Genomic DNA, 72,089 nt, shown 5'->3' on the forward strand with positions numbered 1-72,089 from the left:
ATCATTCCCTTGGTCGATCTCCAACAATAAAGAACAAATTTCTGAATCGACCACCTTCCCATTTTCTTCAAATTTTATTTCCAAATTCATAGATGCATTATTAATTTTGACCACTTCCCGGCTACAATCAATAATAAATTTTTCTTTATCTAACCAATCTATACCCAGAATCATTTCAGTACTCAAGTCTGGCACAACTAAAAAATCGTGCTCAAACTTTTGTCCTTTTATACTAAATTCAACCAATATCTGGTTCTTTACTGGCTTGCTAGTCTTGCCAGTAGCACCAACAATTTTTACACCAGTCACTGACATAATTACTAGTCCAGGCTTATCACAGATGTGTTCGAAGAACGATTGGGAGATCGCACTTATCTGAGATTCTGTATCAAGAAGTACTTGCAATTTCACATTATAAATTTCAACTGGTATTACAGTTTGTTTAACCGTGAAATGCCTTTCATTGTTGTGTTCTTCCCTAAGAAAATCCGGGTCGACGTTAACATCGTCCCAAGATATGCTTTTGACCTGCACATCACCTATATCTGGCAGTTTCTTTGGTTCCCGGAGCTCAAAGTCATCAAATACTTGAACTCTTTGTAACATTGACACTGAGTTGTCTGGTGGCTCCTTTTTTCTGTGTTCAGTCTCAGCATCTGGATTTTGTTTTGAAACTTTGTCATCAGTATGTACAATATCGCAATTAGCTCTATTCCCATTATTTTCACTAGTACCGAAATACTCGTCATCTGAACTATCATCACAATCCGACCATTCTAGATCAATTTCAGGTTCTAACATAAAAGCTTTTCTGAGACAGGCACTAAGTTCCTCCTCTGCATTTTTGTCAGGCTTTGATTTTAACTCAATATCCTCTTTTGGCAAAACGACCTCATTATCAGCTTTACTCACATCCACTGTTATTTCATAATTAGTGTAATCCTTGTGGACTTCAATTACTCTTAGGTAATTACCTCCCCCTTCCCCATGGTGCCTTTCGGTAACAGCTTGTACTGTTGGCGGATCGTTAACAGAAGTTACTTCCTCGTCAGTGCTTAGGATTTCATCCTCCAATTCCTCCCTATCTTTAACCATTATCCTATCGGCAGCACGCGTACTTTGCGCGGTGCAATTTACTCTCTCCTCTTCAAATTCGGGCCACGTCACCTTATCGACGTTCCTACTATTTCCTTTTTCACTAATTAACCTCCTTGCCTCATATTCCTTCCTAAAATCCTCCCACTCACATTGCTCAGACCAATGCCAAACTCCAACTACTAGTGCTGATCCCGTTGTGCCGTGCAGTGCCTGTGCGCATTTTCCCATGCTCGCCTGCCATCCACCTTTTACCGCTCCCTGACATGCCGGGTATTCACCCAAGGTTTTGCTTTCTACATATCCTAACACATTGCCTACGTATGGACCAGACGCACAATTACAGTTTTAAACATCTTACAACAGTTTCAACATTTGTTACATTTCAATTCTATTACAATATTGCTTGACATTTGACATAAACATTAATATTCACATTGAAACTTGTTTACAGTTTTCTTAACAGAATGGCACGAAACAAAAAAGAAATGAAAGCAGAACATTAATTACACAAGTCTATCGAAAAATCAGAAGAAAAAAATATTATATGTACAATATGACAGAGTCGTTGTTGTTAGAAATATACCTTTAACCTCAGGAGGACAATCAACAGATATAAGGTGTAAAGTATGCTCATTATGTAGAATTCAGTGTACAAGAAATAACAAAAAAAAAAAAAATTAAAAATGGCTCTGAGCACTATGGGACTTAACTTCTAAGGTCATCAGTCCCCTAGAACTTAGAACTACTTAAACCTAACCAACCTAAGGACATCACACACGTCCATGCCTGAGACAGGATTCGAACCTACGACCATAGCGGTTGTGCGGTTCCAGACTGTAGCACCTAGAACCGCTCGGCCAATTCGGCCGGAAAAAAATGAAAAAATTTATCACTACACTCATTTAACAGGAAAATATGTATCCATTATGTAAAAGATGTAATTTCCAGTTGAAGTCCTAATTTTGCACCATTTTATTTTCATACTTTCTCAGGACAAGATTGTCATTTGTTCGTGATAGAACTCAGTCATGATAAGAACGCGATGTATTTGATACTCAGCAATGAAGGCCTGTACATTAGTTTTGCTAAGACGACAGAAAATTTAAAGACGAAATTTAGTGAAACATTTAGATTTAGGGCTTCAAGTCTTGAAAATACTTCCTTCAGATACGAGAAAGAAGCAGATGAGAAATGTTGGGAAATTTTTCCCAGGAGCTTTATTCAACCTAGTGATCATAAATGGTCTGTCCATATGATTACATGGATTTTTGGAAGAAATTTGAAGAGAAGCAGCTTCCAGCAAACATGAGTTTTATGGTGCACTGAATGACTGTGAAATAAGTGATGAAGATTATAAACATGCAAATTAATTTAGGACAAATTTAATATATAAAGCTTTCATGAACATCATGATTATTATCTTAAAACTGATATTATGTTATTGTCTGATGTGTGTGAAAATTATGGACAAACATGTATGAAAGGATACGAATTGGATCCATGTTTGTATTTTTCTATTCTTGGTTTATCTTGGGATGCAATAATAAAACTGACTGGACAACCACTAGAATTATTTCATGATCACTCTATGATTCAAACTGCAGAAAAAGTAATAAGAGGTGGCTTATCACAATGTTGTAAAAGATCTGTGAAGCTGAATAATGAATGTAAGTATGATATGAAAACATATCAAATGGTTTAGCATATTTAGATGAAAGCAATCAGTATGGTTATGAAATGAGTCAGTATTTCATAAGCTGGATTTGAATGGTATGAAAGCAGGCTGTTTTGATTCTAAAGAAATAAGTGAGATGTTAGATACTTCTAAAACTGGATATATTTTTGAAGTAGAACAAGAATATCTAGAGACCTACAGGATTTCCAAAATAGAACTGTTCCTGGAGCTAACGAAAATAAGCTGTTAACTACTCTGGATGATAAAAATAATAATGTAGTTCACTATAGATATCTTACATGGTATCTGTCTCTAGGAATGAAGATAACAAAAATATACAGCATTTTAAATTTTGAACAGTGTGACTTGTTGAAGAAATATACAGGTTTGATTGCAGAAATGAGGATGAACACAAAGAAAGATTTTGAAAGGTTTCTACAAATTCATAAATAATTCAGTAGTTGAAAAAAACAATGGAAAACATTTGAAACAGAGTGGATATAAAGTTACTTTCATATGGCGGTGAATGTGAGACAATTGTGGGAAAGCAAAAGTTCAAAGGAAGAACAATATTTAATGAAAATCTTACTCTGATTCATATCAACAAAATTAAAATTATATTTAAACAAATTTTGTGTTTGCCGCGTATCATCATTTACTTCACTGCACAATATCTCGACTGTATCATCTTACTGTGGATAATGCTCACTGTGGAGGTATTAGGAGTATTGGTAGACTTCAGAGTTTTAATAACCATGACGTCATTCCCTACTTACTTTCAGGGTAGGTAAAGTTTTTAGTAAGGACATTGTTACACCATGTTTTTATTTTATGATGCCTTCCACACTGAGGACTCACGAGTGACACATGGTGGATCAAGGTGTAGCTATTTGTGTTTGATGTAAAGTAGCTGTTGAATGTGAAAATGTAAAAATTATTGGTGATTTGATTGCATAACATCATAAATAAAGAATCTCAATTCCAAATAAAGAAAAAATACATATTGATCTTGCCAAACGATGAGGAGTGATTCTTGGTGTTGTAGTTCTCTGCGGTACTCTATATGTTCTCTCTGTGAGGCACCGCTGACGATCTCAGTGAGTTACAGCTCAATTGCGTAGCAACTCAGGGCTGTATGTGTCTTCTGGTGTATGATTTAGGCTGCTCACAAGAAAATGATTGGCAAGTGCTCAGTCAAAAGATCGTGTAATGAAATAAATAACGACTGGCTGGAAGCCTGAAACGTGTTTGAGAATTCAGTTACCAGGGAAAATTTTAAAATTCAGAACTAAAATTACATTTAATAAACAAATTTACATTGGTATGAGTATACCTGATTTATCTAACGATCTGATGTGTGTATTTTACTATACAGTTGTGAAACCAAAATACAGTAAACATTTTGAGCTTTCCTTTGGATATACGGAAAGTTATATCTACAACACATGGACTGAGTATTTCTATGACAACATGAATTCATTGACAGATAATTTTGATAGTAGTGACGATCCAACAGATAACATGTACACTATTCCACAAGTAAAAAGAAAGTTTTAGGAAAAATGAAAGAAGAATTTAACACAAAAATAATGTTTTCAACAATACAGAACCTTGAATTTAATACAAACAACTAAACATGTAATTTATTCATATTTTGTAAATAAAAATGCATTGAGCCATCATGATGGTAAAAGATACGTCTTGGAAAGCGAAATAGATACAGTGCCATTATCGTCTTCTTCATCATAATTGGCCGGCCTTAGTGGCCCATCAGTTCTAGGTGCTACAGTCTGGAACCGCGCGACCACTACGGTCACAGGTTCGAATCCTGCCTCGGGCATGGATGTGTGTGATGCCCTAGGTTAGTTAGGTTTAAGTAGTTCTAAGTTCTAGGGGACTGATGACCTCAGAAGTTAAGTCCCAAGTGCTCAGAGTCATTTGAACCATTTCATCATAATTGAAATCACAATATGGCATTTCTTCTTGGTCTTCATCTTTAAATAGCAAATGATATAATTTATTACATATTACTTCTGCTGTATCTTCAACAGTATAAACCCTTACAAGGTTTCCATTGTTGTTTCCTGATTTGTCCATTTACAAAATTTAAATTTGATTAATAAAAATTTTCTATATGTATGGATCCCCTACAATTATACAAGCAATCGTAATATGTTTCAGAAAATCATTGAGCTAGAAGTAAATATTATGTATAATATTACTATCTGTTAAAATTTGAATAATAGGTAGGGAGAAAAAAATTTGTATCTAGCATAATTAAGAGTTTATTTTCCCAGATAGATACTTAAAATTATCATCTAAATGGGATTTTTAATTTTTTGGAAGAGTTCAAATTAAATTGAGATATAATGGATTAAAGAAAATGAAAAATAATAATAATGGATTTCTTGATTATGATTTTTCACTTTAACTGGATTTTTTAATGTTACTACTCTTACTTGTCGATGCACTGGTGCCGAAGGGTGCTCAATTACTCCATACAGATATTTTTTCTCAAAGGAGTTTCTTACAAAGTCTTTAATTATGTCCAAATTATTTTTAAAAAATAAAAATATGACGAATTTATATGAAAACAATGTTTTCATAATAAAAGAAACTGTTTCCATTTTTTTCTTAAACTGATTCTCTTAGGGAAGAGCAATGTAAGGAGAACAGTAATTTAAAAACTTTTCAAATTTATTCTATTGTTACACATAATTTTCATTAGATGAGCTATAAATAGAACTAGTATAGAGATATAATTTGTAGGTTGTGAGTGTGAATGTTATTTCTACCCTTAAAAATTAAAATTTAGCTATTATTGTAAATAATTTATATATACTTTTGAGTAGGGTACTCAGTACCTGTACATTATATCTACTCAGAATGATATAATGCTTTATGCATTGAATGAACATTGCAGAAGAATGGTGTGTCGAGACCATTACACAGTGCAACTACTCTTGATGGAGGTGCAATTTTTTTAATGACTGTTCATCCACAGACACTAAAGAGAGGCTGATTTTGCCCATCTGACACGACGCATACGTGGAAAAACATCATTCAAACGTCATTCACTATTGGTAATTTGTTCCAGTCTCTCCCAATCCCTTTCGTTTTTTCTCCCTACAGCTGCCTCTAGCACAATGGATGTTATTTCCTGATATCTTAACTCATGTCCCATCACCATTTCTCCTTTCATGGTTGGTCCTTATGGCACATTTCTTTTCTGCCCAACTCCACTGAAAATTTAGTAATTTGTTAGTTTATCAGATCAATGAATTTTCAGAATCCTTTTGAAACACCACATCTCAAACGCTTCGATTTTCTCTTTTTCCGTTTTCCCACAGTCAATAATTCTCTTTCATGCACTATCTGATCAAAAATATATGCACACTCCTATGTAATGCGGAACTGTCACGCGAGGAGGACCTGTCAGTACAAAAGAAGGTAGGGAGTGTTGTCAGTAGGGAAGCAGTACTAGCAGTACTGGACAGTCAAGGGATCTCAGTGACTTTGAATGTGAACCTGTCGTTAGATCTTACATGAGTTGCAAATCCATCAGGGATATTTCATCCCTTATACAGCTGTCCAAATGTGATGTGATTGTGTAGTGCAAACGCATAGGAATGGCTACAGCTATACCAAGACCAAACCATGAACTGGCGGAAACGGACCGTCGACTGTTGTGGAGGGTGGCTGTAAACAGCGCCAGGAAATTAGCGGGAGGAGTCACTGTTGATTTCAGCTAGCACAATGACTGTGTAAGAAGAACAGGGTACAGCGATCCAGCAGCTCTTCGTGACGGAGGTGTAAAGGGCTACAATACTAGACAGTTATTGACTGGAAACGAGTTTTTTGAAGTTGTACATCATACTATACCCTACGGTAATCCGATGAAGTGATTCGGCTTTATGGAATGACTGAAGAACCTTAGCTGCCACTATTTGTTGTGCCAACCGTGACGTATGGAAGAGGTGCTATGTTGGTATGTTTTATTTTACGTGGTTATGGTGTGGTTTCGTGATTACCCGCTTTAGAAAATGCTAAATATAGAAGGGTATGAACACTGTATACTGTGTATAGTAGAGGGACAATTCGGAGATGATGATCGTTTATATCAACATGACAATGTAGGCTCACATAAATTAGCATCTACGAAGCAATGATTTGTGTACAACATAATTCCTGAAATGGTATGGCCTTCCTAGAGTCTGGATATGAATGTAATGGAACACCTTTGAGATGAATTAGAACTTCGACTGCGCTCCAGATCCCAGTGTCCAGCATCAGTTCTTCTCTGGTTTCTGCTGTTGAGAACGAATGGGCTGTCATTCGCCCCATAGACGTTCAGGCACCTCACTGAAACCGTTCAAACCGCTACAACTGTGGTTTGACAACCCCTTTACTCACATCCACTAATATGTATGGTTGTTTCTGATCAAATTGTGTACATTGTTGTGCTCCAAAAATGCCTTCTCAGATTTTTTTATCAGATTGACTCTTCTGATCCAAACTAATTAGTGAAATTAACAAGGACTGCCTTTTTTTTCCTTTTGTAGTCTGCTTCTTACATGGTCCTTCTTTCGTCAGTAAAGGGACAGTCTGCTTCCGAGGTAGCAGATCTCCTTCAGTTCTTCCACGTGGTCCACAATATTCATGTTAAGGTTGTCGCCACTTTACAAACCACGTAGCGGGGTGTGGGGGAGACTACTTCTGGTACGAATATGTTTCCAGTTCCATTCACGAGTTGTGCCTGGGATGAATCTAATACTGCTCGTTTCTTCCTCATCATTTTTCCAGCAGACAAATGTTGGTCGACTCTATTTGGAACTTAGCTCTCTCAAAATTCAATAGTAAACCTCTCTGTGAAGTACAACCCCTGTGTTGTGGCATTGGTCAATGGAGTTTGTTCATCTCCGTTACCTTCTCGCACCATGTAAAGGATCATGTGACACAACACGCCGCTTTTCATTGGATCTTCTCTGCCTCTTCTACTAACAATGCTTGGTAATGGGCCCAGACTTATGAGCAGTATTCAACCATCGGTCTAATGAGTGTCTTGTAAGCCACTTCTTTAGTGGATGAATTATATTTCCTTAGAATATTCCCTTTAAAGCTCAGTCTGGTATCTGCTTTTTCCACTATTTGTATTATGTGTTAACTACACTTTAGGTCACTGGCGATGGTTACTTCTGGGTATTTTACGGAGCAATCGAATGGAAGTGGATCGCTTCGCATGTTTATGCGTAATGCGTTACATATACAGTGACGAGCCAAAACATTATGACCACCAGCTTAATAGCTTGTTGGTCCGTACTCGGCAAGAAATACCTCACTGGGTCTGCCTATCAGGAATCCGACAGTTTCTTGGTAATTGTGTGGAGGTGTCGGGCATTAGATGTCTACGCACACATCATGCATTTTGTGTGAATAACGGCTGGTGGTAAGCGTACGCAATGATGGTGCGCGATAGCGATACCGATGGATTTCATAAGATTTACATCAGGAGAATTTGGTCGCTGAGATATCAACGTGAGTTCACTATAGCCCCCTCAAACCCCTGTATCACCGTTCTGGCTCCGAGGCACTGACTGTTATACTGCTGAAAGATGACGTCGTCGTCAGGGAAGACACCAAGCATAAATGGATAGACGTGGTTCGCAGCTGTCAGCGTGTCTTCTACTATTACAAGTTCTATTAAGCGTAGGAGAAAGTTTCGTATAGCATAATAATACTCCCACCAGCCTGTGTCCGTGGCGCTCTACACGTTTCTAGCCTCCGTTCACCACAATGAAGGCGTTTGTGGAGCCGACCATTGACCCATTGTAGCAAAAGTGTTATTCATCTCAAAAGCCGACACGTTTCCACTCATGGACGATTGAATCCCAATGGTTCCGAGCCCACTGGAGACGTAATTGACGATGTTGTTGGGTTAACGTGTGAACATGTAGGGGTGGTCTGCCGCAGAGCTCCATGTTCAACAATGTACGATGAATGCTCTGAATCCCTTCTGTTTGAACCAGCGTTGTCCTCTTTCGGCAGAGATGCCACAGATCATCATATTTTATACTTTACAGAGCAGATAAGCCTCCGACCTCCACGTTTCTGAATAGTCGTGGATGTCCATTTAGCGCCCAGCTGTCCTTCTCCTGCCGTTGATGCCCACAACAGTAGCACGTGAACATTCGACCAGCCTCACCGTTTTCGAGATACTCGTTCATGAGCTCTGCGCAATAATAAACTCTCCTCTGTCAAAGTCGCTTATCTCAACTGATTTCCCCATTTGCAGCCCGTGTCTTATCTAGGGTGATGTCCCGTCTGTGTCTGCTTCACTTACAAGCTTCTTTCGCCACGTCACTTTCCGGCCGTTGTGGTCGAGCGGTTCTAGGCGCTTCAGTCTGGAACCGCGCGACCGCTACGGTCGCAGGTTTGAATCCTGCCTCAGGCAAGGATGTCTGTGATGTCCTTAGGTTAGGTTTAAGTAGTTCTAAGTTCTAGGGGACTGATAACCTCAGATGTTAAGTCCCATAGTGCTGAGAGCCATTTGAACCATTTGAACCACGTCACGTGCCCGCAACTCCACCAAACGGCATCCAACGTCGCACTCGCCAATGATCATAAGGTTTTAGCTTATCAGAGTATTTACGTTCAGAGTTAACTGCTAGACTCTTAACCTACCGTCTATCCTCAGCAAGTCCTCCTGTAAATCGCAACATTCTGTCGTTGGATCCTAACTGTAAACAGCATCGTCCTCGAATAGCTCCACGGAGTCTTCAGCGTTAATCCATTAGATATTATCATCAGCTGTAAATAGTAGCGCCCGTGAAACACTCCTTGAGGTACTCCCGAAATAGCATTTAAGTTTGTCGAGTATGTTTCGTTAAGAACCAGGTGCTCAGTTGTAACTGCAAAGAAGTACTGTATACAGTCAGAAATCTGATCCGATACGCGATAAGCTAGTATTCTGTACACTAAACGACCGTGAGGAACTGGATCGATTCCTTCCTCAAAAGAAGCAACACTGAGTCAAACAGCACATTCTGCAGCAGCGATATATAACTTCGGGTACCCGTACCCTTTGGGGATTCTCGAAGACTTATTACGGGGTATGCAAGATCGTACGCATACATTTAGGATAATATGTTTCTTGAATGATGGCAAATAACAAAAACTAAAGAAATTTAAAATATGTATAATGTCAGTGTAATATGTTTCCTGAATGATGAAAAATATTTTAGCGAGATACATTTGGATTACTATCTATACAAGAAACTACTTTTATTACTCTACCGGTCTTTTATTTGGCTCCGGTCCGCCACAATTTCATCTCCTGGGCCAACCTTTAGTCTGAGAGTAGCAATTGCTCGATTGTTTCCTGGATGTATTCCAGTCTCCGTCTTCCTCTACAGTTTTTACCCTCTACAGCTCCATATGGTGCCATGGCAGTCATTACCGATGTCTCAACAGATGTCCGATAATCATATCCCATCTTCTCGTTAGTTTTTTCCGTATGTTCCGTTCCTCGCTGATTCTGCAGAGAACCTTCCGTAATTCTTTTTCACTTTCGCCGAGGACAGCAACGTCATCCGTGAATCTTATCACTGAAACCTTTCACTCCGAATTTTACTCCCGCTCGTGAACCATTCGTTTATTTCCCTAGTTGCTTCTTCGACGCATAGGTCGAAAAGTACCGGCAAATGGCTACATCTCTGCATTACCCCCATTTTAATCCCAGCACTTCGTTCCTTGTGTTCTAGTCTTACTGTAACCTTTAGATTATGGTACGTATTATATATTATCCGTCTTTCCCTATAGTTTACTCCTATTTTTCTCAGAATTTCCATCATCCTGCACATTTTACGTTGTCGAAGGCCTTTCTTCACGTCAAGAAATCTGATGAATGTGACTCGATTATCCTTTAGTCTTGCTTCCATTGTGAACCGCAACATCAGAACTGCTTCTCTGGTACTGCTTCCCTGGTACTGATCATCATCTAACACATTATCAATTTCGTCTCCACTCTTCTGTGTGTTATTCTTGTCAGCAACTTCGATGCTTGATCTGTGAAACTCATTGTGCTATAATTCTCGTACTTGGCTGGCTCTTGCTGTCTTAGAAATTTTGTGGATGATGTTCTTCCGAAACATATGGTGCATCGATAATGTCATATATTGTACATACCAATGTGAATTGTCTTTTTTTGCCACTTCTCCCCTCCAATGATTTTAAAAATTCCGAAGGAATGTTATCTATTCTTTCTGACTTGTTTTATGTTAAGTCTTCCAAAGCTCTTTCAAATTTTGATTATAATTCCATGATGCCTTGTCTCTTCCCTGTCAACTTCTTTTTAATCTTCTACCACGTCATCAGAAAAGTCTCTCCCTCATAGAGACCTTCAGTATACCCTTTCCATCCGTCCGCTATCTCTTTTGCATTTGACAGTGAAATTCCCACTGCTCTCTTCATGTTACGGCCCTGGATTTTAATTTCCAGTCTACCCTAGAATATCTCACCTTGCACTCACTAATCATTTTTGTAGTTTGTTTCAAACGACGGCAACAATAACGATGCCAGCGAATATACGTTACCGACTGATTTATAATCTTTCAGTACTCAGTATATTTTTGTGATTGTTATGTGCAGACTCGTTTTCTTCACCCAGTCTCGCATCTCAGATTTTATATCTGTAAAAAGATTTCCATATTATCACTGTTAAATTTCTTTCTATTGTTGTGATATTGTACTACATATTTTAACTCTTGTTGTAAGATGGATAAATTCTTTAAAGGACGAAAACTTAAAATCAATGAAACAAGTGATATTTGCGATATTGTTAGACCACCGGCAGCGGAATTCCGGTAATTCGTCTTACAGCACGGGACACTGGTGAAAATATTGTTGAATTTGAACCATCTACGAGCAAGTCCAAAAACCAAGAAATGTGAAATACAGATATTAAAGTGGATTGTACTATGCGTTATCCGTCACTATCCTTCTGCATTACGTGCAGCCAAACTACATGGAATAATTCTACGAAATCACCTCTACTTCACAAACAACTGACAACCAACGATAGCGATTAGATAGATAAGTCAGTCGATTTTTTTAAGACGTAAAGCCGAAAATTTAGATACAAGTTCAAATGTAATACACATCCCTCATAGTCCAGCAGATTTATACGTGGAAGTCACATTAGACAAGTTTCTTTTCTTCCACAAACGTTTAGAAGAACTACGCACTAAAACAGCATCAGTGAGAAAAAGAATTGTGACCTAAAAACGCCCACCCAACTTCGTGTGAATAAAAGCATGGATTTATTAAAATTCCCTTACGGAAGCTACATATTGTGTCTAACTAGAAAGATCATTCAGAACGTGCAGATGCCTTAGGTGGGTACTGCTGAGAAACTGTTGTTCCCGAATAGCTGAACTCCGCAATGAATCCCGCATGTACGTTTAAGGTGGAGGTCCTGACACAAACAACTAAACTCCACAGCAAGGTTGACAAGGTGCGTGGGATTTTTCGACATTTTCAGTGCATTAGTATAACAGAGCCTCGATCTTGATATAGATCTGAAGATCGAAAGACGCCGTTTACACGGAATAATCATTCCCTGTAGAACCACAAGATGATGGGAGGTTTACCGACCCTTTTGATGTACTGGAACATTTTTCACACTTAACAGTACTATGAGACGTTAGTTAATTGAATTATAGAACTCGAAGTCGTAATAATAAATGTTCGATGGTTTTTAATGTCTTTTCCCTCGATTTGCATATTGGTCGTTTAAATTTTTGGATAGTTGCTTTGGACATGTGTAATAGAGTCATGTTTTCAAAGAATCTGTAAAACTTGTTCTTTGCGGAATCCTGCTCCTCGCTACAGACTCGTGTGGTCAGCTGTCCTCAGCCTTAAGTTTTCTTGTCCTCTCATAAAATCATAGCTCAAGCCTTTACCACATTCTGTTTGGTATTACTAAATAGATACTTTCTTTTTCAGCTGCTCTGCATATTTGTGAACTAGATTTAATAAGTCACCTTTACTCAAAGGCGTAACCTGACTATCCATATTTTTATCATGAGCGTACAATGCTGTCTTCTGTTCTACAATGAATGTTCTCCGGAAAAAAATACTTGCTAAATCAGGTACCATGGTCGTCTCCTTGTTTTTTTTTTTTTTCATAAAGCTTTGTCTATCACCTAAGTTACTTCTAAGCACTGTATACGTAATACGTTTGGCAGCTTTACTTTCATTCCTATGTATTGTTTTAACCTAATGTTTGACCGCCCATTTATCTAATACATGTTTACTGTACTGTGTAAATTAAAATAGTGTGTAAGTACAGCAGTTTACCACACAGTTGTCCATACTTAGACTAACATTTTTCACGTTCGGATTAACTGAACGTTCGGATTACCGGGGTTCGGATTAGAGGGACTCTGCTGTATTTCTCACTCACTTTCCCGGTCATCGTTTCAAGGAGTATGTTCGACTTTTCCATCTTTGCTTATCAAAGAAAAATAGTATAAAAAATTACGATTTCATGCAGTCTGTTTTGTTCCGACAACCCGAAATTTCTTTGTACTTTGCAACCTAAAAGTACTGCTGTATTAATGTAACGTATCCGTTGCTATTATCTGGGCAAGATATTGCGACAACGTGCAGTGTAGATACGGGGGGCATTCAGTAAGTAATGCAACACATTTAGGTGAAAAAAAATGGAATTTGTTGTAGGAAATCGTGGAGTATTCCTGCGTCAACCCCTAAAATTTCATGGACTTATAGGTGGCGGCGCTATCACAGGTGTGTTCCAACGAGAGAGCTATCATTTTCGTTTGATGAAACAGCAGAGCATCGTCGATATTCATAGGAGCTTGCAGAATGTCTACGGAGACATGGCAAAGACAAAAGTGTGGTATGTCGTTTGGCGAGGCGTCTATCATCTTCACAACAAGGTCACGCAAACCTGTTCGATGTCCCACGTGGCGGCAGGTCGCGCACAGCTGAGACTTCTGCAAAGTTGGAACGTGTGGACACTCTCACTCGACCTGATCGACGGATCATAATCGAACATCCCGCTGCTGCACAACTGGTCGAGGTTACGCACTCGTCCGCCAGATCGGATACTCAGAGGAGTGTGCCCATGGGTACCTCGCTGCCTAACAGAAGACCATAAGAAATCAACGGAGGGATATCTGTGCCGAATTGCTTGCGCATTACGAGGATGATTTTGACAATTTTTAGTCGGACATTATTACAGGCGAGGAAACATGAGTTCATCACTTCGAACCGGAAATAATCCATGGAGAGGGGCCACTTCACGTCTCCTCCGAAGAAAATATTCAAAGCCAGTAAAGTCATGGCGATGCAAGAGTAAGCTTTCACGGCCGTTGTCATTGTCAACAAAATTCTTCTGGGCTGTTGACCGCTCTGTCAACGTATAAAACTGTCCGATGTTTCGGCCACTGTTGCAAGTGACCTTCTCAGGGCTTGTGTTGAGTGACGGTCTTGTTCTCTGTCAATTCCTCCATCGTGGTACAACGATCAACTCTGATGTGTATTGTGCTATCCGCAGGAAACTGAAGAAACGACTTCAACGTGCTCGTCGCCACAGAAATGTAAACCAACTTCACCTGGTCCACGACAACGCAATGACTCACTCAAGCCTTCATCCTCACCTCCCAGTGAGGTTGCGTGAGACTATCCTGAAAAATAGAATTTTGGAGCCAAAAGTGCTGGCAATAATATGTTGTATTTGAATCCTGAATAAAACCACCTACTTTCAGAAAAAAAATGTGTTGCATTTCTTAATAAACAGCCGTCGTAATAATGCCCGTTGTAGTTAAAGATACAATAAAAATGTAATATTACCTGCTATCAAATAAAACACGTCACTCCAAAAGTAAGTTCGTGCACCGACTAGGAGCAGACAACTTGTTACTGCTCAGAAATACTGCTCGTTTTGATTCGAAATCATGTGAGAGGCCTTTTCCCTTCATACTTCACTGCAGTGGCGCAATAGTGTTGGCACTAGAGTTTAGAAACAGCTCTTGTTCGATACAATTCGCTGTCCGATACGACGACGGCGAGTGGATTGGTCATCGAAATATCGCACATAAAAATGGCATCGACAAGTCGGCTGTACATCCTAGTCCACACCATTAGCAATCACGCCAATAAAACCTAAGAGATCACAAGAAAAGAAGATGGTCGCCAACTTTCTTTAGAAATCAGAGTGTGTCCCGTCATTCCGTTTGAATGTCCTTCCCCCTTTCTCGCGCCCCATCAGCGGGTGCATCACTCCGGCAGAGACCCGTAACGCGTCCTGCCACCGCCGGATAAGCAGATAGCCCGGGCCAGCAGACAGGTCCTGGGACGAAATTAATTTGGCTGCCTGCGCGGCAGGGCAGGGCTAAGCGTCAGCACGCCGGACAGATAGCCAGTAACGAGGGGACACCCACCCCTATCCTTCCCCATTGTGGGGGGACCGGCGGGCATTACCATACAACGGAGGTGCCGACACTAATACCCCGCCTTCGAGGGCTTTTAACCAACTTCAGAAACATTTTAATTACGCCGTCTGCCCTCGCTCGGGCAGCGGGATAACCATTGTCTGCCGCCGGACGACGAGAGAACAATCGCGCACTGCATACCCGTCCGGTCGCAGTCGGAGGGCCCTATCTCCAGAGAAGAATGTGGGCGTGTTTGATAGGGCTGTTTATGCAGCCGCAGCTCCAGACAGGAGACGAGTAAGGCAATATATCAGCTAAGGGTGAAAAAAATTAGGCACCTTCCAAGGATGTCTGTCTGTGCTGTCACTAATCGGAAAACATTGGTGCGCGGATAAGATAGGCAGACTTTGGATATTGCAGGAAAAAATAAGGACAGATGTTTTACAGCAGAGATGTGCAATAAGACGGCGGATGCGTGACACCATTTGCGAAGAAAGGATTGGTGCGTTTTATGTAGCGCGGCCAGTGTCTTCCCTGTCTTTGATCAGCAGCACATTCTCCAACTGTTATCTGCGAGGTCAACTGGTAACAGACAGATAAGCGCCATATTGGGCCATTATATTTGCATCTGATTGTCCCTAGACAAATTTACATGCTCGGAAATCTATCGCGTCGCTTCTGAATGTAATACTGGGTGATCAAAAAGTCAGTATAAATTTGAAAACTGAATAAATCACGGAATAATGTGGATAGAGAGGTACAAATTGATACACATGCTTGGAATGACATGGGGTTTTATTAGAACATAAAAAATACAAAAGTTCAAAAAATGTCCGACAGACATCAGAATAGCAATAGTTAGCAAAACAAAGTAAGACAAAGCAAAGATGATGTTCTTTACAGGAAATGTGTAATATGTCCACCATCATTCCTCAACAATAGCTGTAGTCGAGGAATAATGTTGTGAACAGCACTGTGAAGCATGTCCGGAGTTATGGTGAGGCATTGGCGTCGGATGTTGTCTTTCAGCACCACTAGAGATGTCAGTGGATCACGATACACTTGCGACTTCAGGTAACCACAAAGCCAATAATCGCACAGACTGAGGTCTGGGGACCTGGGAGGCCAAGCATGACGAATGTGGCGGCTGAGCACACGATCATCACCAATCTTTCACGCGTCTAGCTATATGGGGTGGAGCGCCATCCTGCATAAACATCGTAGGTTCCAGCAGGTGTTCATCAGCCAGGCTGGGGATGATGCGATTCTGTACCATATCGGCGTACCTCTCACCCGTCACGGTAGCAGTTCTGTTGTCCAGCGCCATCCGTCGGATATTTTGTGAACTTTGTTTTTTTTTTTTTTTTTTTGTTCTAGTAAAACCCCATGTCATTCCAAGCATGTGTGTCAATTTTTACCTCTCTATCTACATTATTCCGTGGTTTATTAAGTTTTGAAATTTAAACTGACTTTTTGATCACCTGGTATTTATCACGTTTGGTTTATTCAAACCATAATAACCAATACATGGGCTAAGTACGTTCACTATTCGTTAGCTGACACGAAATTGAACGCTAAATATTCTTCACGCATCCCGAACCGCACCCTACTGTCAGACTCGACAGAATGGCGCTACTGACTGAAGTGGATATAATGCAGTATCCCAGGCCAGTTTGCATAGCCCTTATATCCTCTTTGTTAGGCGCACACCTCTATAAAAAACTCTAAAACATGTCGATGATGACATCTTTGCATCAATACGAAACTGGTAAATTAAATATCAATTTACTCTGAGGTGACAAAAGTCATGGAACAGGGATATGTACATATACAGAAGGTTGACGTATCGCGTATAAATCGTATGAAAGGACAGTGCATTAGGGAAACTGTCATTTATACTCAGGTGAGTCATATAAAAAGGTCTCCGGCATGATTATGGCCGCACGAAGGAATTTAACAGACGAAATGCAGAACGGTAGTTGGAGATAGACTCATTTAGAAATAGTTACGAATTCAATATTCGGAGAACACGAAATTTCAGGCATTACCTCTGAAAACGAACAACGCAGTGGCCGATGGTCTTCACTTAACGACCGAGAGCAGCGGCGTTTACGTAGAGTTGTGAGTGCTAATAGACAAGCAACCCTCCTCGAAATAACTACTGAGAACAATGTGGGATGTACGGCGAACATTTCCGTTAGGACACCGAGGCTAAATGTGGCATCAGTGGGCTATGGCAACAGACGACCGCAGCGAGTGCCTTTGCTAACAGCACGACATCGCCTGCAGCACCTCTTCTGGGCTCGTGACAATGTCAGTTGGACGCTAGATGACTGGAAAACAGTGGCCTGGTCAGGTGAGTCTTGATTTCAGTTGCAAAGAGCTGATGGTAGATACGAGTGTTGCGGAGACCTCACGAAGCCGTGGACCCATGTTGTAAACAAGACACTGTACAAGCAGATGGTGGCTGCATAATGGTGTGGGCTGTGCTTACGTGGAATCAGCTGGGTCCTCTGGTCCACATCAACCTGTCATTGACTGGAAATGGTTATGTTCGGATAACCGGAGACCATCTGCAGCCATTCCCGGATTTCATGTTCCCAAACAATGATGGAATTTTTATAGGTGGCAATGCGCCACGTCACCGGGTCACAGTTGTTCGCGATGGTTTTAAAGAACATTTCGAACAATTCGAGCGAATTAATTGGTCACCCAGAACGCCCCACATGAATCCTATAAAACCTAAATGTGTTATAATTGAGAGGTGACGTTGCGAACAAAATCCTACACCCACAACACCTTCGCAGTTACGGACAACTGTAGAAACAGTCCTGCTGTGTATTTCTGCAAGAAACTTCCAACGACTTGTTGAGCCCTTGTCACGTCAAGCTGCTGCACTACGCCAGGCAAAAGAACGTGCGACACGTTATTAGGCGCTATTCTAAGACTTTTTAATGTCACTTCAGTGTATTTGAATGAAAAACAACGGCGCAGGTTTTCATCTTCGTTTTTATGATTATGTTTCGCGTTTTCGCCCATCTTTTGTCAGCTCCACTTTGAACGCTGCAGCTGTCCCGTGGAATACGCTACTGGCCATTAAAATTGCTACACCAAGAAAAAACAGGTATTCATTGGACAAATATATTATACTAGAACTGACATGTGATTACATTTTCACGCAATTTGGGTGCATAGATCCTGAGAAATCAGTACCCAGAACAACCACCTCTGGCCGTAATAACGGCCTTGATACGCCAGGGCATTGAGTCAAACAGAGTTTGGATGGCGTGTACAGGTACAGCTGCCCATGCAGCTTCAACACGATACCATAGTTCATTAAGGCTAGTGACTGGCGTATTGTGACGAGCCAGTTGCTTGGCCACCATTGACCAGACGTTTTCAATTCGTGAGAGATCTGGAGAATGTGCTGACCAGGGCAGCAGTCGAACATTTGCTGTATGCAGAAAGGCCCGTACAGGACCTGCAACATGCGGTCGTGCATTATCCTGCTGAAATGTAGGGTTTCGTAGGGATCGAATGAAGGGTAGAGCCACTGGTCGTAACACATCTGAAATGTAACGCCCACTGTTCAAAGTGCCGTCAATGCGAACAAGAGGTGACCGAGACGTGTAATCAATGGCACCCCATACCATCACGCCGGGTGATTCGCCAGTATGGCGATGACGAATACACGCTTCCAATGTACGTTCACCGCGATGTCGCCAAACACGGATGCGACCATCATGATGCTGTAAACAGAACCTGGATTCATCCGAAAAAATGACGTTTCGCCATTCTTGCACCCAAGTTCGTCGTTGAGTACACCATCGCAGGCGCTCCTGTCTGTGATGCAGCGTCAAGGGTAACCGAGCTGATAGTCCATGCTGCTGCAAACGTCGTCGAACTGTTCGTGCAGATGGTTGTTGTCTTGCAAACGTCCCTATGTGTTGAATCAGGGGTCGAGACGTCGCTGCACGATCGGTTACAGCCACGCGGATAAGATGCCTATCATCTCGACTGCTAGTGATACGAGGCCGTTGGGATCCAGCACGGCGTTTCGTATTACCCTCCTGAACCCACCGATTGCATATTCTGCTAACAGCCATTGGATCTCGACCAACGCGAGCAGCAATGTCGCTATACGATAAACCTCAAATGCGATAGGCTACAATCCGACCTTTATCAAAGTCGGAAACGCGATGATACGTATTTCTCTTCCTTACACGAGGCATCACAACAACGTTTCACCAGACGACGCCGGTCAACTGTTGTTTGTGTATGATAAATCGCTTGAAAACTTTCCTCATGTCAGCACGTTGTGAGTGTCGCCACCGGATCAATCATGTGTGAATGCTCTGAAGAGCTAATCATTTGCATATCACAGCATCTTCTTCCTGTCGGTTAAATTTCGCGTCTGTAGCACGTCATCTTCGTGGTGTAGCAATTTTAATGGCCAGTAGTGTACATTATTTTAATTTAATTATTTCGTACATACTAGCTGCAGCGTTAAAGCACTGGTCCAACTCGTAGAGCTATACCGTTGCGAAACTAAGACTGTATGTAAAAGAACTTAAATTATCTTCTCGTTTCCGATCGGGAAGACTGGCGGGAAGATGTGTGATCTGGTACAAGATGAGATCACTGGGGAATGGAGGATGTGGCGGAATTTTTAACTGGGAGATATCTACAGCAAACAAATATTGTAGGGATGATGAGGGCCAAATAACTTGTACAGGCACAGCATGCCGCTCGGATGGGTAAACACTAATGGTGTTTGAAATCTGTAAATCTTACTCCCTGGTGGAGATGACCCCTAGGAAGACTAAAGAAGAAGTGGAGAGATGGAATCACTGAAGACTTTCTGCAGTTATGCCTAGATGAGGACAGAAAACAGGAAACAGAATCCATTGGAAGAGGAGCCTTGTACGAGGATGGTTTGAAAAGTTCTCGGAAAGGAATAAAAAAAAAGTACTTACATCACTGAAAATTTTTTTATATTTTAATGCAATCTCCTTTTGGATTAATGCACTTGGTCCAACGATGTTCCAGTGCCTTGATTCCATCTCAGAAATGAGTTTTCTTCAGGCCTGCAAAATAATTGCCAACTCCAGCTATCAATTCTTGGCTTGAAGTGAATCTTCGTCCACCAAGAAAAATTTTCGGTTTTGGGAAGAATGGAAGTCTGACGGAGCCATACCAGGTGAATAAGGCGGGTGTGGCAACAATTCATACCTTAGTTCGTATAATTTTGTCATGGCGACGGCACATGTGTGAGGGCGAACATTGTCTCGTCGCGGCACCCATCTTGCAGATAATTTTTTCATTTTTAATTCTTCAGTTAAAATGTGATACACCCCTTCGTATGACATCTGGCAAGCGTGAGCAATTTCATACACTTTCAATCGGCGATCCTCCATGACCATTTTATGCACTTTTGCAATGATTTCTGGAGTAGTGACACATCTTGGCCTATCACTGAGCGATCTAAGCTCTGCCGACCAAATTTAAATTCAGTTGTCCACTTGGGAACAGTTGAATATGAAAGAGCAGATACCTCTAGTGTATTCTGGAAATCAGCATGAATGTCCTTTGCTTTCATACCCTTCTTTACGAAGTACTTAATCACTGCTCGAATCTCCATTTTTTTTCCATCTTCGCTATTCTCTGCTCGGGACAACAACAAAGCCACGTCGCCGCCACAGCTCTCTTCCAAGAGCACTGACGTGGCGTACGTTTACAGGCAGCAGTCCAATGAGTATCACGTGAACAACTCGTAGCGCTAGCGCTGACCTCTCGTGATGATTCCGAGAACTTTTCAAACCACCCTCGTAGTTGCGGGCGATTTCCTGGGCCTGATCGCGTAAAGCAGAGGAAAGAAAGTAAGCAGCAGTGCTCAAAATGAAGTGGAAAATGACGTAGTACTGAAACATGTTACGCGAAATCAACGTGGGCTCTACCCTAAAAGCGTTTTGACGTAAATTGTGCCGCATAAAAAGCGATTAGTTGCTGTGTTTCTTCAGTTAACTTAATACACGGCCACGAAGGTCAAGCACCATTGTTAGAAACACATTAATATCTCAATGCTTTACAGTTGGTCTAAGAATTCGTGGGGACTCTAAGATTAACCTGGGGATGGCAAGAACATTCATTTATTTAAGCGTGCATCTCTTTAAGATAAAGAGACGGCTCTGGACATATCGAATGTTTGCTGGAGGACACTTAGAGTACTACATGTGCTGGTCGGTAATAGGCAGGAATGCCAAAACTAACGTGGTAGAAGTCTGCTGGACTTGGCATATGAAATATACTCTAAAACAGGGACAAGAAGTTTAAATCTATTTACATCCACATGAATACTTTGCAATTCATACTTAAATGCCTGGCACATAGTTCATCTAACCATTTTCACGCGGTGTCTCTAACGTTCCACTCTCTAACAACATACAGGAAAAACGAACACTTATATCTGTCTTTTTTTGAGTGTTCTGATTTCTCGTATTCTGTCACAACGATCACTTCTCCTTCTGTAGGTGGGTGTCAACAAAGTGTTTTCACATTTGGAGAAGAACGTTAGAGATAGAAATTTCTTGAAATGATCTGGCCAACGAAAATCGCCTTTCCTTTTGTGATGGCCACGTCAACTCCTTATCATATCTGTTACACTATCTCCCCTATTTCGCGACAGTACAAAACGGGCTACCCTTCTTTGAACACTTTCGACGTCCTCCGTCCATCCATCTGTTAAGGATGCCATACTGCACAGCAGCACTCTAGCAGAGGACGGACAAGTGTAGTGTAGGCAGTCTCTTTTGTAGATCTGTGGCATCTTCTAAGTGTTCTACCTATAAAACATAATCTATTGTTCGCCTTCACAGAACATTAAATATGTGATAGTTAAGTTGTTCTTAATTGTAATTCCCAGGAATTTAGTCGAATAATGTTGCCCAAATTTAACGGATTACTTTTGGTACTCGCTTGGAAATCCTCTCACTTTTCATTATTTAGGATCTATTGTCATTTTTCGGGGCATGTAGATATCTTGACTAAACCATTTTGCCATTATTTCTGATCATCTGACGGCTTAACAAGACGGTAAATGACAGTATCATATGCCAGCAGTCTAAGATGGCAGCTTAGATTTTCTCCTAAATCTTTTGTATGGATTAGAAACAGCAGAGGGCATATTACACTGCCGTGGGGAGCGCCAGATGTCACTTCTGTTTTACTCGATGACGCTCTGTCAATTACTACGAACTGTGATCTTTCCGGCAGGAAATCGCGAATCCAGTCGCAGAACTGACACGATACTCCACAGGCGCGTAATTTGATCATAATCCGATAGTGTGGAACAGTATTGAATGAAAACCTGACAAAGAATGTAATTTAGAAGAGGCCATTCCTCCTCAAATTAAATATTTCATTTATACAAAGCAACAGGTTAGAAAAAAATCAAGGTAATACACTTTGCCAACATTCCTCTTTCTTATAGGCTGCGAAAAGCCTTCGACTGTGTGACCAAGTGTAATCCATGGGACGGAGTTGTCTATGCCTCGTCAAGTATATATTTAACGATGTTGATAACAAACGGAACGAAACGTTAAGGCAGAGAGTGGCAAATATGTGTTCTGATGAATAACGGACTGTAGGATACCGGCGCATGAACTCAAAACTACGTGTTACATGCTGGTTTTCCTTGACGACGTAAATTATTACGTTTCTTGAAGCAGCCGCTCATATTAAGTTTAGTAAGCAGGTATTATGTTTTGTGGGTTTGTAAAGTATATAAAAAGTTTTATAATTTCATGGGTTAGTAACGTGTGATCAGTTTTTATTAAACTAATTTTCGCTGTTATTACAATGCTGGAAGGTGCAGGCATGAGTTTTTGTTACGTAATATCCCCACCTACTTTAGTTCATTTACGGCCATAAGCCACATCCAGTCACGTTTAATAACTTTTAATATCGTATAACAGGACAACTTTGTTACATTTTCAGCTTTTCTTGTAACATAGCCGTACACAAGTATTAGGCTAGAGGGTAAGGTTAGGAATTCAGGTAATGGCCACGAGTGTGATTTCGCGAAACGCTATAGAAGCTCCCAGGTACGGACGGAAGGAACTCCTCTCCGTATTTATGCGACGTGTTCCGTCGTTGATTCCGCTGTTATTGCAGACCTGTTTAAATGTTCCCTTTTTTTTAAATTTGAGTCATCAGTATTCTGATTGGTTTGATGCGGCCCGCCACAAATTCCTCTCCTGTGCCAACCTTTTACATTCAGGGTAGCAATTGCAACGTACGTCCTCCATTACTTCCTGGATGAACGCTATTCCAATCTTTGTCTTCGTCTACTGTTTATACTCTACAGTCCCTTCTCCTTGTCAGTGACTCCCACATATTCCTTGGTCTTTGATTCTGCGTAGAGCTTTCTCATTCCTTACCTTACAGTCCATCCAATTTTCAACATTCGTCTGTAGCACCACATGTCAAGTGCTTTGATTCTTTCTGTGTCGATTTTCCCACAGTCCACGTTTTACAACCATACAATTCTGAGCTACAAATTACATTCTCAGAAATTTCTTCGCTAAATTAAGACCTACGTTTGATGCTAATAGATATCTCTTGGCCAGGAATGCCCTTTCGGCTATTGCTAGACTGCTTTTGATATCCTCCTTGCTCCATCCGTCATTGGTAATTTTGCTGCGTATATAGTAGAGTTCCTTAAATTCTTCTATTTTGTGACCATCCATCCTGATGTAAAGGTTTTCGCTGTTCTCATTTCTGCTACTTCTTATTGCTTTCATCTTCCTTCGATTTACTCTGAATCCATATTCTGTACTCATTAAACTGTGCATTCCATGTAGCAAATCATGTAATTCTTCTTCACTTTCATTGAATGCAGCAATCTCATCAGCCAATCGTATCATTGATATCCTTTCACCTTGAATGTTAATTCCGCTCCTGAACCCTTCTTATATTTCCATCACTGTTTCTTCGATGCATAGATTGAACAGTAGCGGTGAAAGACTACATCCCGTCTTACACCCTTTTTAATTCGAGTAATTCGTTCTTGGTCTTTCACTCTTACAGTTCCCTCTTGGCTCTTGCAAATGTTGTGTATTACCCGTGTTTCCCTGTAGCTTACCCCTATTTTCCTCAGAATGTCGAACATCTTGCAAACATCTTCCAGAGATTTTACTTTCTTCCGCCACGGTACAGAACGAATATCACAGTTTGCGCAGTTTTCAACGCAACATACATTTTTAACGGATACTGTAAGCGAAAGAGAAGGAACGTGGTTTGGTCCTCCTAGCAGCTTGAAGCACACTGACCCACTGAATTAGGTAGTATGGTGACCTGTCCGTTCCTTCCGCGAGTTCATCTACATCTACATCTACATCTACATCCATACTCCGCAAGCCACATGACGGTGTGTTGCGGAGGGTACCTTGAGTACCTCTATCGGTTCTGCCTTCTATTCCAGTCTCGTATTTAAGAGGATTGTCGGTATGCCTCTGTGTGGGCTCTAATCTCTCTGAGTTTATCCTCATGGTCTCTTCGCGAGATGTACTTAGGAGGGAGCAATATACTGCTTGACTCCTCGGTGAAGGTATGTTCTCGAAACTTCAACAAAAGCCCGTACCGAGCTACTGAGCTCCTTTCCTGCAGAGTCTTCCACTGGAGTTTATCTATCATCTCCGTAAAGCTTTTGCGATTACTAAATGATCCTGTAACGAAGCGCGCTGCTCTCTGTTGGATCTTCTCTATCTCTTCTATCAACCCTGTCTGGTACGGATCCCACACTGCTGAGCAGAACTCAAGCAGTGGGCGAACAAGCGTACTGTAACCTACTTCCTTTGTTTTCGGATTGCATTTCCTTAGGATTCTTCCAATGAATCTCAGTCTGGCATCTGCTTTACCGACGATCAGCTTTATATGATCATTCCATTTCAAATCACTCCTAACGCCTACTCCCAGATAATTTATGGAATTAACTGCTTCCAGTTTCTGACCTGCTATATTGTAGCTAAATGATATAGGATCTTTCTTACTATGTATTCGCAGCACATTACACTTGTCTACATTGAGATTCAACTGCCATTCCCTGCACCATGCGTCAATTCGTTGCAGATCCTCCTGCATTTCAGTACAATTTTCCGTCGTTAAAACCTCTCGATATACTACAGCATCATACGCAATAAGCTTCAGTGAACTTCCGATGTTATCCACAAGGCCATTTATGTATATTGTGAATTGCAACGGTCCTACGACACTCCCCTGAGGCACATGTGGAATCACTCTTACTTCGGAAGACTTCTCTCCATTGAGAATGACATGCTGCGCTCTGTTATCTAGGAACCCTTCAACCAATCACAAACTTGGTCTGATAGTCCATATACTCTTACTTCGTTCATTAAACGACTGTGAGGGATTGTATCGAACGCCTTGCGGAAGTCAAGAAACACGGTATCTACCTAGGAACCCGTGTCTATGGCCCTCTGAGTCTCGTGGACGAATAACGCGAGCTGGGTATCACACGATCGTCTTTTTTGAAATCCATGCTGATTCCTAGATTGGTGGATGCTTTGGTTGCTTGGCGGGATGTAAATGGGATTAACAGTCTCACGTACTAATCTTACGAGTCAGTGCGGTATCGTACCTACTGTACGGTGAAATGGCCCCCGCCGATGGCCAGGCCGCGGCGCGGTGTCTCGGAGGACGCTACCACTGTTGCGAGAACCTGCGACGGGCGCTTCGCCCACGGAGGGGCCGCGACCTTGCCGGGACAATCGCCGCGCCGCCACGCCCGGGGCTCGCCCCGGCCCGCTCGCTTTCTTTCTGCCCGTTGAGCAACTGATGATGCGAGCGCGCGGCAGCGGCAGCACCGAGGCGTGGCGTCTGCCCCGGTTGCTCTCCGTGCTAAGTATATAAGGCCCCGGCGGGCTGCCGGTGACACTGCAGTTCGTCACACCTCGGTGATCACCTCCACATCCACACTCGCCATGATGCTCCTCAAGGTGAGTCCGGCGCCGTGAAACATCAGATCTACAATCGGCCTCTCACACTAACACCATTGGGACATCCGTATGTACATCTACACTGCTGACCGGTATTAACACACCACCAGAAAGGATAGAAAATGGTGTGTGCTGTACTTCAGTTGGAAGAGTACATGATTAAATCTGTAGATCTGATGTAATTGTATGTTCCTGGAGATATACTGAGTCTCAACTTTATCTTCGAAAAGGATAAAAGCCGAAGTAATGAGTTATAATATGTGCCAAGACCAGGACTCGAAAAGCAGTGGGGTTGGGTTGTGCAGGGGGAAGAGACCAAACAGCGAGGGCATCAGTCTCATCGGATTAGGGAAGGACGGGGAAGGAAATCGGCCGTGCCCTTTCAAAGGAATCATCCCGGCATTTGCCTGGAGCGGTTTAGGGAAATCACGGAAAACCTAAATCAGGATGGCCGGAAGTGGGACTGAACCGTCGCCCTCCCGAATGCGAGTCCAGTGTGCTAACCACTGCGCCACCTCGCTCGGTTCGAACAGCAGTCTCAGGCTTATTAACCAAATGCGTTATCCACTACACCACCTAGGCATTGTAGCTCGTGCAGATGCACTGATTGCCCCAGTCCAGGGCGCTTTACGTGATTTGATAGCGAACTGGGTGAGAAATTCGCTTTGAAGAGCTGACACCTCTTGTACTTACACTGGTTCTATCCCAGATGGGCATCGAGAAGTTCTAGGGGACTGATGACCTCAGAAATTAAGTCCCATAGTGCTCAGAGCCATTTGAACCATTTGGTAATGTGCTGGTCAGGGAAACAATTGAAAAGCCTCTGTTTCGAGATATGCCACAGCATGGGCAACATCTGGTCTTGCATTATCTTTTTGAAATATTACATCACGGAAATCTTGAAGACAGGGCGCATTACATAAGTAACAGTTAATGCAGAATTTATTGGCTATGCGAACCAGAGGTGATCGTGTTCTGTACACAGTGACAAACCACAGCATCAGTCTGCTGCTGAGCTCATGTGGTGAACAATATGCCATTGACGGCTCTACTCGAAGCATCCGCATTCTGATACAGTGAGGTGATAAAAAGCATGGGATACCTCCCCGTACCGAGTTGGGCCTTTTGCCTGGCGTAGTGCAGCAACTCGAAGTGGCATCGACTCAATAAGTCGTTGGAAGTCCCCCTGCCTCTATAGCCGTCCATGCGTGCCAAAGTGGTGCCGGCGTAGGATTTTGTGCACGAACTGACCTGCCGATTATGTCGCATAAATGTTCGATTGGATTCATTTCGGGCGAACTGCGTGGCAACATCATACGCTACAGTTGTCCAGAATGTTCTCAAACCAATTGCGAGCAGCTGTCTTCCATAAAAATTCCAACGTCGTTTGGGAACATGAAGTGCATGAATCGCTGCAAATGGTTTATACACTACTGGCCATTAAAATTCCTACACCAAGAAGAAATGCAGATGATAAACGGGTATTCATTGGACAAATATATTATACTAGAACTGACATGTGATTACATTTTCACGCAATTTTGGTGCATAGGTCCTGAGAAATCAGTACCCAGAACAACCATCTCTGGCCGTAATAACGGCCGTCATACGCCTGGGCGTAGAGTCAAACAGAACTTGGATGGCGTGTACGGGTACAGCTGCCCATGCAGCTTCAACACGATACCACAGTTCATCAAGAGTAGTGACTGGCGTATTGTGACGAGCCAGTTGCTCGGCCACCATTGACCAGACGTTTTCAATTGGTGAGAGATCTGGAGAATGTGCTGGCCAGGGCAGCAGTCGAACATTTTCTGTATGCAGAAAGGCCCGTACAGGACCTGCAACATGCGGTCGTGCATTATCCTGCTGAAATGTAGGGTTTCGTAGGGATCGAATGAAGGGTGGAGCCACTGGTCGTAACACATCTGAAATGTAACGTCCACTGTTCAAAGTGCCGTCAATGCGAACAAGAGGTGACCGAGACGTGTAACCAGTGGCACCCCATACCATCACGCCGGGTGATTCGCCAGTATGGCGATGACGAATACACGCTTCCAATGTACGTTCACCGCGATGTCGCCAAACACGGATGCGACCATCATGATGCTGTAAACAGAACCTGGATTCATCCGAAAAAATTACGTTTCGCCATTCGTGCACCCATGTTCGTCGTTGAGTACCCCATCGCAGGCGCTCCTGTCTGTGATACAGCGTCAAGGGTAACCGCAGCCATGGTCTCCGAGCTGATAGTCCATGCTGCTGCAAACGCTGTCGAACTGTTCGTGCAGATGGTTGTTGTCTTGCAAACGTCCCTATGTGTTGAATCAGGGGTCGAGACGTCGCTGCACGATCGGTTACAGGCACGCGTATAAGATGCATGTCATCTCGACTGCTAGTGATACGAGGCCGTTGGGATCGAGCACGGCGTTTCGTATTACCCTCCTGAACCCACCGATTGCATATTCTGCTAACAGTCATTGGATCTCGACCAACGTGAGCAGCAATGTCGCTATACGATAAACCTCAAACGCGATAGGCTACAATCCAACCTTTTTTTCAAAGTTGGAAACGCGATGGTACGGATTTCTCCTCCTTACGCGAGGCATCACAACAACGTTTCACCAGGCAACTCCGGTCAACTGCTGTTTGTGTATGAGAAGTCAGTTGGAAACTTTCCTCATGTCGGCACATTGTAGGTGTCGCCACCGGCGCCAACCTTGTGTGAATGCTCTGGAAAGCTAATCATTTGCATATCACAGCATCTTCTTCCTGTCGTTTAAATTTCGCGTCTGTAGCACATCATATTCTTGGTCGAGAAATTTTAAAGGCCGGTAGTGTAAGAAGCCGAACATAACCATTTCTAGTCAACGATCAGTTCAGTTTGAACAGAGGACCCAGTCAATTCCATGTAAACACAGGTCACACCATTATGGGGCCACCACCAGCTTGCACAGTGCCTTGTTGACAAGTTCGATCCATGGCTTCGTGGCATCTGCACCACACTAGGACCCTACCATCAGCTGTTAACAACTGAAATCGGCACCCATATGACTAGATTACTTATGGAGCAACAGTCGCGATCCAAAATGTCATTTAATTGAAATGACCGGTTTGAACACATACAGCAGGCGATCTTCAAATAGATTGCAACATTTTCCGGATAGTGACTGTTCCTTCATCACTCTTTGCTTTGAACAGTGCACAATTTCGTTAAATTTTTCTTTAACTCTTTTGTCAGCTTGTTATGAGAATGGGACCTGTGACGTCATGTGTGTTAATAAAAGCATTGTCTAAAGAGTTCCGTAGTTAGAAACAATTCCTTACATGATAAGTCAAGAAAACTTGCTAATGGCAATGTTCTATAACCACAAATATTAAGAGTGAGATTAGTTTGTCATTTCAAATCGTGGGAAAGCTCAATTTCTAAAACCCTGTGCAGTCCTTTTAGTTGTTCTCTGAACCACAGGTAGAACCAATAACAATGATTTCTGTACACATATACCCACTCTAGAACAATGAATATGAATTTCCTGGACTTGGTAATCAAACCAAGTGAAGTCGCTCCGAGTTTGATAAATACTACCTTATAACTTGTTGCATGGTAACGTTGAGACTAGATGAATACACATCTAGAAGTGAAACTTCCTGGCAGATTAAACCTGCGTGTCGAACTGAGACTCGAACTCGGGGCCTTCCCCTTTCGCGGACCTGGATGCATCCCCCAGGCTGTGGCTTAGTCAAGACTCCGCAGTATCCTTTCATTCATAGTGCGTCCTGAAAGTTTCGGAGGAGAGCCTCTGTGATGTTTGGAAGTCAGGAGACAAAGTTCTGATGGAATTACAGTTGAAAGGGTCCTGAGCCCTGCTTGGGGAGCTCAGTCGCTAGAGCAGTGCCCACGAAAGGCAAAAGTTCTGAGTTCGAGTCTCTACCCGACACACAGTTTTAATTTGCGAGTAATTTTCATATCTGCGCACACTCCGCTGCAGTGTGAAAAATTCAACCTTGAAACATCCCCCAGGCTTTGGCTAAGCCACGTCTGTGTAATATCTATTGTTGCGAGAGTACTAGTGCTGCAAGTACGTTGGGAAAGCTTCTGTGTAAGGTTTGGAAAGTAGTCACGGGCGGGGGGGCTCGTTACCTCAGTCGATACCAGCACGGTAGCTCAGAGTGTTCTCCTAAGGGGCTTGCTCCCTCTGTACTTAAGAAAAAGCAGAGGAGTATTCACCAATGAACTTAGTCATAAAAATTTCATCCAGACCAGATAACAGTGACGGATAAAATGAAAAAGGAAAGGTAGGTAGAGCACTTACCCAGAAAGGCAAAGATCCCTAGTTCGAGTGTTGGTGCGGCAAACAGTTTTAATCAGGCAGGAAGTTTAGTGTCAGCGCACAATCCGCTGAAGATTCCAAATTTCTGCCAAATCTAGAAACTTTCGTCAATAATGTATTTGTTTTGTCAGATGATATTACGACAGCTGAGGAACTAAAACTGTGGTTAACAGTTTTATTATCTTCGTTCATGTTGGAGGAAAACCATACTTCCAGTCCAGAAGTTGCTTAGAAAATCGCCTCGGTGGATGCTATTTCTTAGCTGTTATGTTCAGCCTTCCAGGAGCAAGAACCTTTGGAAGGACAATGTAGACTTGATGACGCGACCTTGAGTGATTTTTGGCCGTGATGTTTTTACAGCACATCAGAATTCCTGGTGGACATGCACGAGTTATGCGCCATATGCGTCCGCCCCACCGCCCGAGGAACACAGGTTTCGATTATATGCTAATCCGCCATTCTTCAGGGCAAGTACATTAATGTCCGCTGTATGATTCCATCTAAATCTGGCTTGTACCATTCTTTGCCCTGGCTTTGACTGTGTTACTCGAACGTATTTGGTCCGACCCAATACGTTCACTGCCTACTAATGAGTGCACTTTGTTGCTATGACAGAACTTGTACGGCAGTGTTACACAGCAAAATGAAGTGGAACATCTAAGACAGCCGACAGATAAAATTAACTACAGATGTACTTTTGTCTTAACTTCCAGAAATTCAGCGAGGACAATTGGTGCTTACTCGTTACCTCTGTTAGAGCCATATTAAAGTCGGGTTGCACACGCCCAAGAGAAGTCTGTCTCACGTATCTTCACATAGTATAAAGGACTACTCTCGTTTGGCGTTTTTATTTTAGTGTTTAAACGCGCATTGTTCTACATGAGATGTTCCTCCATAGATAGAATCAACTTATGAGCTATGTTGGCTACTCCAAGTATTTTTATTGGATTGATTATGTGGTCACTAAATAGTCACAGATTGTAAAAAGTTGGCATTTACGTAGTGACTTCGCTGAAGTCATTGTCTTCTTCAAACAGAAAATAAGATTTTGAGCTGTATTGTTAGTGATTACACGAAACAATACGGGTCTCTAAACCCAGAATGTTACTTTCATCTACCATGAAGTGTATTCGAGTGACTTTGAACATCGAGTCAGAAGGGTTGCGACGAACGTGGGCGGCTACATTTCCCAAAGAAAAGCATTGGGTATTTTGTCAATATTGTGTTAAGCAACAGAAATATGTATTGCATATTAAGAACTAATGTATCTCAACATCGTCAATATATCATGCGTCAGTAGGTTGCTGTGGGATGCTGAATTCGCACATGGTATAAGTAGAGTTAAATTCTGTGGCTTGAAGAATGCCAATGTTTCAAGCTACTTTCATTGCAAAGTAGAATGAAGACTCTTGGAACAGCATCTTATTCGATGTAAACTGGGCAGTCTTCGAAAGGATAGTTCCACTGAAGGTGTGGTTTGTATTCCACCTGAATGAAGTAGTTGGTGCGCTGCTAGTTTAGACACTATATTTGAGAGGTCAGTTACAGACATACGTGTGGTGAACACGGCGAGACGTCATAAGTCAACTTTCCCTAGGTTGGATCTCGTTTCCACACACATAAACCACCTCAGAGAAGGGCCACAAGCGTTCGATCAAAGGACGGTCCGTCGCCTCTGCAGAACCGACGGAACGATTGGCAGACTACTGCTAATCATTTTGAATGTGGGAAGTAACAACCCATTTCTAGCAGGACCTAAGGAATCCATCTGCACCAGGACTGCGCTGAGAGAAGTCAACCACATACGCTTCAGCAGCTGACAAATGACTATGTACCATAACCTTCAAACGAATTGGGTGTGAGATCTTCGATATCAATAATAAAACTTAGTATTTTATCCATCCTCACAACTGGAGTTATGTATAATGAAGTAATAAGCAACTGATTGCATAAAAGAAATTTTATTTCTTTACCGGTTTCGAGCCCGTCTTCAGAGGACATTAAAGTGATAGTTATAACCAAAAAAATGTTCAAATGTGTGTGAAATCTTATGGGACTTAACTGCTAAGGCCATCAGTCCCTAAGCTTGCACACTACTTAACCTAAATTATCCTAAGGACAAACACACACACCCATGCCCGAGGGAGGACTCCAACCTCCGCCGGGACCAGCCGCACATTGCATCACTGTAGTGCTTAAGACCGCTCGGCTAATCCCGCGCGGCGATAGTTATAACATTCTCAAAAAGGGCACTAAGGTCCCAAAACAAGTTACGAAATTAAATTTCTTTTATGCATGTGGTTCTTGTTATTTCATGATAAGTAATAAAACTGTAAAACAGTATCTATCTGTTTGTTTGAACACTTTTCTCTCCAAAACTGCCAAACAAATTTTTGTGAGGTCTCAGGTCTCCACAGGTAACTTGAGCGTAGCTTCGTATAACACGTAGGCTGTATTTCACCAAAACCGCATCACGGAAAAAATTTATCGTAATTTAAAATTTTATTTAAATCCGTCTGCTCAGCTTAGTAGTTCGTATATAGAAACCGAACTGTGGTAACGTTGGACTCATGAATCTTTAAGTTGTGCATTCCTTTCTATATTTGTAGGTTTGTATCATTTGGCGGTTGCAAGTAGTTTCCATAAATTTCTTCTGGCTTGTATGCCGCACCAGAGTATAAAATTACCAACCAACGTTTCGATCAGTATTGCAAGTGGGCTCTGATTGCAAAGCAGAATAATTTAGTGGGACACTTCCTACACAGAGTATTATCGTACAATATACTTAAGCTGAAAAACAAGGTTGGAAATCAACGGAATATAAGCAAAAACATTCGAGTTGATCGCAAACTTTACGTTTTAAATATATTTACACTAAGTAGGAGAATATTTTTATACTGAAGTCAATCAAATTTTCGTAGTTCATTGCAGATGGATTGTTTACGAATTCTCGATTGCTGGAAAGGTAGTTTGTGGGCCCCAAGATACTTTCCAAGGCCTGCTTTCAGTCTTAGCTGGACCGAGAGACTCAGTTTCTTTGGCCCGCTTCGAGAGTCACTGTTTCCTATGGACTGAGGACGATGTACTGAACTAAATTAAATCAGTATTTGGGTAATTTGCATACTAATAATAAAACGAGGAGCGTTTGAAAAGTCCGTGCAAAGTCCGAGACATGGCACCGCCGGTTCATACCGAGGTCATGTTTAGTTAGCAGCTTCTTTGGAAACAACGCACGCTAAGTTTAAGGCATTTTGGTCTATTTCTTTGTGTTTGGCATTCGTGTGAGTCAAGGAAGTCGAGTGATGGTCAAAAAATGGACGAAAAAGAATTTCGTGTTGTGATTAAACATTACTTTATGAAAGGCAAAACGCCTCAGGAGACTAAAGTGAAGCTTGATAAACATTACGGTGACTACACCTTCGATTAGAACAGTTCATAAGTGGTTTAAAAATTTTCGGAGTGGCCATATGGGCACAAGTGATGCTGAACTTTCTGGACGCCCTGTGGAGGTTACGACTCCAGAAATCGTTGATAAAAACCGTGATATGGTGGTCGATGACAGAAGAGTTAAGGTGCGTGAGATTGCTAGAGCTGTGGGCATCTCGAGTGAACGGGTACATAATATTTTGCATAAATATTTCAACAGGAGAAAGCTGTCCGCCAGATGGGTTCCACGATTGTTCACGCTTGATCAAAACCGGAATCGTATGAAGTGTTGCAAGGATAGTTTGCAGCTGTTCAGGAAGCATCTGCAGGACTTTAAGTGCCGTTTCGTCACTGTGGATGAAACATGGATACATTACAATACTCCTGAGACCAAACAACAATCTAAACAATGGGTTACCAAGGGAGAATCTGGACCAAAATGGCGAGGACCATTCCTTCGGCCGGAAAGGGTATGGCGACTGTCTTTTGGGATTCGCAAGGGATAATCCTCATCGAATATCTGGAAAAGGGTAAAACTATTGCAGGTGCATATTATTAATCGTTATTGGACTGTTTTAAAACCGAGCTGCAAGAAAAACGCCGTCGATTAGATCGCAAAAATGTCCTTCTCCATCACGACAATGCAACAGCACACACCTCAGTAGTTGTGGTCGCAAAGTTAATGAATATAGGATTCCAACTCATTTCACATCCCTGCTATTCTCCAGACTTGGCTCCCTCGGACTACTGTTTACTCTCCAATGGCTGGCGGGACAAAGATTTTATTCAAACGAAAGGTGATTGCAACAACTAATAGCTGTTTTGCAGACTTGGACAATTCCTATTATTCGGAAGGGATCAACAAAGTAGAACAGCGTTGGACGAAGCGTATAAGTGTAAAAGGAGACTATGTCGGAAACTAAAAAAGGTTTACCCCAAACATGTAAGTACTGGGTGATAAAAAAGTCAGTATTAATTTGAAAACTTAATAAACCACGGAATAATGTAGATAGAGAGGTACAAATTGAGACACATGCTTGGAATGACATGGGGTTTCATTAGAAGCAAAAAAAAAAAATAGTATTGCTAGACGTGTGAAAGATCTCTTGCGCGCGTCGTTTGGTGATGACTGTGCGCTCAGCCGCCAGTTTCGTCATGCTTGGCCTCCCAGGTCCCCAGACCTCAGTCCGTGCGATTATTGGCTTTGGGGTTACCTGAAGTCGCAAGCGTATCGTGATCGACCGACATCTCTAGGGATGCTGAAAGACAACATCCGACGCCAATGCCTCACTATAACTCCGGACATGCTTTACAGTACTGTTCACAACATTATTCCACGACAACAGCTATTGTTGAGGAATGATGGTGGACATATTGAGCATTCCCTGTAAAGAACATTATCTTTGCTTTGTCTTACTTTGTTATGCTAATTATTTCTATTCTGATCAGATGAAGCACCATCTGGCGCACAATTTTTGATTTTTTTTTTTTTTTTGCTCTAATAAAACCCCATGTCATTCCAAGCATGTGAGTCAATTTGTACCTCTGTATCTACATTATTCCGTGATTTATTCAGTTTTCAAATTTATACTGACTTTTTGATCACCCACTATATTATATTTATGCACGGAATTTTCGAAACGCCCCTCGTAGCTATTATAAGTCGTTCCTCCAAGTATACGTGGCAAGAGTAAGCCCTTAATGCTTATTTTTCCTTGAGCAGCAGGCCAGATGATGGAGTTTGGACGCATGTAAGCATAACGATTAATCTTTGCTGATAAGCACAGTCAACTTAGAGGCGCAGCTACGGCTGTGCAAAAAACATCAGGTCGTACAGTTTGTGACGTGTTTGTGAGAAGATTCTTCCAGGCAGGAAGAAAATGCAAAATAAAAGAATAAATCAAAAAATCAAAAAACTCAACACACTGATGCCCGTACATTTTAAGGTATCACGCAGAAAAATACCTGCACTATATTTATATTGTTGTGTTGTCTGAAGAGCCAACACCGTGCTACTAGTGGAGGCCGAAATGCACCCGTTTTAGCTCACGCAGGCTGGCGTGAAGAGGAAACGACTATACTGACGTGAGGTCTGGAACATGACAAGGAATAAGGTTTCAAAAAGCGGACGTAATTAGTTTGATACTTAAACTGAATCCATTAATGATGAACGTCGCTCTTGACGGTACATGATTCACAATCTTATATGCTCAGAACACATTCTTGAAATATTACTTCTAGTAACTGAATATGGCGCCTTGCTAGGTCGTAGCAAATGACGTAGCTGAAGGCTATGCTTAAGTGTCGTCTCTGCAAATGAGAGCGTATGTATACAGTGAACCATCGCTAGCAAAGTCGTCTGTACAACTGGGGCGAGTCCTAGGGAGTCTCTCTAGACCTGACGTGTGGCGGCGCTCGGTCTGCAATCACTGATAGTGGGGACACGCGGGTCCGACGTATACCAACGGACCGCGGCCGATTTAAAGGCTACCACCTAGCAAGTGTGGTGTCTGGCGGTGACACCACATATATCAAACATAAACGCCAGGAGAATTCCGTCACAGGACGTAGACCAAGCTTAATTCTAATTGAACAAAATCATAAAATAGTTTAAGAAACAATTCGAGGTAACTAGTCGCTCTAGTTGCTGGAGTAGCGCCGTGCCTGGTGGTAACTCTAGTTCTGCTCTGTTCCAGTTGGCGGCGCTGCTGGCGGCGCTGGTCTGCGCGGCGCGCGCTGGCGTGGTGGCGCCGGCGGTGACGTACCACGCGGCGGCGCCCGTCGCGCTGGCGGCGCACCCCGGCCCCATCGCCTACGCCGCCCACCCGGGCCCCATAGCCTACCACGGCGCCGCCCCCATCACGTACACCACGCACGCGGGGGCGCCCCTGGCCTACACGACGCACGCCGGCGCGCCGCTCGCCTACGCCACACACGTCGCGGCGCCCATAGCCTACGCCACGCACGCAGCCCCGGCACCCGTCGCCTATGCCGCCAAGGCCCCTGTCGTTGCCGCCGGAAAGGTACAACACTTATCCTCCCGCTCTACTGTGTACCACACACATACCTACCACAGCAAGGAATACGTAGTAAGAAGTGCCCATCGCGCACTGAGTGCGTTGATCAGATAAGCCAGTAACTGTGTACTCTACACGAGCAGCAGTCGTAAATTTTTAATTATAACCTCGAAAAAATGAATTTATGCAATTATTATTTTTTTACAATGAAATAAATACCCTTAGCAGCTTACAGGCGGCCCCGACCGGGACTCGAACCCGGGATCTCCTGCTTACACGGCAGACGCTCTATCCATCTGAGCCACCGAGGACACAGAGGATAGCTCGACTGCAGGGATTTATCTTTGGCACGCCTCCTTCGAAACCCACATTCTCAACATATTGTAACAGGTTTATAAGCGTCTGCCATCTAAGCAGGAGATCCCGGGTTCGAGTCCCGGTCGGGGCACACATTTTCACCTGCCCCCGTTGATGTATGTCAACGCCTGTAAGCAGCTAACGGTGTTCATTTCATTGCAGTTTCATTCTAACGAGCTGCATGGTCACCGATGGTATGGACATGTCCGAAAAAACAGATACCATCTTAGTATATATTATTTTTTTATTTTGCATGTACAAGTCTACAGTCTGGGTAAACACTGAGATTCCGGTGTCACAGTAATGCCACTCGCCGGTATTGGAGCAAAAACAAAATAATATAGCGAATCATTTGACAGTGTTGACTGGAATACTCTCTTTGAAATTCTGAATGTAGCGAGGGTAAAATACAGGGAGCGAAAGACTATTTACAATCTGTACATATACCAGAGGGCAGTTCTAAAAGTCGAGGCACATGAAAGCGAAGCAGTGGTTCAGGAGGGAGTGAGACAGGATTATATTCTATCCTCGTGTGTTATTCAATTGAGCAAGCAGTAAAGAAAACAAAAGAAAAATGTGGAGTAAGACTTAAAGCTCGGGGAGAAAAAAATAAAAACTTCGAAGTTTTCCGATGAGATTGTAATCCTGTCAGAGACAGCAAAGGTCTTGGAAGAGCAGTTGAACGGGAAAGACAGTGTCCTGAAAGGACATCAACAAAAACGAAAACGACGATAATGGAATGTTGTCGAATTAAATCGTATGGTGCTGGGGAAATTGGATTAGGAAATGAAGCACTTGAAAATGTCGTCGAGTTTCGCTATTTGAGCAGCAAAATTACTAATGATGGCCGAAGTAGAGAGGATATAAAATGTAAACTGGGAATGGCAAGACAAGCTTTTCTGAAGACGAGGAATTTGTTACTATCGGATATACATTTAAGTGTCACGAAGTTTTTTGTGAAAGTATTTGTATGGGACGTAGCCTTGTCTCGAAGTGAAACATGGATGATAAACAATACAGACTGGAAGATTGAAATACGGTGTTACAGAAAAATGCTCAACATTAGATGTGTATATCGCATAACTAATGAGGAGGTACTGAATAGAACTGTGGAGAAGGGTTCGGTAAATAGGACACATTCCTAGATACCAAGGGTTCACCAAATATATGGTACTAATTGTGAACGCAAGTGTGTGTGGGAGAGTGGAGGTAAAAGTCGTCGATGAAGAAGAGATGAAGACAGTAATGAGATTCAGAACGTTGTAGGTTGCAGTGGTTATTCAGAAATGAAGAAGCTTGCACAGGATAGAGTAACATGGAGAGCTCCATTAAACCGGTCCTCGGACTGAAGACCACAGAAACAACATCTGCACTTACCAGTGGACTGCACCAATTTGTTTCGAAACGTCCTGGCAGATTAAAACTGTGTGCCGGACTGAGATTCGAACTCGAGACCTTTGCCTTTCGCGGGGAAGCGCCCTAGCAGAATTGAAGCTGTGAGGGCGTGTCGTCGGTCGTGCTTGGGTAACTCAGATGGTAGAGCACTTTCCAGCAAAAGGCAAAGGTGCCGAGTTCGAATCTCCGTCTGCCACAGAGTTTTAATCTGACAGGACGTGTCATATCGGCGCACACTCAGCTGCAGAGCGAAAATCTCATAACAGTTTGTTTTTTTGCCTCTAGCGGCGTGCTACGGTACTGTACCGCGGGGATTTCAACGTGTACCAGGGCTGCAGACATATCCTGCAAACCAACAAAAAATAATTAAGTATATTTATTTTTCCGATGAGTGATTTAACAATTTACGACCATATCTCACAAATGTGCTGACTAAAAAACAATTTCTTCGACAAATTCTATTGTTAAATTTTGAGAGTAGATATTTCAGTTCAACTGAGAACAGATTGTATTGCTCTCGTCGTGTGTTTCGGAAAGGAGCACTTGAAAACACCTTCCCCAAATCTATGAATACCAAGTGCGCAACTGACACATGTGTAGGTAAAGCTTGAAAATATGGGTTTTGCGGATTCTTAATAAATACTATAACTGAGTTAAATAAATACTTTCGAAATAGCATAAATCTGTTGGCTAGCATCTGAAAGTGGACTGAGAAAGAAATCTTACCGTCCCTTCGTTAATAAGAGTACGAAATCAGTTAGCATGGACAGACCAGATAATTGATTGAATTCTTGGTTGAAAACAGTTCCAACACTCGTCTGAAATGTTTCAGGGGAACTGTGAACAGTCTGTAACAGAATGACGTACAGGTTTAGGACTGTACTGTGTTTCCCTTTCTGCACATACACTCCTGGAAATTGAAATAAGAACACCGTGAATTCATTGTCCCAGGAAGGGGAAACTTTATTGACACATTCCTGGGGTCAGATACATCACATGATCACACTGACAGAACCACAGGCACATAGACACAGGCAACAGAGCATGCACAATGTCGGCACTAGTACAGTGTATATCCACCATTCGCAGCAATGCAGGCTGCTATTCTCCCATGGAGATGATCGTAGAGATGCTGGATGTAGTCCTGTGGAACGGCTTGCCATGCCATTTCCACCTGGCGCCTCAGTTGGACCAGCGTTCGTGCTGGACGTGCAGCCCGCGTGAGACGACGCTTCATCCAGTCCCAAACATGCTCAATGGGGGACAGATCCGGAGATCTTGTTGGCCAGGGTAGTTGACTTACACCTTCTAGAGCACGTTGGGTGGCACGGGATACATGCGGACGTGCATTGTCCTGTTGGAACAGCAAGTTCCCTTGCCGGTCTAGGAATGGTAGAACGATGGGTTCGATGACGGTTTGGATGTACCGTGCACTATTCAGTGTCCCCTCGACGATCACCAGTGGTGTACGGCCAGTGTAGGAGATCGCTCCCCACACCATGATGCCGGGTGTTGGCCCTGTGTGCCTCGGTCGTACGCAGTCCTGATTGTGGCGCTCACCTGCACGGCGCCAAACACGCATACGACCATCATTGGCACCAAGGCAGAAGCGACTCTCATCGCTGAAGACGACACGTCTCCATTCGTCCCTCCATTCACGCCTGTCGCGACACCACTGGAGGCGGGCTGCACGATGTTGGGGCGTGAGCGGAAGACGGCCTAACGGTGTGCGGGACCGTAGCCCAGCTTCATGGAGACGGTTGCGAATGGTCCTCGCCGATACCCCAGGAGCAACAGTGTCCCTAATTTGCTGGGAAGTGGCGGTGCGGTCCCCTACGGCACTGCGTAGGATCCTACGGTCTTGGCGTGCATCCGTGCGCCGCTGCGGTCCGGTCCCAGGTCGACGGGCACGTGCACCTTCCGCCGACCACTGGCGACAACATCGATGTACTGTGGAAACCCCACGCCCCACGTGTTGAGCAATTCGGCGGTACGTCCACCCGGCCTCCCGCATGCCCACTATACGCCCTCGCTCAAAGTCCGTCAACTGCACATACGGTTCACGTCCACGTTGTCGCGGCATGCTACCAGTGTTAAAGACTGCGATGGAGCTCCGTATGCCACGGCAAACTGGCTGACACTGACGGCGGCGGTGCACAAATGCTGCGCAGCTAGCGCCATTCGACGGCCAACACCGCGGTTCCTGGTGTGTCCGCTGTGCCGTACGTGTGATCATTGCTTGTACAGCCCTCTCGCAGTGTCCGGAGCAAGTATGGTGGGTCTGACACACCGGTGTCAATGTGTTCTTTTTTCCGTTTCCTGGAGTGTATTTACAACTTCCGAGTGATGCCTCAGTCACCTCGCACATATTCATATGTGGCTGCGTCTCACACCCGTTCAGATGCTACGACTGGCTGGTAGTTTTCCAGGGAAGATTGTGTAGTGACGATTGTTTGCTGTTTCGCAACAGGTTGTAGCAGCTGCGGCAGAGAGCGCAGACTTCGACCCGCACCCGCAGTACAGCTTCTCGTACGACGTGCAGGACGCCATCACCGGAGACACCAAGTCCCAGCAGGAGACCCGAGACGGTGACGTCGTACAAGGTGAGGATCAGCTCCTGTTTTCTTCACACTATGTTATAACCTACTCCATGACGAAGGCGTGAGCACTTTGCGACTGGTGGAGTGTGAAGAAGGTACGAAATTACTCTCCACTTGAAATATTATATAACTCTTCACGACTGTTTGCCCTGAGGCTGTTACCGAATGCTACAGGTAGTCGTCACCTTACCTGAAACTCGTACACTTGAACAAGAAACTCTGGACTGCCCTGTACTTGGGCTAATCGAAATATCCCCTCACAGCCGTCGTAGCTTGAAATTTATCGATTCAATCATGTGCCGCCCGCTAATACCAGTCGGGCAGAATAACTTATCAAGTCACCTTGCAATAGACCTCCAACACTTTGGGAATGAAACCGCTAGATCGCTTAATTCATTTCTTTATTTATATTGGGCGCCTTCATACCAAAAAAGGGTCATTGTTAAAACCTATTTCTAATCATGGCGTTGACTGAATTGTTAGTTGACGCCCCAATCAGTATATAGCTTTTAATACTGATACTGGAGCTTGTTTCGAAACTTTTAAGCTTTGATATATGATTATGGCAGTAGCTGAAACGGCCTAATATAAATAAAGAATTTTATTTCGCGATGTATACAGCGTTGTTCACAAAATATTCATATTGATCGCAGACTCATACAGGAAATTTATTTCCTCTATTAATAAGGTCTACAACAAACTGTTCCACTGCTAAAAGTACACGTCTCGGTAACCCGTGTCGCAAGCGTGATAATTCCTTCCGACGTCTATGAGGAATTTTGGAAGGAAATTCGTCTTTTCCTGTAGTGATTGTGTATCATACTTGGACAGTATAATTCAGAAATTCGGTCAAGTGAGATTGAGTTGACAATGAGATTCTGAAAGCTTTATTTTTGTTTTTTATTTTTCGTCAAAACGTAAAACATGGGTAACTTTGCAAGAATTAAAAAAAATAATTATAATTGTATTGTTGGAATATTTTAAGGATAATGTGCTACAACATAATCAGATGCAATTCTGTCATAGGTGAGTTTTATAATTTCTGTTGTCGAAAGAAAAATGACAGAACTCTGATTTCTCTAAAGGAACACACTTCGACGTATTGTTAAAACAGCGCTATTTCCTAAAACAGTTATTTGTCCTCTTCTGGATGCTGAATAGTGAAACCTTGTTTAAATAGACAATTAATTATTAACTAATTGTTCTTCTTACCTTCATTGTACACTTGTGCAACATGATGTACAGCATACATTTTCTTTTTCTAGCCACTTATTATGGCCCGATAGTGACACATTTTCGAGACCCTAGTCAGTTTAACCCACGAACCGGTTATCTGGCCATATAACATACTTACTTTTTCACTAATTTCATTTCCGTTCTGCGGGAAATGAAATCAGCATTCAGCGAGATAATACTTTAGTGAGTCTTCGTTCAAGACATCACCACTTAATGAACTTTTTCTACTAGCGGAAGCAGAACGAACTGTGTTCAGCATTTTAATTGCGAATTTTCACGCATTTACTTAGAAAAGATGACAACTTGCAGTGAACTTGCTTTGAGTCGAATACAGTGTCTGAGTTTCCAGAGTGACAGGAACACGGTTGTGGACTAAAGAAGTGGCATAAGAGAAATTTTGAGAAAGATGTGTCTTCCGTCAACATTTAATGTACTTTAAGAACTGCTTCAAAATCTGTCAGTTCGATATTTAACGAACCTCTAATGATATAATGAACATGTATTACATCCTAGTTACCTGTCATACGAAATAAACTGTGACATTATCGCGAGCTACATGATACGGTAACGTTTCAGTTTTAGTACCCCTAACTTGAAAGTTTGTGTGGACATCGCGGTGGCTAGAAAGCAACTATAGAGTCTTATGTCTCAATTAACAAGAACCATCGGTGAAGAGAAGCGTTAAAAACTATTTGGTGGATAATGAGTGGGTTATCAAGTGTCACGCAATTCATTTCGCTTAGAAACAGATACGTTCCAATTTCTATTCTGAATACTGAAACCTTCTGCTACACCTGTTGCTTTCACTGATAAAATCTTTTATCGAAGCATTCCCTGTGCTGTAACGGAAAGTGACTGGACTTGCGATATCCTCTCAGAAAGGTCACAGTTCGTAGTAACTGACGGAAAGTCATCGAGTAAAACGGAAGTGATTTCAGGCGTTCCCCAAGGTAGTGTTACAGGCCCTTTCAGTTCCTTATCTATATAAACGATTTGGGAGACAATCTGAACAGCCGTCTTCGGTTGTTTGCAGATGACGCTGTCGTTTATCGACTAATAAAGTCATCAGAAGATCGAAACAAACTGCAAAACGATTTAGAAAAAAACATCTGAATGGTGCGAAAAGTGGCAGTTGACCCTAAATAACGAAAACTGTGAGGTCATCCACATGAGTGCTAAAATGAACTCGTTAAACTTCGAGTCTAATCTAAAAGCCGTACATTCAACTAAATACCTAGGTATTACAATTACGAACAACTTAAAATGGAAAGAACTCATAGAAAATGTTGAGGGGAAGATTAACCAAAGGCTGCGTTTTATTGGCAGGGCACTTCGAAAATGTGACAGACCTACTAAGGACACTGCTTACACTACGCCTGTCCGTCCTCTTTTAACATTCTGCTGCGCGGTGTGGGATCCTTACCTGGTAGGACTGACGGAGTACATCGAAAAAGTTCAAAGAAAGGCAGCACGTTTTGTGTTATCGCGAAACATGGGAGAGAGTGTCACAGAAATGATACAGGATTTGAGATGGAAATCATTAAAAGAAAGGCGTTTTTCGTTGCAACGGAATCTTCTCACGAAATTCCAATCACCATCTTCCTCCTCCGAATGCGAAAACGTTTTGTTGACACCGACCTACATAGGGTGGAACGATCACCACGATAAAATAAGGGAAATCAGAGCTCGTACGGAAAGATAAAGGTGTTCATTCTTTCCGCGCGCTATACGAGATTAGAGTAATAGAGAATTGTGAAGGTGATTCGATGAACTCTCTGCCAGGCACTTAAATGTGATTTGCACAGTATCCATGTAGATGTATTGAAACGTCCCCTTAGAACAATTGTACATATGAAATGTCCACTTAGAACAATTGTACAAGACTGTGCTTAACCTGACACACAATAATTTTAGCGCAACGCAATCTGACTATCAAAAATCCCTACAAAAGAATGGCCCTGACAAACATTAAACTATACCTTTCACAAATCACTTACCTCACAAAAATCTTCGTTGCTCGAACTACTGCAATACAGCGAGTGCCACTACTGCCAGCTAAATAAAAGATACAAACTACGGAAGGCACTAACTACTGATAGGCATAGTTAGCAAATGAAAGATTTTAATAGAGAACAAACACTGTATTTACCTTAATAGTCATCAATAGTCATAATATATACAGCAGCTCATGACATCAATTTTTACAAATTTCAAACTCCGCCATATCTGTCCTCACATCCACCACTGCTGGCGGCTCCCCTCCAACTGCGCAACGCAATCTGCTGTTCACATCCAGCTGCCCCTCTACAATGGCAGACAACAATGCAAACTAGCCACAGACTGCCCACAGCACAGCCAGTGATTTTCATACAGAGCGCTACGTGGCATTACCCATATAAAAATCTAAACAGCCTACTTACATAGCCCCCATGCTCCCCACAAAAAAATTTTACAAATGTTTTTGGGCAGTGGCCAATACATATTTGTTAATTTTTTTTTTTTTTTACAATTACAAGAACATCGAAATCAAGTGCACACAATTATTGATACAATGTTGGTCAGAAGCTAAAACTTTCTCACAGTCCATAGAGACAGTCCTGATCATTCATCATAATAGTAATTACAGTTTTTTTTCACAAAGTCTCATTAGTTAAAAAATTGCACACAGAAGTAGTGGATTTCCATGCAGTCTTGAAGAAGTAGTGGTGTCCTTCCAACGGAAAGACAGTGCTGACTCTTGACATGCTGACAGGTAATGGGCCACAATGGAGCAAACCCACAGCTGAGTCATTCGAAGTTCTGACGAATATTGGTAGGTAGGTCATCACAGAGCAGACCCACTGCAGTCCTGGTAGAGAGTATTGGTGGGCCACCAGAGGTGCAGACCCACTGTAGTCCTTGTAGAAATTGTGGTACTGGTGAGTCAGCAAAGGTGTAGACCCACTGTAGTCCTGGTAGAGATGGCCAGCAGCCATCTGCTGCGACTGTGCAGGTGCACAATCACCATCGAAGAGTCTTGCAGAGAAGATAGCAAGTCCATAAACCACCACTTGTGCACGCACAAAGTTTTTGGGAATTGTCCTTAGAACCAGCAATGCTGTTATCCAGTCCCTTGCTGAATTAGTAACACACGTGCAAACACTAACAGTCCCTACTTCTCACATATCGTCCATATACTATGACCAACAGAAATGTGTGCAGTGAAATGAATGCTTTCAAGTTACTTAATTTGATTAACTGGCGTCAATTACAATTATATAACATAAGAATACAATTACAAAGATACAAAATACATCATTAAAAACATAACAATACAGATAATATTTGTAGTGCAGGCTTTACAAAACAATAGAAATAAACATATACATCAGTGTTACAGGAATGATGACATGAGTACATACATAAAAGATCAGAATCACTTTTAAAAATTCAACTTCACACATGAGCATTAAAACAACACAGAATAAATAATGTCTAAGCATCTTTACAAAGAAAATAACAGAGTATTAGAAAAATTCTACAACATAGCTCTCATCAGCTAAACACATAAAGACAGGAAAAACACAAATACACACGGGTACCCAAACACATAGTGGGATAACACAAAAGGAAAGGACAGGGTTTGTTTTCAGTGTAACATTTGGTACTGCAGTCCACCCCACAACTTCATTCGATAGATCTTTCGTCTTATTTCAACATTTGTTTCCACCAAAAAAATCCTATCCAAGCATGCTTTCTGTATTTATATGTTCACATATTGCTTACCTCATCATTTATTTACAAGAAAATCCTACCTATACCTCGTTCCTGTATTCTATTCATATTTCTTTTAAAATAATTATTTCTGATTGTACAATACTCATTGGGGCCCAAATCTTTCTTCGCAATGCATTCTTTACCTATTCTCCATAGTCAGTTTCTTATATAGTCAACCCCTCTTAAGCTAACTTAAATCTACTGAGCTCAGATATATATACCAAGGGACGAGGCAATGCAGCATGACAACAAATCAACACAAACAGAAATGACAAAAAATGCAAATTGGCAAAGCTAGCAGCATAAATTAGCAAAAGTCAAATTCAATAACACTATGCCTGGCAAACAGCAGCAACTTATACCTAAACATGACATAGCGCAAGCAGAAAAAATATTACAGTAAAAACAACAATGCAGACAGGGGAAATGCATATTCACATCTTAATGTCTATGTAATTAAAGTGGTGCACCATAACAACTGATTGTAAAAAAATATTACCATGTACTTGAAAAGAAAATTTTGTTTTACTGGCTGTGCTGTGGGCAGTCTGTGGCTAGTTTGCATTGTTGTCTGCCATTGTAGAGGGGCAGCTGGATGTGAACAGCAGATTGCGTTGCGCAGTTGGAGGGGAGCCGCCAGCAGTGGTGGATGTGAGGACAGATATGGCGGAGTTTGAAATTTGTAAAAATTGATGTCATGAGCTGCTGTATATATTATGACTATTGATGACTATTAAGGTAAATACAGTGTTTGTTCTCTATTAAAATCTTTCATTTGCTAACTATGCCTATCAGTAGTTAGTGCCTTCCGTAGTTTGTATCTTTTATTTAGCTGGCAGTAGTGGCACTCGCTGTATTGCAGTAGTTCGAGCAACGAAGATTTTTGTGAGGTAAGTGATTTGTGAAAGGTATAGTTTAATGTTTGTCAGGGCCATTCTTTGTTTCTGTCGTCACGGAATTGTGACGGATGTGACCTGTAATGATTGTTTTCCTGTTTTCGCATCCCGCGACTGTCTGTGTCAATTTCCAGTTCTTGTAACAGTCCCTGAAAAGCTTCAATGTCGTCTTTGCAACGTCCTGCTAAAATAATATGCCGTAAGTGTTCAGGTAATTTGATTAAGCAAATGCGGATGAGTTCTGAGGGGCTGTATGGGTTTGACAGGTATTGATTCTTGTGCAACATGTCTTCAAAATATTTCACAAGACTGGAAAATTCAGATTGCTCGAAGTGTTTCATCATTATGATGCTATGTTTTACGCGGTCTTGTGTGGCCTGAGACCAATATGCTGAGAGGAAGGCATGGTAAAATTCTCCTTCACTGTGGCAATCGTGAATGACCGATCGCATTCTTACAGCTGGTTCATTCTCCAAGTAGCCACACATAAATTCTAATCTGTGCTCCAATGACCAGTTGGGAGGAAAACAATGAGAGAATTGATGGAGCCATGCTTGTGGATGAATGTCGTTGCCAGAATTCTTAAATGTTTTGAATTTACGTGTAGTAATGAACAGCTTATAGTCAAAATCATCGTGTCGGCGAGTAGCATATCGGTCATTGTTACGTCGTGTCGGCTGTTCCATCTCAAAATTCGGTGTACCTTGCCAATTGCTTTCATAATTACCGAAATGCCCTGTGTTATTATTTTGTGGCTGTTCCGTATTTCTATGTCCCTCTTCCCTTATTGGGGCGCGAGTGTCCTCTGAAATACGTAATTCTTGTATTACCTGTGTCAGCTGATCTTGTACTTCCCGCATTTCTCTTTTGTATTGCGTATTAATTTGATTCTGATTTTGTTTGAATTTTCTTATTTGTTCATACTCTTCTGTGTCAGTGAAGGCTACGGGTCTTGTGTCATTCAGATCATCATCTACCTTTGTAGATAAGTTAGTGACCTGATCCGAAAGTTCGGCTACTTTCTCCGATAGTGAACACATTTCCTCAGTGTGTTTTTCTGAACCAAGTTTCAGAGTGTCCATTTGTGTTGAAATCGAATCTACTGTGTTCTTTAAGTTGTCCTGAGTTTTTGCCAGTTGCGTAACCGAATCGGTAGATGCAACTGAGTCAATTTTAGCCCACAAGGTCTCATGATTTTCATGAACAATGGTTTGCAGCTCTTTTATGGCTGCTTCGTGATTCTGTAATGCATTTTCATGCCGCGAAAAAATAGGCTGAAAATGCTCACAAATTTGTGTTTTTACGTCATTACAGACTTTTTGACATTTCGATTCAATGTTATGTAATTCAGTAGTTAAATCTTCACGTGTTTGTTCAAGTGTGGTGTCTAACTTTTGAAGCTTTTGCTGTGTTTGTCTCTGATTTTGTTCCATTGTGTCTAACTTTTTAAGATTTTGTTCCATTGTGTCTAACTTTAGGAGATTTTGTCCCATTTGTTGCATTAATTGTAATAACAATGCATTAGTGTCTGGAATCTGTTCCTCTACGCTTTTCGGCAGTGCATTTGCACCAGCAACATTCACATTTTGACAAGCAGAAAATGTGTCTTGCCTCATTTGAGAAAACGGTGAGGACGCAAAACCTGAATCTACAGTATTTGCAAAATTGTGTCCTATCATTTCGGATTCCTGAGGCGAGCTGTTGCCGACCGATCGATCGATAATGCTTCCCTGTTCACTACCTGTTTGACTGTCTACGCCATTGTTTGACGCCCGCTCCATTTCCCTATGCACAGTTACCAAATTACTACTTTGAACATTAGTTAACTCATTACACAGTGGCGCTAACACATTGCTTTCGTCTTCACTGTCGTTTCTCATTTTACTTTGGAGCCGAGTGTTACGTTTTTCACACGCCATTATTGAGACAATGTTTCACACGATAACACACAAAAACACAATTTGAAGAGCAAAAAATAAGAGAACACATTAACATAACACTGAAAATAATATCTAGTTAATTGCAGCAGCGAAATACTTGTTGCAAATCTACATGCGTGCCACAACTGTTTCACATTACAACAATGAAAGACTGCAACTACAAAGGAGATTCTCTCTACAATTACGCGCTAGCAATAAACAAAAGCTGCACTAAATACACAAACTACAAGAAAAAATCAGAAGATTCCAGGTTCGTATCCTGGCAGGGTCGCCATATGAAACGTCCCCTTAGAACAATTGTACATATGAAATGTCCACTTAGAACAATTGTACAAGACTGTGCTTAACCTGACACACAATAATTTTAGCGCAACGCAATCTGACTATCAAAAATCCCTACAAAAGAATGGCCCTGACAAACATTAAACTATACCTTTCACAAATCACTTACCTCACAAAAATCTTCGTTGCTCGAACTACTGCAATACAGCGAGTGCCACTACTGCCAGCTAAATAAAAGATACAAACTACGGAAGGCACTAACTACTGATAGGCATAGTTAGCAAATGAAAGATTTTAATAGAGAACAAACACTGTATTTACCTTAATAGTCATCAATAGTCATAATATATACAGCAGCTCATGACATCAATTTTTACAAATTTCAAACTCCGCCATATCTGTCCTCACATCCACCACTGCTGGCGGCTCCCCTCCAACTGCGCAACGCAATCTGCTGTTCACATCCAGCTGCCCCTCTACAATGGCAGACAACAATGCAAACTAGCCACAGACTGCCCACAGCACAGCCAGTGATTTTCATACAGAGCGCTACGTGGCATTACCCATATAAAAATCTAAACAGCCTACTTACAGTATAGACAGTGACTTGTGAAAACCGTGATTGATGCGTGAGGTGCACACGGATATCTCTGTGGGAAAAGGACACCCTACGACATACGTCGGTATTAGCAGTCTGGTTCAATACAGAGAGCCTGAAATGACGGCTGAATACGACGGCCGTTATGAGCAGTAGTCCTTACGACTCGCGAACCTAGCTGCTGTACCTGCTTTTGCTGCACTTGGATTGATGGAGTACTGACGCCCCGTTCGTCCCGCAGGCGTTTACTCGCTGGTGGAACCCGACGGCTCCAGACGCACGGTGGAGTACCAGGCTGACCCGGTGAACGGCTTCAACGCGGTCGTACACCGCGACACGGGCGCCGTCGCCGTCGCCAAGCCGGTGGTCGGCGTCGGCAAAGTGGTGGCCGCCGCCCCCGCACTCCAGTACCTCAAGAAGTACTAGGCGTGCCGCCTACGGCGCAGCAACGCCTTCTGCGGCAGAGGACTCCGTAGGCTCCGCCAGGTGGTCCGTGGACATCACACGCTGGGTATCCCGGCAGTCTTAACCCCCCTGGACGGGGGCCTCCGAAGTCGTCGGGAGTCGTCACAATGGCGATCGGAACGTAGTCACCTGTGCGCCGTTGTGACACCAAACGTCGCAGACAACACGTCTAACGGCTCTACACGGCGATGGATACTGATTTTTCTCTCGTCACATGCTCAACTGCTCTGCTTTTATTTATTTTGTAATGCGAAGCGCTCTATGCATGTATCTATCCTTTTTGTAAATAAATTTCATGCTTCAAGATTCGAATGTATGTATTTTTCCCTTTGCCCTTGCAACATCCTGTATTGTCTTTAACACCTGCAAATCAAATATCGTGTGAAAAATATTAAGAATCTTATCTATGATAAACATAATTCAAGTGTGGAGACCATCTAGAGCTATATGAAACACAGAGGTAACAATTCAGCAGCCAAGATCGCTAACTTCAGTTTTCTTTTTGTCGACCAGTTTCGGCAAATTTAAGTTGCCGTCATCGTGTCTGTAAACCATACAGATCACAAATTACAATCGTAGGCAGGTTAGATACAATAAAGTAGGGTAAAATTTTTTTCACAGAATGGATAGAGATCGCATCTCAGTACACCTCCATTAGACGTACAAAATATCGTAGTCCTGATACATCATTCCAGGAACGTGTAGAAAGTTATACATCGCCCATTCAGTACTAACACAAGGCTTACGTAAAATATCATGCATATTGCACCTACTGCTGAAGTTCACATTCACAAAACTGTTGAAAGGAAACTGAGGATCACAAGTCAAAGCAAAGATGTTACGAACTACCAGCAAGTGGCACAGTAGTAGTAAACATACAGAAACAGTCATAACATAGAAAGCATAAGGAAGAAGTTACAGCAGAGGAGTCAACAGAAGAACACAATATATATAGACTTTAGTGTGTAGTTATATGACACAAGTAATCCAAACCAGAATGTATTGTAATTACAAAATCCCTCTTCGTAAAAATTAAAAAGGATTAGTCATTGCCTATACAGTCAGAATAGCTATGAGGCAAAATGCAAAGAAACAAAACAAACTGACGTAGTCCGCTAATAAGTGGAGATTCGTTGTTGTGGTCTTCAGTCGGAAGACCGATTTGATGCAGCTCTCCATGCTATCCTATCTTGTGTAAACCACTTCATCTCCGAGTAACTACTGCAACCCACATCTTTATGAATCTATTTACGATATTCATCTCTTGGTCTCCAACCACACCTCCCTCGAATACTAAATTCGTGGTCCCTTGATGCCTCAGAAAGTATGCTTTCAACTGATCCCTTCTTTTGGTCAGGTTGTGCCACAAATTCCTTGTGTCCCCTATTCTATTCAGTACCTCCTCATTAGTTAGCTGATCGACCCATCTAATCTTCAGCCTTCTTCTGTAGCACCACATTCCGAAAACTTCTATTTTATTTTTGTCTAAATTATTTATTCTCCAAGTTTCACTTCCATACATGGCTACACTCCAGACAAATGCATTCAGAAAAGACTTCCTAACACCTAAATCTATATTCGATGTTAACGAATTTTTGTTTTTCTGGAATGCTTTTCTTGCCATTAATCTACATTTTATATCCTCTCTGCTTCGGGCCATAAACAGTTATTTTGTTGCTCAAATACCAAAACTCATCTACTAGTTTGAGTAGCGCGTTTCCTGATCTAATTCTCTTGGCATCATCTGATGCGTTCCATTATCCTTGTTTTGCTTTTGCTGATGTTCATCTTACACTACTGGCCATTAAAATTGCTACACCAAGAAGAAATGCGGATGATAAACGGGTATTCATTGGACAAATATATTATACCAGAACTGATATGTGATTACATTTTCACGCAATTTGGGTGAATAGATCCTGAGAAATCAGTACCCAGAACAACCAACTCTGGCCTTAATAACAACCTTGATACGCCTGGGCATTGAGTCAAACAGAGCTTTGATGGCGTGTACAGTTACAGCTGCCCATGCAGCTTCAACACGATACCACAGTTCATCTAGAGTAGTGACTGGCGTATTGTGACGAGCCAGATGCTCGGCCACCATTGACCAGACGTTTTCAGTTGGTGAGAGATCTGGAGAATGTGCTGGCCAGGGCAGCAGTCGAAATTGTTCTGTATCCAGAAAGACCCGTACAGGACCTGCAACATGCGTCGTGCATTATCCTGCTGAAATGTAGTGTTTCGCAGGGATCGAATGAAGGATAGAGCCAAGGGTCGTAACACATCTGAAATGTAACGTCCACTGTTCAAAGTGCCGTCAATGCGAACAAGAGGTGACCGAGACGTGTAACCAATGGCACCCCACACCATCACTCCGGGTGATACGCCAGTATGGCGATGACGAATACACGCTTCCAATGTGCGTCCACCGCGATGTCGCCAAACACTGATGCAACCATCATGATGCTGTAAACAGAACCTGGATTCATCCGAAAAAAATAACGTTTCTCCATTCGTGCACCCAAGTTCGTCGTTGAGTTCACCATCGCAGGTGCTCCTGTCTGTGATGCAGCGTCAAGGGTAACCGCAGCCATGGTCTCCGAGCTGATAGTCCATGCTGCTGCAAACGTCGTCGCACTGTTCGTGCAGATGGTTGTTGCCTTGCAAACGTCCGCATCTGTTGACTCAGGGATCGAGACGTGGCTGCACGATCCGTTACAACCATTTGGATAAGATGCCTGTCATTTCGACTGCTAGTGATACAAGGCCGTTGGGATCCAGCACGGCGTTCCGTATTACCCTCCTGAACCCACCGTTTCCATATTCTGCTAACAGCCATTGGATCTCGACCAACGCGAGCAGCAATGTCGCAATACGATTAACCTCACAGCTTTACTTCTGCCAGTACCTCGTCTCCTACCTTTCAAACTTCACAGAAACCCTCCTGAGAACCTTCGCAGGAGAGCTTCTGTAAAGTAGGAAAGTAGGAATAGGCCAGTAAGCAATTCAGTTGAACAGAAAAGGACATCTCTAAAACGGGCAATAACCGAAGTCGAGAAGGAAATCGTAGGTACAATGAAAGCTGCTATGAAGAAACCTTGCATAACAGAGGAAACATTTCAGCTGATCGATGAAAAAGTAAGTACGAAAACGATCAAGGAAATTTAGGAATACGGAAATAAAAGTTACTCAGGAATGACATAAATCAGAAGTTCAAGGAAGCCAAGGCGTAATGGCTGCAAGAAGAATGTGAAGAAATCGGAAAATAAATGAATGTCGGAAGGAATTACTCAGCATAAAGAAAAGAAAAGACGGTTACATTAAGAGGGCAATGACAATTACATTGTGAAAGGCAGAGGAAAAAGCGAATAGGTGGAAAGCGTACACTGAAGGCTTCCGTGACGGATAATGGTTGTCTGAAGAAATAGAAGGCAATACAAAACAGATAGGTAATCCAATATTAGAAATAAAATTAAAAACAACTTTCGAACACAAAAGATTGAACAAGGCAAAAAGAGTGATAACATTCCATCAGAACTTCTAAACTCATTGGTGGTAGTGGCAACAAAACTATCATTCACATTAGTGTGTAGAGTTTATGAATCTAGCGACATACCATCTGATTTTCGGAAAAATGTCAGCCAAACAGTTCTGAAGATTGCAAGAGCGGACAAGTGCGAGAATTATCGCACCATCTCCTTCACAGCTCATGCATTTAAGCTGCTGACAAGAGAGATTTACGGAATAATGATAAAGAAAATTGATAATGTGTTAGATGACGATCAGTTTGGCTTTAGGAAAGGTAAGGGCACCAGATAGGCACTTCTCACGCGGTTGATAATAGAAGAAAGACTAAAGGAAACTCAAGGTACACTGTGTGAGCAAAAGTATCCGGACACCCACAATAACATACGTTTTTCATATCACGTGCATTGTGCTGCCACCTACTGCCAGGTACTCAATATCAGCGACCTCAGTAGTCATTACACATCGAGACGAGAATGGAGCGCCCCGCGGAACTCAAGGACTTCGAACGTGCTCGGGTGATTGGGTGTCACTTGTGTCATACGTCAATACGCGAGATTTCCACACTCCTAAACATCCCTAGGTCCTCTGTTTCCGATGTGATAGTGAAGTGGAAATATGAACGGACACGTACAGCACAAAAGCGTACAGGCCGATCTCGTCTGTTGACTGACAGAAACCGCAGACAGTTGAAGAGGGTTGTAATGTGTAATAGGCAGACATCTATCCACAGGAAATCCAAACTGCATCAGGATCCACTGCAAATACTATGTCAGTTTAGTAGGAGGTGAGAAAACTTGGATTTCATGGTCGAGCGGCTGCTCATAAGCCACACATCACGCTGGTAAATGCCAAACGGAGCCTCGCTTGGTGTAAGGAGCGTAGACATTGGACGATTGAACAGTGGAAAAGCTTTGTGTGGAGTGGAGAATCACGGTACACAATGTGGCGATCCGATGGCAGGGTGTGGGTATGGCGAATGCCCAGTGAACGTCGTCTGCCAGCGTCTGTAGTACTAACAGTAAAATTCGGAGGCGGTGATGTTATGGTGTGGTCGTGTTTTTCATGAAGGGGGCTTGCACCTCTTGTTGTTTTGTGTGGCTCTATCACAGCACAGGCTTAAATTGATGTTTCAAGCACCATCTTGCTTTCCACTGCTGAAGAGCGATTCGGGGATGGCGATTGCATCTTTCAACACGATCGAGCACCTGTTCATAATGCACGGCCTGTGGTGGTGTGGTTACACGACAATAACATCCCTGTAATGGACTGGCCTGCACGGAGTCCTGACCTGAATGCTATAGAACACCTTTGAGATGTTTTGGGAACGCCGACTTCGTGCCACTTCGATACCTCTCCTCAGTGCATACTCCGTGAAGAATGGGCTGCCACTCCTGTAGAAACCTTCCAGCACCTGATTGAACGTATGCCTGCGAAAGTGGAAGCTGACATCAAGGCTAAGGGCGGGCCTACACCATATTGAATTCCGGCTTTACCGATGGAGGGCGCCACGACTTTTTAAGTCATTTTCAGCCAGGTGGCCGGATACTTTTGATCACATAGTGTAAGTTCATTGGAGTTGTCGATCTGGAAAAAGTGTTCGACAGTGACAAATGGTGCAAAATGTTCGATATTCAGAGAAAATTAGGAGTAATCTATAGGGGAAAAAGGGGTAATAAATACAATATGTACAACAGCCAAGAGGGAACAGTAAGAGTATAAGGGCAAGAACGAAGTGCTCTGATTAAAAAGAATGTAAGACAGGAATGTTGCCTTTCGCCCCTATTTTTCGATGTATACATTGAAGATGCAATGACGGAATTAAGAGAGAGTTTCAACAGCCGGGTTAACATTCAGGGTCAAAGGATATCAATGATAAGATTCACTGGTGGCATTGGTATCCTGAGTGAAAGTGTAGAAGAATTAAAAGATCTGTTGAATGGAATGAACAGTGTAAGAAGTACAGACTATGGGCTACGAATAAATCGAAGAAAGACGAAACTAATGAGAAGTAGCATAAACTTACCATCAAAATGGATGTTTACAAAGTAGGTGAAATTAATGAATTCTTCTACCTAGGCAGTAAAATAAGCCCTGATGGACAGAGCAAGAGCATAAAAAAGCAGACTAGCACTAATAAGGAGGTCATTCCTGGCCAAGAGAAGCCCACCGGTATCAAGCATAGGTATTAACTGGAGGAAGAAGTTTCTGAGAAAGTACATTTGAAGCACACCATTATGTGGTAGTGAAACAGGGACTGTGGTAAAACCGTAAAAGATGAGAACTGAAGCCTCTGAAATGTGGTTCTACAGAAAAATGTTGAAAACTAGGTAGATCGATAAGGTAAGGAATGAAGAGGCTCTTTGCAGAATCGGGAGGAAAGGAATATATGGGAAACACTGACAAGAAGAAGAGGCCAGATGGTAGGGCATTAGTTAAAAGACATCAGGCAACAACTTCTGTGTTGCTAGAGGGAGCTGTAGAGGTTAAAAACTGTCGAGAACAATAGAGATTGGAATACATCCAACAAATAATTGAGGACATACGTTGCAAGTGCTACTCAGTGGTGAAGAGGTTGGCGCAGGAGAGGAAAGCCGTGGCAACCCGCATGAAACCAGTCAGATGATTGCTGACAAAAATGAGGCTCTTGATATTCATACAGTTGCTCTCTTTTTTCTCCACCGAACCCCCCCCCCCCCCCCCCCCCCCACACACACACACAGGTGCAAAGACAAGAAGCAGCATTGTCATATATGGGTAAATCCCAGAGCTCGGAATCTGGACAGCTATTACAGACATAGCCTTTATGCAAGAGACAATGTTACAAGAAATGATGGATTGTCAGACAGACTGAAAGATGGCTTCTTACAGCTGTCAAACATTAATTCAAATCTGAATACACATGTGACCTCAGAAAAACGAAGTGAATGAAACCTTAATGAACTTTTATTTTAATCACTTCATGCAATTTCAAAAAAATGGTATCTCAGATCATAGCATAGCACTATAACTATCATCCTGAAACCTGCATATATGTATTTATATTATTTTTTACTTCACAACATCCTTTATAACTTTTTCGTTATGTAACTATCTGTCAGAACATCACAGTCTTCATTGTAATACAACGTAAATGAAAGCAGCATAATTACATCCCACTTTGACATACTTGTGTATTTATTTAATGAACAGTTTACTATTTTGCCAGTAACTTCATTTAAATATTGATTGCAAGTGCTATTAAGAAACTGTGCTAATTAAATGTAGTCAGTAGCTTGTGTTAGCTGACACCACAATTGAAAATAGAAGTTAAAGACGCTTCAGTGAAGAAGACTTAAATAATTGTGTCAACCAAATTTTGTGACAGTTCATTGTCATTTAACGTGACCACACTTTCACAAGAATGCTGGGTTACAGTATATGTTTATGTGCCAACTATTACTTATATCTAACACATATAATCTGAAATGACTGAATGTTTATAACATTTCTTTTATTTGAATATTGTTGTAATATATTAGCCAATGGAGAAACAGACATTAGTGGAAACCTATGGGAATCTGTTGGAGACTGTGACTTATCGAGTGAAGAGCTGGAGAGGTCTATTATGGACACTTTCCTTCGTGCTGGAAGAAGACAGACCTGCCATGGTAACGTGCATGATCCGGATGTATGGGTGACAGACTTTTGGGTGAACGGCCACTACTATTCTTTAACTTCTCAAGGGAAGTCTGCACTCTTTTGAGATGGGAGTATTTCCTGTATTGTGACCACTAAATGGACTTAGCTTTCACATATCTTTGATAACTATTTGGTTTGGGGATTTTGCTAACATTCTTGTAACCCTGTCTACGCCTTTACTGCATTCGATAAGGGTATTTTCTGGATGCATTTTAATTGAACATTTTAGTACCATTTCTTGTTTATCTGGGGTGTCCTTTCTTGAATAAACATTGTTCAACATAATTCTCTGTCGTCTACATAAATTAGAGATATTAGAAGAGAATCATTGCTATTAAATTATTCATTTAACTTTTATTTTGTGTTTTATTAAATCACAATTGTAGCTAAAGCTTATACTATTTGCCTGCAGGATCACAGCTGCAGGTGATTATTTACAGCGAATTAGCTGCAGGGCAGGAGAGCAGATGTGTACAGTTTGATCCTATGACTACATCCACCTATTATTTTTAAACAGAGCCGTGCATAGCCCAGTTGTCTAAAGTACAAGTAACCACAGGTAAAGATGCCACTACTTTGTTCATATGGGATGCTGTTTAGAAGAGCTGCTACTCAGCAGTAACTGTTAGGTTTCGTCGCAGACTGGACAGATGTTCAGTTAGGAAACCATCGTATAAACCCATATAGTGAAGAAGTTGGACATTTTGTTTGTGTGTGTCTTTGTGTGTGTGTGTGTGTGTGTGTGTGTGTGTGGACATACACTGATTTCTTCTGTATTTGTGTACCTGGGGTGTATCAAGGATGTCTAGTTTTTTACGTTTGTGGACTGCTGATATGGGTAATTTTTTATAGTTTTTTCTCTGTCACAGTTTGTGGCTACTACTTATGTGAGCTATTACTTGTTTTACTCTTTGATATTGTTACTGCGTAGGCATACGTTCTGTTGATTTAAAATATGTATGGGTAAAAACATTACTCAACCTCAAAAATTGTCTTTATTGATTACTAGTCTGGGTTCACTCGCGAGTCATCTTCAGATCAGTTTAAAATGTTACTGAGTGTGTGACACTCATTTCATATTGACATAAGAAAACACCATACAAAAATGTTCATATTAGCATTCCACCTATGCTACTAACTATACTCCCTTGAAATCTTCCAATTATATAAACACAGAAAAAGTGTTATTAGCGCACACATACCACACACACAAACAAAGATAAAATCTCCAACTTTTGCGTCATATCAGTTCATATAATGGCTCTTTGAACATCTGCCCTGTCTCTCTCATGAAACCTGACAGAATCTTTCAAATACATTTTACTGTACCACGAACCTAATCAAATAAGTTATCATCTGGAATCACATGTATAATAAACCACTCATCTGAGCTCTGTTGCTTCAACATGTACTGTCCTATTCTCTGTCTCTGTCTCTCTCTCTCTCCCTGTTTCTCTTTTTGTCTCTGAACCTCTTGCCCCACAAACACACATACTCACTCACTCATCACAGTGACACACACAGACACACACACACACACACACACACACACACACACACACACACACACACACACACACATACACATGTAATCATTTCACTTTATATGTGTTAAGTTCGATTGGAAAAGAACCTGTGACCACTGAAACGACTTTACTTATCACTATCCACCTATGCAATAAAGACTGTAGATCTTGTATTAAGATAGTTTTTACCTTCTCTTTCCAGATAGTGCCATAGGCTGTCCAAGAATACAGTACATACAGTTTGTCTATACCTTTTAAATTGAAATACATTCACCTCATCTGATGACGGATGTGTAATGCCCCGAAATTGTTGGTGGTAAGAACAGTTTTTATTCATTAGACTATTGAGTGCAGGGTCGCCATCTCCTAAATTTGCATTTCCAGATTCTCGTGCAGCAAATTTTCTTTCTATTATTTTCATACCTTTCATAGACTGATGACTTCACACTATATCTCTATTCAGCTCCTACATTCATCCACCACTGATTATTCCAACAAGTGTGGTAAATGACATTCAGTTCACTTAAAAAACCCTCTGCGTTGTCGAAGACCGTGCAGAGTCACCAGAGTGGAGGTACTAATTATTGGTCTATGACGCAACAGTCTACTCTTGCATTGCCAGTAAGAACAGAAATAGCATTTGGTGAACGTCTGTGGGCGCATTGTTCTTCAAGCGGTTGTGCAATGCCTCTGTGGAAGCAGAATAATGAATTAGCATATGCGGTCTGCAGTGGGCAGAGCTGCACGCCATATTCGCGTTGGTACGGATTCTCTATGTTTGTCAAGGTCTGTGTTCACTGCACTGCAGCAGCGCCTGCTCTCTAATATTTCACCCGCTCCAGGCAGCACTGTGGTTGACGCACAGTACTGATATTTAGAAAGAGAGGGGTTGTCAACGAGGCAGTAATGCCAGCTCTTATGAAATTCTTTTTCTCAATCTTTTACATCATGCCACATTACGTCACTTATTCAGAAGCTTTGTAAGTACAATATCTAAGAGCCTTATTTCATATAGAAGAAAACCACGGAACCAGAGTGACACATTTCCTGTCTTTTAAGATCTCTTGCAAACGGGTCACTTTATAAGCCGAAGCACGCCGAACAAACTGTTTTTTTCTTGCGGCAGACAGCTAAAACAAAGACTGAACTTCCTACAGGAAGTCTCTGGCTGCCCGCAGCGTGGTTTCCTCTTTGGCCTACTCTTCTCTAGGCCAGCTCGTCACTGGGGAGTTGTGGTCTGGCCAGCGTTGCCAACGTTGCCTAGAAACTTTCGATGAACAGCAATCAAAAAATCAAAACAGGGAAAAAGGCATCCACCACCTATTTTATATAATATTACAACACTGAGAATTTGTTTCGCTGCATTTCTGGAAAATTTTACTATATAGGGTTTATGCAAACGAATTGTTTTTTTTTTTCATCTAAATCTTGCTCACTTTCATTGCTTGTTTGCTAGTGATATGACGCGGGTATAACGCTTTTCTTATTATTTGTGCTCTTCTATTTCTCGTTATTATATCAAGCTATGAACTTCATCATCCGTTTCGACTAAAATGGCTTGTCTGTTGCATACATCCGTTCGCAGGAAATTCTTCTTCCTCCTGCCTCATTAGAGAACGTTCTCTTACGTAATAAATTATTAAAGGTATGTTGTTTCTCCATTTTCATTAGGGAAGAGATGTATTTGCCATTTACATTATGTGTGTCTTTATTTCTTATGGATACGTAAACCTATTTAACAGAATAGCTTGTAAACACTTCTGCAGAAAAAAAGTCAACATCAGGTATATAAACTCTCATATGAAATATTGTTTATAACGTTGATTGTAAACCTCTATGTTCAAAGCGATTAAAACATTAATGTAAAATCAACGGAAGATAAACAGAAAGAAAGAGAGAGAGAGACAGGATTTAAATTCATCCAAGAATGGAAGATAATTCCGCGAAATTGTCTTTAATGTTGATTGGAATGATCATAGAATCTATGAAAATGTGAATCTGAGCGACTGAAGGCCTGAAAGTTAGTGAGAAAGAGTACTGAAATTTTTTTGAGATTCTGCCGAAGTACTGAGTAAACAGTATGATATATTAGAAGAGGAAGTAAGCTGATTCGAAGTAAAGCGGCTTTGAGTATTTCACCACTAAACAATAGTTTTCTCTGGGTATAGTTTATGTAATATTGCTTTGTGGTTTTTGTTTTGTTTTGTTTAGTAAACGACTGAGTACGGAGAATAAAATGTCGGGGTCCGAAATTAAATGTGAAAAAAAAATCAGAATCTGTGCATAAAGTATTAGTCCTGCGTCAATATTCCTGCACTTACCGCTTAGTTCTCATTTTTACTTTCCAGAAAAGCTGACTAAGAGAGATAAAAATAATTTTTGTTAGTGTTCACACTAAAACAAGGAAGTAGACACATCATCGTCACCATATCTTCGAGTAAGTCTAATTCATTTCCGTAACAGTGGTTAAACTTGATGTAGATCAATTAATACAGTGCGAGAACTATTCTAGCACTTACTTATGATTTGTCCAAGCTTACGTAACGCTTATATTCAGGGTGAAGAAAAATTCACGCACTCGGACTTTGCAGCGCGATTCCTCAGATACTACCAATACAAAAATGTCTGTAACAAAATTGCGTCAAGCACATACTTCCGGCATTAAATGGACAAACCCTGTACCCATGAAAAGGATCTAATCAGCCAAAATGGTCACTTACAGCTTGTCAGTAATGTGACCTTGCTGAGTACCTATGGGGCACATGGGATACCAGGATATGAGTGCCCAAATTACCACTGAACCCCCGCCATGTTTCACTGCAGCGATGTAAACTTGGCCGGAAGTTGGAAACACTGTGAAACAAGTCTTATCCGACCAAATGTCATTTTTAAATTGCTCCAGAGACCAGATTTTGTGGCTTCGCCTCCACGTTTCCTTGTTACGGACTTTTGCATCACTGATGCATAGTTTTGAAATTGCAGTTCTCCCTGCAATTTCCAGCTTGTGGAGGAAGATACCTTCGTCTTGAATCGCGAGTACGACATTCAGTTCTGCCTTGATTTTTGCAGAAGTCGTCCTCACGTTTTTCGTCACACTACCCTTCAGTGACCGTATATCGCGATCACTCAACACACTTTCGTCCACGTTGTGGCTTAACAGAGATGTCTTTTTCGCTTTTCCCTTTTGAGGTATAAATCTTCGATATGATTGCCCTCATACTTCGGCTCCCTTGGTAATGGAAGCTGCCACCATACGACCAAAAACAATCTACTCACGTTCCAATTCAATCTGCTCCGGCGCAAAGCACTTACAACAACACAGAATGTTGTTCTGACCGCAATTGGCACTTGGAGCGTATTAAGGACATTGCGCAGATGCCGTTCGTTGTTAAATAGAACTGTGGTACCTGCTTGCTTTGCCAGCATCTGTGTTTATGTCCAAGCATGCATTCATTGCTGTTTTTCTATAGTTTTGTCCGACCCTGGTATGGTTCAAGAGGTAAAACTGCTTAACCTGATGATGAGAGCATTGCCTCCCGATATGTGTTTCTCATACGTGTTAAGTACGATTAAAGTGGCTGAAAGTTATACATTTTTTTCTGAGGAAATGCAACAAGTCTTACCAGTTATCCTAAAAACGGTTGAGTCTACAATAGCGGATAATAACTATGTCGGTAAATCTGGTGTACCAGCATAACTTTTAATTGAGATATATATCACAATTGTGTAGACAGCATTACACTTGACGTTGAAGGTTGTAGTCTCCCCCTCCCTCCTAATTACAGTAATTGTCCACAATAAGCGAAGTCTTTTTTTAACAAGTTGATAGGAGCGAAGATTAGAATAAACTTTCTAGTTTACTTAGCTTTTCGTGTAGAGTTGGCTCCAGTTCTTCTTAACTGGGGGCCTGTTTCTTGAAGCTGAAATTCTCACATTTTAGGTCCTCATGGTTGCACTGATCTAAATAAATCTGAGGATTGTCGCTGCAGAATTTTTGTTGTTAAGTCAATATATTTTGTCACATTTTAATATATCATACAGTCTTTTGAATTTTCGCATTAAGAAAGCCGAAATTACATTGTTGGCCCAAAATACAAAAATACGTCTGATCACATCAGAGGCATGCTTACGACAGCTTCACTCAGCGGAAATAACAATATTCCAAAGAGCTTACAATTTTTCTTGATAAATGAATTTCTATTAGTTTCTATTATTATTGCATAAGTGAATCCAGAAATAAACATAATAAACAGTATTAGGTTGCGTAATTAATAACAGCATTTTAAGTGTGCCAACTATTTCGTAATTTCAACTGTTTCTTTAAAAAAAAACTATTTTAACTGTACATTCAGGGCTAGTACTTATCGATTGTAACACCGAAAATGAAATAATTACTTTTCCATAAATTTTATCTTGAAATATAACATATTTTACGTTACGTGTGGCAGTGCAGAATGAAAAACAGTTAAGAAAGTCAGTTGTAAATAGTGCAGCACAGGAAATACTGCAGAATGCCAAAAACTGCCAAGTGCACATGTCAAATGAAGCCTGTCGACACCAACCACTGCCAGCAAGAAGAGAAGGAGCAGATTATGTAGAGTAATACCAATAACCACGGAGGATGCTTTCTAAATAAAAGCGATACCCTTCTGGTGTAATTCTTTTTAATTATATTGCAGTCAACTCAAGACTGATAATGTATAGTAACAGATGATAACATATCGTGCATAAAATTATATGAAAGTTTTCAGAAAAGCTGCTGAGATAATATTGACTGTCCCAAATTCGAAAAATAATACTGGTATCGACAACTACTGTTGAGAAGAGAATGTCCAGTTACAAGGTACACGTATGTTCCACATTCATGCAGTGTTATTGTATTTTCAGTGCTGCTGATCAGTTTCATATCGTCGGTTTTCGGGACAAAAATGTGTCAGTTTTGTTGAAGAAGGAATGGAATTTAGGGTGGGAGAGAAACTGGAGTCTAACGTCTGTAGGGACATAGGAGGCGGAGCACAAGATAGGAACTGCCAAGGACGGCGAAGAAAACCAGCCACGTCCATTTCAAAGGAGTCAGCCACGTATATGCCTTTAGCATGGAACTGGAAAACCGTGTCTGGTTTTCCAAACATGATTTTAAACGCTGTCTTCCGGTATTCGAGTCCAGTGTCTCACTAGTACGCCAATTTAGGCTAATAAGATTTACCACTTCTATTAACAATGTTTCGTCTCTCTCTTCGCAGTGCTGTACCGGTATGCTTGTGAGCAGATCCTGTCCAGCATGTCGCAATGAGTTGATGTTCTTACTAGAACGAGCTGTACAAATTTCAATACCCGTTACACTGTACCTTCCTGAGGGCCATAAATATTCGCAAGACGCACCATTGTTTGCAAAGTGCGAGTCAATGGTAGTTCAGGGGCGACTTCTGAACCACACTGCCCATTGTCTTTGCAGAAGGAACACAAAAGTGTTAACGTTACAGTGTTGTGGACCTCTTCACATCGCCCCTCACATACTCTCTACAACGGCGTGTGCACCTTAGGTCTGTATGTCACGTTTCCAACATTCATCATGCACCAAATCATGAACGACAGTTGGAAGTATGACTACCGTACTTTCCCAGTAACTCAATACTTACGGCACTCGAAACCTACCGATTCCGCTCCTAATATACATTATCTACGTTTACAACGTTGATTTACAAAACCTACGTATTGAAACTGCTATACTTTAAATAATTTATTGATGTATACCAGTAGAACTTTTCTTGGTGTGTGGTTTGGAAGGGTGAACAGCAACTCTCGTTAGTCCAGTTAAGAAGTGACATGATTGAAAAGTAGCGGCTCTAAGTTATGGGAAGCCCACAACAGCCAGGAAATCGGTTTGTTGACCAATGCCTCTCTATACAGTATCACATCACAATGATGTCATGTGGCACAGGATGGTACGCTGGCCACCCGGGATCGTGTCTTCCTCTGTTTGGAGATTTACTCTCTTTTGTTAACTCGATAGGGACGTTAAAAGTTCATTAAAGAAATGGAAATCTTACAATATTTGGTTTTATTAGGTTGGTAGCCGAAACTTTTGAGAAGTCATGGCGTTATATAAAGTAAAGGACGTAGTATTAAAGTACAGAATTGAAGAACGGCGTTATTGAAATGTGGCTCAATGGAGGTAAAATGTAAGTATTTCGTCTCCTTATATTTGATGTACACAGAAAGGTAACCCTGGTTAGCCCCTGAAAGGAGAATTACAGAGATTTAAGTTACCTAAATGTGGAACTTAAGTTATGTGTAAATATGATAGAGTCAAGATTATGAAGTATCGTATAAGTTGTGTTGTAAGAGTAGAATGGTCTCTGGAAGAAAATTGGAGTATTATACAGAAACACGTTTTGTTTATTACTACACGATATCCACTGGACCCGTTGATTCAAATTCGAGGGAAACACAAGAGAAGGTGGGAGATGTTTTAGTTTCATTGGATTTTGGTGAATTCGGCCCGACACATGCAGAAATGAATACAGTAATTGAATGAGGGGTTATTAGCTGGAGAAAGTAATATTGCGGTACGACAGACTTGTAGTTTATCATCTACATTTCAATTTTGATATTTCTGAAACAGAATGGGAGTATAAATTCATAATTTAAAATTTTTATACCAAAAGCACTGCAAATAACTGTATTTCCATACTAATATTTGAATTTGATCTAGCTATAACAATAAACAAGAAAGCAGTGTCTTAACAAACTCACTCCCTTCTAGTCAACAAATTTAGAAAGTCAGAACCAGTAGCAATGAAAAAGTAAACCAGTTCAGTCACCTTAACTACTATGTAGCTATTATTCATCCCAAATTTAGGTATTGATCATACGTAGCAAAACTGGTCGATGATCAATACCTGAAAATTTCTCGGTGAGCGGAACCCTTGGGAGAACATAGATGGTAAAGTGACATACAACAATTCATTTTTATTGCCGTGTTCACATGGCATATTGTGTTTACTGGAAAGACAGGTGCAAAATTCAGGGTTTATGTTCTTGGTGACAGTTTGCAGAAACTACTAGAAGGTGCGGAATGTGAAAATTGAACGTGCGGTACGACGTGCACAAGTGAAGTTTGGATGGAGACACCATACATTATAAAACTTTTTTTCATAAAACTTCCAGTAGAGTTTTGTCGATGTCCTGGGACTGTTAGTCTTAGGACCCTACATGTTAGTATTCGACTCAAGATATATTTAACGCTGGAAGACACTGATACGTGATGAGAAACTTTGGCGAAGATTAACACGTGAAAACCAGGTAAGTATACTGCTCCATCTAAAGTGAACATCAATTTATGTCTTGAGTGCTATTTCACTGAAATTGCCAGTTGATTCTTATCTCTATTATCCTGAATGCTTACGAAGGTAAAACTATGGCAGGTATCAATAGCATGGGACTTAACTTTCGATTAGAATTTGTTACGGTTTAACACGGAAACCTATTGGACTGTTGTTGGTGCAAATGTTCACAGAGGATATAGGAAGTTTATTAATTTAATTTGTTACTTTTCTTCTACTTCTCATTATCTGTTCCAACGAGTAAAGTGATCTGTTCAGAAGTGCGGTCCACTACAGAGCTTCAGTTATTTTCAGCCAACCCAAAAGAAAATAATTTGGAGGAGAACACCAGTTTTGACATTTGTCTTACAATCAGTGGGTACTTCCAGGAAACTTTGATGAGAATCATAACAGTCGTACTCTTCCTATTTTTGGGGCAATACTTAGATTTCTGTATGGAACAATGAACAAAATTCTGCATAGAAAAGTTTTAAGAATATATATTTTTCTCAGTTTACCTTCCATTCGGGAAGTATTTTTCCTTATATCGTGAAGGCATGGCGGGCTGTTTTAGGACTACGTCCAGTTCAGTAAAATTTCCCAACAGGCTGCTACTATGGCTGAGCGAATCCCAATCTGTTTATATATGGGGCGAATAAAACTTCGTACACTCGAACTTTGCAGTGAGGTTCTTAACATACTAACAATACAAAAATGTCTCTCACAAAATTTCGTCCCGGACATATTTCCGGCAGTAAAGGGACGTTAAAGCTTGGTAGTGTACCGTAACTACCTCCACTAGCATGCAGGCGCAGTACTGTGCAGGTGGTACAGTGCATAGCATTTTGGTTGTTCATGCTGGTGGTCGAGAGTTAGATTCTGGGTTGCGGTGTATTTGTTTTTATTTGACAATTTAATTTTGCCATATAATACTGTAGCATACATAGTTTCTTTTGTAATGCAGGAGTAGGTTTAATAATGAATAAAAAAATAGGAGTGCGGGTTAGCTACTACAAACAGCATAGTGAACGCATTATTGTGGCCAAGGTAGACACAAAGCCCATGCCTACTACAGTAGTACAAGTTTATATGCCAACTAGCTCTGCAAATGATGAAGAAATAGATGAAATGTATGACGAGATAAAAGAAATTATTCAGGTAGTGAAGGGAGACGAAAATTTAATAGTCATGGGTGACTGGAATTCGTCAGTAGGAAAAGGGAGAGAAGCAAACATAGTAGGTGAATATGGATTGGGGGGAAGGAATGAAAGAGGAAGCCGCCTTGTAGAATTTTGCACAGAGCATAAATTAATCATAGCTAACACTTGGTTCAAGAATCATGAAAGGAGGCTGTATACATGGAAGAAGCCTGGAGATACTGACAGGTTTCAGATAGATTATATAATGGTAAGACAGAGATTTAGGAACCAGGTTTTAAATTGTAAGACATTTCCTGGGGCAGATGTAGATTCTGACCACAATCTATTGGTTATGAACTGCAGATTGAAACTGAAGAAACTGCAAAAAGGTGGGAATTTAAGGAGATGGGACCTGGATAAACTGAAAGAACCAGAGGTTGTAGAGAGTTTCAGGAAGAGCATTAGGGAACAATTGACAGGAATGGGGGAAAGAAATACAGTAGAAGAAGAATGGGTAGCTCTGAGGGATGAAGTGGTGAAGGCAGCAGACAATCAGGTAGGTAAAAAGACGCGGGCTAATAGAAATCCTTGGGTAACAGAAGAAATATTGAATTTAATTGATGAAAGGAGAAAATATAAAAATTCAGTAAATGAAGCAGGCAAAAAGGAATACAAACGTCTCAAAAATGAAATCGACAGGAAGTGCAAAATGGCTAAGCAGGGATGGCTAGAGGACAAATGTAAGGATGTAGAGGCTTGTCTCATTAGGGGTAAGATAGATACTGCCTACAGGAAAATTAAAGAGACCTTTGGAGAGAAGAGAACCACTTGTATGAATATCAAGAGCTCAGATGGCAACCCAGTTCTAAGCAAAGAAGGGAAAGCAGAAAGGTGGAAGGAGTATATAGAGGGTTTATACAAGGGCGATGTACTTGAGGACAATATTATGGAAATGGAAGAGGATGTAGATGAAGATGAAATGGGAGATAAGATACTGCGTGAAGAGTTTGACAGAGCGCTGAAAGACCTGAGTCAAAACAAGGCCCCGGGAGTAGACAACATTCCATTAGAACTACTGATGGCCTCAGGAGAGCCAGTCATGACAAAACTCTACCATCTGGTGAGCACGATGTATGAGACAGGCGAAATACCCTCAGACTTTAAGAAGAATATAATAATTCCAATCCCAAAGAAAGCAGGCGTTGCCAGATGTGAAAGTTACCGAACTATCAGTTTAATAAGTCACAGCTGCAAAATACTAACGCGAATTCTTTACAGACGAATGGAAAAACTGGTAGAAGCCGACCTCGGGGAAGATCAGTTTGGATTCCGTAGAAATGTTGGAACACGCGAGGCAATACTGACCTTACGACTTATCTTGGAAGAAAGATTAAGAAAAGGCAAACCTACGTTTCTAGCATTTGTAGACTTAGAGAAAGCTTTTGACAATGTTGACTGGAATACTCTCTTTCAAATTCTGAAGGTGGCAGGGGTAAAATACAGGGAGCGAAAGGCTATTTACAATTTGTACAGAAACCAGATGGCAGTTATAAGAGTCGAGGGGCATGAAAGGGAAGCAGTGGTTGGGAAAGGAGTGAGACAGGGTTGCAGCCTCTCCCCGATGTTATTCAATCTGTATATTGAGCAAGCAGTAAAGGAAACAAAAGAAAAATTCGGAGTAGGTATTAAAATTCATGGAGAAGAAGTAAAAACTTTGAGGTTCGCCGATGACATTGTAATTCTGTCAGAGACAGCAAAGGACTTGGAAGAGCAGTTGAACGGAATGGACAGTGTCTTGAAAAGAGGATATAAGATGAACATCAACAAAAGCAAAACGAGGATAATGGAATGTAGTCAAATTAAGTCGGGTGATGCTGAGGGAATTAGATTAGGAAATGAGACACTTAAAGTAGTAAAGGAGTTTTGCTATTTAGGGAGTAAAATAACCGATGATGGTCGAAGTAGAGAGGATATAAAATGTAGACTGGCAATGGCAAGGAAAGCGTTTCTCAAGAAGAGAAATTTGTTAACATCGAAAATAGATTTAGGTGTCAGGAAGTCGTTTCTGAAAGTATTTGTATGGAGTGTAGCCATGTATGGAAGTGAGACATGGACGATAACTAGTTTGGACAAGAAGAGAATAGAAGCTTTCGAAATGTGGTGCTACAGAAGAATGCTGAAGATAAGGTGGGTAGATCACGTAACTAATGAGGAGGTATTGAATAGGATTGGGGAGAAGAGAAGTTTGTGGCACAACTTGACTAGAAGAAGGGATCGGTTGGTAGGACATGTTCTGAGGCATCGAGGGATCACAAATTTAGCATTGGAGGGCAGCGTGGAGGGTAAAAATCGTAGAGGGAGACCAAGAGATCAATACACTAAGCAGATTCAGAAGGATGTAGGTTGCAGTAGGTACTGGGAGATGAAGAAGCTTGCACAGGATAGAGTAGCATGGAGAGCTGCATCAAACCAGTCTCAGGACTGAAGACCACAACAACAACAATCACATTAACTCACTGACAGAATATTCTTCATACATAATAGTGGGAACTTGTGGAAACTTCTTAATAAAAATTTAATAATGGCAACACGTGCAAATGCAAATGTAATGAATATAATATGATGATCTGGGAATATTGAGGATGACTCGCACAATTACCTAGTGATGATCGAGAAATTGTTTGGCACAGAACTGAACTAATGAAGGTAATATGCAGAACTTTTGACGATAGTACTTTGAATTATTGAAGATAATACACAGAATAGTTTAAGGTAATACATCAGACCACTAGAGTATTTTGGAAGCAAACTGTTCATTACTTCGCAAGACAAAACTAAAGAGTCAGGCTCTGAGTCTGTGAAATTGTAATCAGACTTGGGATTCTTAACATCCCATGCAATAACGGCTCGCACTCACCATAGTGAAACTGTGGGTGACTGAAGTACTGCGATTTCAATCAATGGCACTGCCAGTGGCATTCTCCTGCAGCTAAGTGTTGGATTCCCTGAAATTTTTTTAAGTCCCCCAAACGCATCAGACCAGCTCATGGCTGAAGAAGACGAAGTGCTCCAAGAGGAGAGGACAGGATCTGAAGTTGACTAAGAGGAAGTAGAAGAAGAAAAAGAAGAAGAAAAAGAAGAAGAATTGAAGTGATTCATGTGCAAGGGCATCCGACAATGCAACCTCGTTATACGGCGTTTTTCGACACATGCTCTATTTGATTGGCTGTGCTGGGAATCTTCTGAGCTCTGGCTGACCCAAATGCTTCTTAAAGAGCATAGGTCACCTTCCTGAGCTACGTCTTACTTGCTTAACCAATGATTTCTTTTCTACCATTGTCCTCTGGAAAAAGTCTTTCCTCGCTGTTCCAGTCTTTCTCCTCAGCCAATGAGGCAGCTTACCTCTGGCACTGTCGTGCATCTCTGTAGCTTTGGAAAAACTTTGGATGTACCATTGTCCTTAGGTCTTGTATCCTTAAAGTTTTTTGTAAGAGCTATACATTCGGAGGCATCTCATAGGTTTCAAAGGCCTTGTTGGAGCTCTTTTGACCTCCAAGATAGCGACCATCCGTCCCAAAAGTCGGCTTTCTACTTTGAGATGGCAATACTGACTTTTCCGTTAACACTACTCCTCACTTCATCTCGTAAAAACATTTGCGGGAACGGTCTATATAGGATGTCCTAAATGTTGTTCATCTGCACGACAGTGCCGTGCGGTGCCACAAAGGTGCCTCCCCTCGCTGGCATTCTAAGTAGGACTCAGTAGTTCATGTGCTCGGCTCTGTTCCTGTGTCACCTAGTGTGCTTCAAAACGTTCGCTTATTTCCAACCAACGTGCAGATCTGTTTTAGATTACTACAGAGATTGAGAATCACTCATACATCTAAAACCAATTTACTTCTCCGATTGTAATTACTTGTTCAAGTCAAAGGTGGTTCTCTGATATGAATTTATAGTGAGGCGTCAAAGAAACTGGTATACGCATGCATATTCAAATTGAGAGATATGTAAACAGGCAGAATATGGCGCTGCAGTCGGCAACGCCTGTATAAGATAAATAGTGTCTGTCGCAGTAGTTAGATTGGTTACTGGTACTGCTTCTACAGTGGCCGTTTATCAAGATTTAAGTGAATGAGATTTTCACTCTGCAGCGGAGTGTGCGCTGATATGAAACTTCCTGAAAAGGTCTCGAGTTCGAGTCTCAGTCCGGCACACAGTTTTAATCTGCCAGGAATTTTCATATCAGCGCACACTCCGCTGCAGAGTGAAAATCTCATTTTGGAAACATCCCCCAGGCTGTGGCTAAGCCAAGTCTCCGCAATATCCTTTCTTTCAGGATGGCTGGTTCTGC

The 72,089-nt window shown here is 41.7% G+C and overlaps 1 protein-coding gene and 1 non-coding gene across 2 annotated transcripts; one reads left to right on the forward strand and one right to left on the reverse strand.

Annotated features, from left to right (window-relative positions):
- Positions 1 to 36,810: 36,810 nt before the first annotated feature.
- On the forward strand, positions 36,811 to 50,820 carry LOC126101352 (larval cuticle protein A2B-like; the record flags this gene model as incomplete). The annotated part of the gene is made up of 3 exons (XM_049912021.1): positions 36,811 to 37,020; positions 41,237 to 41,369; positions 50,316 to 50,820. Coding segments are annotated over 3 exons (528 nt in total), but the record flags the coding sequence as incomplete, so codon positions are not given.
- Positions 37,252 to 37,325, reverse strand: Trnat-ugu (transfer RNA threonine (anticodon UGU)). Its single transcript has one exon. It is a non-coding gene; the product is annotated as a tRNA-Thr (tRNA).
- Positions 50,821 to 72,089: the final 21,269 nt, after the last annotated feature.

This window comes from Schistocerca cancellata, chromosome 9 (genome assembly GCF_023864275.1).
Source record: "Schistocerca cancellata isolate TAMUIC-IGC-003103 chromosome 9, iqSchCanc2.1, whole genome shotgun sequence".
Lineage (NCBI taxonomy): Eukaryota > Metazoa > Arthropoda > Insecta > Orthoptera > Acrididae > Schistocerca > Schistocerca cancellata.